Source organism: Physella acuta, unplaced genomic scaffold (genome assembly GCF_028476545.2).
Source record: "Physella acuta isolate Inbredline_101_S28 unplaced genomic scaffold, ASM2847654v3 ptg000646l, whole genome shotgun sequence".
Classification (NCBI taxonomy): domain Eukaryota; kingdom Metazoa; phylum Mollusca; class Gastropoda; family Physidae; genus Physella; species Physella acuta.
The window spans coordinates 1-53,317 of NW_026732165.1; the positions used below are offsets into that span (position 1 = coordinate 1).

The window sequence follows — 53,317 nt, forward strand, 5'->3', positions numbered from 1 at the left end:
CCGAACCCCTGCGACTAATTCACCGAACCCCTAAGAATGACTCACCGAACCCCTAAGACTGATTCACCGAACCCCTGAGACTAATTCACCGAAACCCCTGAGACTGACTCCCCGAACCCCCTGAGACTGACTCCCCGAACCCCCTGAGACTGACTCCCCGAAACCCCTGAGACTGACTCCCCGAACCCCCTGAGACTGACTCCCCGAACCCCCTGAGACTGATTCACCGAACCCCATGGGTACGATCAAACCCACAACCACTGCCTTACGGTTATCAGTAACAACATGCTTATTAACTAAAAACCCCAATAATTTGCATAATACAACTCAATTAGCATACAGCCCACCCCCCTCCCCTACTCGCTAATCTCGCGACAAAACACGCAGGTAATATAAAAAAAAACAAACTGCAAGCTTATAGCTAGCCTTCAAACCCTGCACCAGATCAGCTTGACAGAAACATTGCAGTACATTTTTTTAGACCCCGCCCCTTTAGCACTATTAATAACAAGTGCAGTAACTCCAGGCAGTGCGGCGGGCATTAATCCACATATTATCCCATGGAGTAAGGATACGGGACTAATCTTCTTAACAAAAAAAAAAAACGGATTGCTGACTCAATGTGGGATCAGTAGTAAGTTAAAAATATTTTTGTTTCTGTGTTATATCCATACAATTATATCGATGTTATACTTTCACTGAATATTGTGTTTAAAAAGAGACAATACTATTAGATACATTCTTTTGATTATATATTTTAAAGTTTTTGTGTGCTTAGCGTAACATCTGCCTGGTGTATTAATTACGAATTTGAAACAGGAGACGTTTTTTTTTAAACCTTGACCGAGACGACATTTTTCCCATTCCCATTATATGGTAATTTTGCCTAGTGCAAGCTGTATCGGATCTTGATGTGTTCGCCAGATGTAACCATTTGTGTGATGAGTGGTTTCCCTTTTGTTTTGGTTTTATGTGTGTACTTTTTGGTCTGTTGGTAGACTCGCGTGTAGCACATTCAGAAAAACGTGTTTTCTAACACAAGTAGGAGACTCGTGTGTAGCACATTGAGAAAAACGTGTTTTGTAACGCAATGGGAAGAGCGTGTTTTTTAGCACATGGAGAAAAGCGTGTTTTTAGCACAGTGTAAAGAGCGTGTTTTTAAAACAAGAAATACATTTTCTTGATTAGAATTTCTTGCAGGTTTTTTTTTCAGCAGCCTAATCCTCACAGAGCAGTATCGATGTTAATTTTTTCCTGGCATGGTAACACTTTGTATTGGTCTTGTCAGTGGCGTAGCGAGGGGGGGCGAGGGGGGGGGGTTGCGGATCGCACCGGGTGACACCATTTAGGGGGGTGACACCAAGGCAAAAAATAGCAAAATATATAGATAGATAATAATTCCACTTAATTAAGTGATTAAGTTTGGGGGGGGGGGGGGGGGGGGGGCTGCAAATCGAAAGTTTGAGGGGGAGGGGGGGGGGTGTGCAAATCGAAAATTGAAAGGTTGATCCAGAGAGCGCGCCAAATTGAAAGTTTGTTCCCCCGGGCACAGGAAGGGTTGCTACGCCTCTGGGAGGGTGACACCATTAAGTGCCGCACCGGGTGACACCCGACCTCGCTACGCCACTGGGTCTTGTGTACAACGACTAGCTCTTTACTCTGCGAGAGAACCTGGTTTTGATAACAGTCATTAATGGGTTTTTATTTTAGCACCTCTTGCCAAATTTTAGTTTTATTGGTACTGATTCGCTCACCAAGGTCAGAGAAACGGATGAACTCTACTTCATCTGTTCCATTCACCATATGGACACCCATTTCCTAGACACGGTTTAGTGGAAGTTTAATATGTCTGGTTTTGCAACCCTTACATTTACTCTAACATCAGCAATACAGTGATACACAACAGAGGCGTAGCGACCCTTCCCGGCGCCCGGGGACAAACTTTTCGATTTGCACACCCCCCCCCTCAAACTTTCGATTTGCACACCCCCCCCCTCAAGATTTCGATTTTGCACCCCCCCCCCCTCAAACTTTCGATTTGCATCCCCCTCAACCTTTCAATTTATTTTTCGAACCCATTTTGGCGCCCGAATACATATGTCCCCCCCCCCCAGTGTTTCTTCCAGACTTTTTTCCGATATTTAGCGGCATAAGCATTCCAGGCGGGGAGGAAGGATGTAGTTATTCCTCACGGTAGACAATTTTCCCCTCTGGATATATGAAAAGCGTAAAAATAAGTTACCATTTAGGTAACTAACGCGCAACGGGGTAGGTGAAGTAGAGTGCACCTGTTTCCGCGACCTCGGTATATGCAGGGGGATAGTGTGTTCGATTCTATGCCAACTATCGGTCGATAACGCAGGTAAAGTAGAGTCCACCTGTTTCCTTGATCTCGGTATATGCAGGGATAGTGTGTTCGATTATGTGCCAACCGCCTTTACTTTCCTCACTGTGAGTCAGGTACCCAATAGAGCTGAGTGGACTCGCTGAGTCCTAAACCAGGATCCGAACCTGATGTATTATATATATATATATATATATATATATATATATATATATATATATATATATATATATATATTATACATGTACATAATGTTAGTAGCCGTCTTAGTCCTCCGACTTGGTAATGAAGTAAGTATAGGGGCGGTAAAATTGTTAATCCGGGCTGTAGCGATCTGTCACCTTCTAGTGACGTCACCCACCACCTGGAAATAATGCATTCATCAGTATAACAGTTACATTTTTTAAACTGTCAGCCCATCACGAACTCAATTAATTTTTTTTTTACACACCAAAGCACTTCTTATCGGTGCTAAAATACAGAATACCCAGTATTTGGGAACAGAGTTTCTTCCAGGGGGGGGGGGTGGCAGAGACCACACGAAGTAAGTCAACAACACCCCCCCCCCCCCCGACGAAATGGAATTAATATAGAAAACATATACTTTTACCAGCCTCGCCCCCCCCCCCCCCCCCGGAAAATGTTGTTCCGCCCCCCCCCCCCCCTCGGAGAAAAAAGTCTGGAAGAAACACTGCTTGGGAATATTTCTTTTACCACTTGTAACTTACACTGAACTTCTAAAGCATATAATACACACTTTTTCTTTGTTAGAATATGTCATCAAAGACCACGTACTCATTAACTATATTCACAATTTCTCAAAATAATTACCTGACTTTGTAGGGTCACCCAGCTGATAATTTATGACCTCCAAAGCGAGGCTTCCCTGCAGTGTGACCCGGATGAAAAATGAGCTCGAGCTTCTTTCGTCATCTGTGGGCGTGGCGTACGGTGTTGATCCTGCTTTTGACCCCTCTTCTACTTCTACCAATCATCCTGATCTTAGGCTCATCGGTAAGTGTGTGATGTTTTTTTTTTAAATACTGATTTTGTTCTTGTGTGTTTTGAACGTAAACTTGTTATACCTGTATCTAAGTAAGTTTAACCTGCTAATTAAACACGTTTTAAAATGAGTCTAATTTCTCATCAAAATAGTGGTCACCCATAAAGTCAAGTATTGTATAGAGATTATATCCTTTACTATCATTACATCATCATCTTATCCCGTTTTGTGCCCAAGATACACGGGGCAGAGGAAGTAGAGTTTATCTGTTTCAATGATCGCGACAAACAAAGGGTTATTGTGATCAGCCCTTAGCCCAGCCGTCTTTGTTTCCCTAACGTGAGTTAGGTATCTATCAGAAATGGGTGGACATTCTGCTGGTTTGAACCGGGATTCGAACTTGAGACTTTCGGGTTAGCAGTCTAGCTCTTTATCATTACATGTCGTCACTGAAAATCAACCCTTTCTTCCCCACCACCTTTGTAAAGAAAACAAAGGAACCGAAAGAGGAACAAAAGACAACCCCCCCCCCCCCCTAAAACAAACAAAACAAAGACAGTATTGTAGCCTTGAGTTAGGCTAGTGTTTATGTTTTACAAGTGTCAATTACATAACTCTTTACGGCCTGAGCCCCTACCCTAAAGCTCCTGTTAACACCATTTTTTTTTCGGTACAGATAAACATTATAAAACGTACGTTGTAAATCGTGTCTTGGTTTATATCGCTGGCTACCAGGTTTTGACAAGTCGTATATCGTGTTAACATAAACCTCATATCACTTATTGTGTTTTTGTTTGTTTGGGGAGGGGTGGGGGTAATTTAACCAGCTACAATAGCTGCGTACATAGACCTTCCTCAAACTTTTGTTAATAACGGTAAGACAATTGAGAAAGTTATATGTTCAGTATAATCTATGTCTGCAATAATAAATAAAATCAGTATGTTTTATAATCCCTTTTATTCCCCATTTTTTAAAAGATATATATAGGGCCTATATATATATATATATATATATATATATATATATATATATATATATATATATATATATATATATGTATATAGGGCCTGTATAGTTAAAATCTACTCTGCTAACCATGTTGTCCTAAAAACTAATCTTGGACAAGGGTGTGTGAAGGAATTAAAACGAGATGACCAGTCTTTATTCGGGGGTATTTGAAGCTTTCTCGGAGGAGGGGGGGATAGAGGGCGTACTAAAATTTCCGGTGGCTAGGGTAGGACATCGGTCATTTGATTTTATATATATATATATATATATATATATATATATATAATATTTTTTCTCTATTTTATTCGGGGCGGGGGGGGGGGGGGGGGGGGTTAATACCCCTCGAAGGAATGCCTGAAAGAGACCCTGGAGTTAACTCATATTATACTGCAAAAAAAAAAAAATGCTTCTCAGTATTCATAAGTCCCAATGTTAAAAAATCAAATTTTTTGTAGTAGCTAGTAATGTATCTACCTCTAACCACACGTCCATTACTGAAGTGCCATCTTTGTCTTTGGTCACCACAGGAAGCAAAATGTGCCTATGTGGTCATCCTAATGGCGGTGTACTGGATCACGGAGTCCCTCCCAGTGGGCGTGACGGCCTTGATCCCAGTTTTTCTGTTTCCGGTTTTCGAAATCATCTCATCCAGTGACGTAGCAGCCCAGTATATGAACGTAAGTGGGTTAAAATTATCTCCATTCATGGTTTTAGTTTACATTTTTACTATGTGTGTTTTTCTGAATTATTTGGTCTCTCTGTAATTGTTAATGTGTATGTGCCAAATTAAAAAAAAAATTCAGCCGTGATAAAACAGTTCAACGACGATGGTGAGGTGATAGATTGATTGCTAGAATTTTATGTATCTTGCCCTTTCTTACTGAATGTATTAATTTTTAAATTAAATTTTAAATACTAAATAAATGTGTCATTTATGGAATGGCGAGGTCGAAAGGAGGAGCGTTCGACTAATAACCCGAAAGTCTCGAGTTCGAATCCGGGTTCCAATCCGTAGAAAATCCCTGAGTTCACACAGCTTTGATGGGAACCTGAATCACGTTAGAGGAAGTAAAAGCAGCTGGGTGTAATGCTGACCACACTATCCTTTTATTCGCCAAAGTCACAAAAGCGGGTGAACTCAACTTCACTTGCGATTTGGACCGTCATATTCGAAAGGGAACTTTATTTACTTTAATGTCTAATTAGATTAAAAAATATATATTCTTGCATTGTCACCGGAGAAGAATGTATCTGGAAAGTCAATGAAATCGCTGCACTAGAAGTGGGTTGAATTTAAGTTACAAGATTTAATTTGCCAAATCTGACAAACAAAAACGAAAAAAAAAAAAAATAAACAAACAAAAACATCAACAAACAAACATTGCATAATGAATAAAAATTTTTTATTAAAGATTCAAGCTTTTGTTGTTTTTAAAGGTTAAAATTATACATTTAACCAAAAAAATGAAATTAGAAATGAAAACTCCCGGAATTAACTTCGAATCATCAAACGTGTTTTTTTAAATTCTCCCCATGCAGGATGTAAACATGCTGTTTATTGGAGGGTTGATGATCGCCATTGGCATCGAGTACTGGGAGCTCCATAGGCGTGTCGCACTCATGGTTCTCATGTGGGTGGGGGCTGAACCTAGGTGGTAAGTGTTTTAGTTGCGTTTTTAAACATTTTTTTTCTTAGTAAGATATAAATCACCAGTTAGCAAGCAGCAAACGTAACGCTGACTGATGCTGTGAGCTATTTAATAGAATCTTACACGGTGCAATCAACTTTAAATATCATTTGGTGGGAGTTGCGTCCCTTGTTAAAATAAAAAAATTGCAGGGAGACAACCTATAAATATGTCAAATGTCTCCAAAATATAGAGACATTCTGAACTAATACAATTTTTTAAAATCATTGTTAAATTTAACATTCAAATAAAAATTGACCAACATATTTGTTTACTTGAATTTGCATAATCAATGGTATTGAGTGAAGATAACGATAAAGTAAAACTGACTTGCAGTTTTTTAAAAGTTTAGTTTTAATCAACTAATGGAAGGAATAAAAATAAATATTTACAAAGTGAAACTGTTATCATACAAATATTCATCGGTAAAAAATAATTCTTCAGAAAAACGCAATGTTATTTTTTGTCAACGATATATTACACGGGTTCCCAAACTGGGGGTCGCGAAGGGCCCTCTGGGGGTCGCCAACTGGTATACTAAACCTTAGAAATGAGAAACAAAATAAATATTTAGAAGAATATCTGAAATTCGGCTTTAGTAACATCACTGGAAAGGGACTAGAGTAGAAGCCATGCGTACTGTACAAAGTTGTTCTCAGTCACGAGCTTATAAAATCTTCAAAACTAAAACGTCATTTGAGACGAGTTATTCGGAACACACCAAAAAATATATAGAGTTCCTTCGTCGGCATGAAACTAGTTGTAAACGTCAGAGACTTGATCGAACAGGAAGTTTTCACCAAGGAAACACGGCATTAGTGCAAGCATAATATGAAATCGCGATAGAAAATGTCAAGCAAAAGAAAACACAATAGGATAAAATCTCACCAAACGCTTCATGTTGAAGAAGTTAATTCTTGGGAATTCCAGTGCAGTAAAGATGCAACAAATATCTCTGCCTAATAATACTATTCAGCGGCTTATAGCAGACATGTCCGTAGATGTTAAACAACACATTTTTATTGAGATCAAGCTTTCACCATTGTTTGCTTTTCAAGTTGATAAATCAACAGACTTGAGTTCGTGATCGCAGTTGTTGGTCTTTGTCTATATTCATTCAGATGATAGAAAAGAAGAGTTGCTATTTTTTGAAGATAGCATGGAAAACAAGTTAATAAAAAGTCTAGTGACAATTTAAGCGCAATTTCCTTATGTTATCCATAACAATTTTTAATTTTTTGTTACCGAACGAAAAGATATTTTTGAAAACTTTCTTCAGCAATATTGTTCTAAATAATGGCAGGAATCGATTGGTAAATGTTTCAAGTCGCTAAGTGGCCTAGTTGCCGAGATATGAAAAAAAAACTGCATTTTTTTGAGGTTTTTTAGCTTTTCCGGGAAATCCAGGAAGGAATTCCGGGAATTTTTTTGGCCTACAATCATCCTCGGAACTTGCTTAACATATTTGCTTTGGAACTAGTCCTCGATATTGCTTCGTTGAGGAGGAGATACGACTTAAAGCTGCGGACACACATCCATCCATCCATCACCAGAAATGACGAGTTAATAATCGCAATAGTCCAGTATGGAAATTGCGCTAAAAATAAATACGTTTTATGAAACTGGATGATTAAAATGCGTTAAAACGGCTGTGGGGGCTTGTACGGATGGTGCGCCATCTATGTTTGGGTCAAAATCGGGCTTTCAGAAAACAGAAAAGATTTAGCTCCCTAACCACTGTCGTAACTTATATCAAATCTGGAACTTTCAAAGAACTGTACAAAGACATTAATAAAGATCATGAGGTTCTGCTTTTCTACACTACAGTATGCTGGCTGTCAAAAGGAAATGTAAATCGTGTTGTTGAATTGAAAGCTGAAATCAAGTTGTTCTTCAAAGTACAAATGAAACAAGACCTTTTGGTATACTTAAAAAGACATAGAGTGGTTGGAGAGAGTATCATACCTAGCAGATGTATTCGAACATCAACATAAGCTTAACCTGAAGCTTCAGGGAAAATGAACGAATATTATCACTTTCTATAATAATCTGGTGGCATTTTTATCAAAGCTGCAAAATCGGCGAAGAAAATACATCTTGGAAATATTGCCATGTTTGAGAACTTTGCAGTGTAGTAGATGAATCTGATTGTGAGATAGTTAACATTTTGAAAGAAGCGATTTCTGGGCATCTTGAATCTCTTGAAAACGAACTGCAGCGCTATTTCTCTGAGCTGAAAAAAGAAAAATCGCATTGACGCATTACCCATTCTCTTCTTCCCTTGATGTTGCCAGCATTCCCGATGAATTACAAGATGAATTCTTTGATTCGCAGAATGATTCCGCGTAGGATGAAAAACTGCACACACAATTTTGGTGTAGTATTCACCATTCATACCCAAACGTAAAATGGATTGAATTTTCGAGAATAGATTTTCAACACTATTCTCCGATTAAAAACAAAATTAAGAAATAAATTGAAGGTTGATAATGAAATAGGTTGGCGTTAACAAAAACTTAACCGCGAATGTTTAGTAAATAACATGTAATTTTACTCATGGTATTAAAACAGTTATCAAGGGTAGTTCATATTGAAAGTCTACTAGAAAAAGCTTATTTTAGTGCTTATAAATTTCCATACTAATTTCGGCGTTTTAATTCTATGGGGGTCGCGGGTCACTTACTTTTTATAAAAGGGGGTCGCCACTCGAAAAAGTTTGGGAACCAGTGATCTATTAGATGTAGATGTAAGCAGGTGCGTGTGTTCATCATAGGCTGATGCTTGGTATGATGCTGGGTATGATGTTTGTGTCTTGTACCCTCTAGGCTGGGTATGATGTTTGTGTCATGTACCCTCTAGGCTGGGTATGATGTTTGTGTCTTGTACCCTCTAGGTTGGGTATGATGTTTGTGTCTTGTACCCTCCAGGCTGGGTATGATGTTTGTGTCTTGTACCCTCTAGACTGGGTATGATGTTTGTGTCTTGTACCCTCTAGGCTGGGTATGATGTTTGTGTCTTGTACACTCTAGGCTGATGCTGGGTATGATGTTTGTGTCTTGTACCCTCTAGGCTGGGTATGATGTTTGTGTCTTGTACCCTCTAGGCTGGGTATGATGTTTGTGTCTTGTACCCTCTAGGTTGGGTATGATGTTTGTGTCTTGTACCCTCTAGGCTGGGTATGATGTTTGTGTCTTGTACCCTCTAGGCTGGGTATGATGTTTGTGTCTTGTACCCTCTAGGCTGGGTATGATGTTTGTATCTTGTACCCTCCAGGCTGGGTATGATGTTTGTGTCATGTACCCTCTAGGCTGGGTATGATGTTTGTGTCTTGTACTCTCTAGGCTGGGTATGATGTTTGTGTCTTGTACCCTCTAGGCTGGGTATGATGTTTGTGTCTTGTACCCTCTAGGCTGGGTATGATGTTTGTGTCTTGTACACTCTAGGCTGATGCTGGGTATGATGTTTGTGTCTTGTACCCTCTAGGCTGGGTATGATGTTTGTGTCTTGTACCCTCTAGGCTGGGTATGATGTTTGTGTCTTGTACCCTCTAGACTGGGTATGATGTTTGTGTCTTGTACCCTCTAGGCTGGATATGATGTTCGTGTCTTGTACCCTCTAGGCTGGGGATGATGTTTGTGTCTTGTACCCTCTAGGCTGGGTATGATGTTTGTGTCTTGTACCCTCTAGGCTGATGCTGGGGATGATTTTTGTGTCTTGTACCCTCTAGGCTGGGTATGATGTTTGTGTCTTGTACCCTCTAGGCTGGGTATGATGTTTGTGTCTTGTACCCTCTAGGCTGGGTATGATGTTTGTGTCTTGTACCATCTAGGCTGGGTATGATGTTTGTGTCTTGTACCCTCTAGGCTGGGTATGATGTTTGTGTCTTGTACCCTCTAGGCTGGGTATGATGTTTGTGTCTTGTACCCTCTAGGCTGGGTATGATGTTTGTGTCTTGTACCCTCTAGGCTGGGGATGATGTTTGTGTCTTGTACCCTCTAGGCTGGGTATGATGTTTGTGTCTTGTACCCTCTAGGCTGGGTATGATGTTTGTGTCTTGTACCCTCTAGGCTGGGTATGATGTTTGTGTCTTGTACCCTCTAGGCTGGGTATGATGTTTGTGTCTTGTACCCTCTAGGCTGGGTATGATGTTTGTGTCTTGTACCCTCTAGGCTGGGTATGATGTTTGTGTCTTGTACCTTCTAGGCTGGGTATGATGTTTGTGTCTTGTACCCTCTAGACTGGGTATGATGTTTGTGTCTTGTACCCTCTAGGCTGGGTATGATGTTTGTGTCTTGTACCCTCTAGGCTGGGTATGATGTTTGTGTCTTGTACCCTCTAGGCTGGGTATGATGTTTGTGTCTTGTACCCTCTAGGCTGGGTATGATGTTTGTGTCTTGTACCCTCTAGGCTGGGTATGATGTTTGTGTCTTGTACCCTCTAGGCTGGGTATGATGTTTGTGTCTTGTACCCTCTAGGCTGGGTATGATGTTTGTGTCTTGTACCCTCTAGGCTGGGTATGATGTTTGTGTCTTGTACCCTCTAGGCTGGGTATGATGTTTGTGTCTTGTACCCTCTAGGCTGGGTATGATGTTTGTGTCTTGTACTCTCTAGGCTGGGTATGATGTTTGTGTCTTGTACCCTCTAGGCTGGGTATGATGTGTGTGTCTTGTACCCTCTAGGCTGGGTATGATGTTTGTGTCTTGTACCCTCTAGGCTGGGTATGATGTTTGTGTCTTGTACCCTCTAGGCTGATGCTGGGTATGATGTTTGTGTCTTGTACCCTCTAGGTTGGGTATGATGTTTGTGTCTTGTACCCTCTAGGCTGATGCTGGGTATGATGTTTGTGTCTTGTACCCTCTAGGTTGGGTATGATGTGTGTGTCTTGTACCCTCTAGGCTGGGTATGATGTTTGTGTCTTGTACCCTCTAGGCTGGGTATGATGTTTGTGTCTTGTACCTTCTAGGCTGGGTATGATGTTTGTGTCTTGTACCCTCTAGGCTGGGTATGATGTTTGTGTCTTGTACCCTCTAGGCTGATGCTGGGTATGATGTTTGTGTCTTGTACCTTCTAGGCTGGGTATGATGTTTGTGTCTTGTACCCTCTAGGCTGGGTATGATGTTTGTGTCTTGTACCCTCTAGGCTGATGCTGGGTATGATGTTTGTGTCTTGTACACTCTAGGTTGGGTATGATGTTTGTGTCTTGTACCCTCTAGGCTGATGCTGGGTATGATGTTTGTGTCTTGTACCCTCTAGGCTGGGTATGATGTGTGTGTCTTGTACCCTCTAGGCTGGGTATGATGTTTGTGTCTTGTACCCTCTAGGCTGGGTATGATGTTTGTGTCTTGTACCTTCTAGGCTGGGTATGATGTTTGTGTCTTGTACCCTCTAGGCTGGGTATGATGTTTGTGTCTTGTACACTCTAGGCTGATGCTGGGTATGATGTTTGTGTCTTGTACCCTCTAGGCTGGGTATGATGTTTGTGTCTTGTACCCTCTAGGCTGGGTATGATGTTTGTGTCTTGTATCCTCTAGGCTGATGTTGGGTATGATGTTTGTGTCTTGTACCCTCTAGGCTGGGTATGATGTTTGTGTCTTGTACCCTCTAGGCTCGGTATGATGTTTGTGTCTTGTACCCTCTAGGCTGGGTATGATGTTTGTGTCTTGTACCCTCTAGGCTGGGTATGATGTTTGTGTCTTGTACCCTCCAGGCTGATGCTGGGTATGATGTTTGTGCCTTGTACCCTCTAGGCTGGGTATGATGTTTGTGTCTTGTACCCTCTAGGCTGGGTATGATGTTTGTGTCTTGTACCCTCCAGGCTGATGCTGGGTATGATGTTTGTGTCTTGTACCCTCTAGGCTGGGGATGATGTTTGTGTCTTGTACCCTCTTGGTTGATGCTGGGTATGATGTTTGTGTCTTGTACCCTCCAGGCTGATGCTGGGTATGATGTTTGTGTCTTGTACCCTCCAGGCTGATGCTGGGTATGATGTTTGTGCCTTGTACCCTCCAGGCTGATGCTGGGTATGATGTTTGTGTCTTGTACCCTCTAGGCTGATGTTGGGGATGATGTTTGTGTCTTGTACCCTCTAGGCTGGGTATGATGTTTGTGTCTTGTACCCTCTAGGCTGGGTATGATGTTTGTGTCTTGTACCCTCTAGGCTGGGGATGATGTTTGTGTCTTGTACCCTCTTGGTTGATGCTGGGTATGATGTTTGTGTCTTGTACCCTCCAGGCTGATGCTGGGTATGATGTTTGTGTCTTGTACCCTCCAGGCTGATGCTGGGTATGATGTTTGTGCCTTGTACCCTCCAGGCTGATGCTGGGTATGATGTTTGTGTCTTGTACCCTCTAGGCTGATGTTGGGGATGATGTTTGTGTCTTGTACCCTCTAGGCTGGGTATGATGTTTGTGTCTTGTACCCTCTAGGCTGGGTATGATGTTTGTGTCTTGTACTCTCCAGGCTGATGCTGGGCATGATGCTGGCCACCTGGTTCCTGTCCATGTGGATCTCTAACACGGCCACCACGGCCATGATGATCCCCATCACAGAGGCTGTGCTGGTACAGCTCAAGGGCACCGGGCAGAAAACTGTAGGACAGGGCAGCGGGCAGAAAGCTGAAGGTTAGTGTGGTTCGTGTTTTTCTTCTTATTCAATTTGTGTTCAAATCTTTTAGTTTACTTTATTTTAAAAATTTATTTGTGTGGGTGGGGGGTGTCTCCCCACATCTACTGTCGAATTTCATTGAAAAAAAGATAAAACCACTAACATTGTTAAAGAATAAAACACTTTATCTTAGGTCGCCTTTACCCCCATTCCTACATCCCATCCTCACATAGAACATCGTCAGTATGATCCCCTCCCTCTTGGGTATTCATCATCTTTTACCATTTGTAAAGTAGAGTTAATCTGTTTCAATGAACTCGACATACAAGGGGATAATGTGATCAGCACTATGCCCAGCCGCCTTTGTTTCACTGATAGGTACCCATCAGAGCTGGGACGGCTTAGGAACGTTCTACTCGAACTCGAGACTTTCGGGTTAGCAGTCTAGCGCCCTACAGCTAGACCACGTCGTCCCTCCTACGTGGTGTCGTCTTTAAAGACGTCCTTCCCCTTTTGTTAATTAATTAAAAATCTGGTATAAACAGAGTTGTCCTTGCCGTTATACCACACCTTAGAGGTTCAAACTCAAGGTTTTAAAAAGCCTAGAGCGAGGCTCCACCCTTTCATACCACCCCTCCTCTCATGGTGTCCGTTCTACATCGTCACAAACTTTCGACCAGGGGTGGACTGGATATGTCCAGGAGGCCTGGGAGATTTTAAAAGGGGGTCCTACCCCCAACCCCAGATAAAATTTTCAATGCGCGTTTTCACTCTCCATCAATGCCTGAATTTGACGCATTGCTATGAAGAAATGAAAAGAGTAAAATGGAGAAATAGCTACAAATTTTTTTTTATTTTAAAACATCTAAACACTAATAGGACTATTACATCACATGCACTGCGTTGGGGGGGGGGGATGGGGGGGCGAGGGTTTTTTTTCCTTGGGGGCCACCTGGATTTTTGCTGGTAGATCGGCATGCCAGTCCACCCCTCCCCCTCCCGTTTAGAAGTGCGGTGTCATATCTGGGACACCCCCCCCCCCCCCCCGCAAAAAACCCAACGAAAAACAAAAAACAAACAAAAACTTCTAAATATAAAAAAAACTTCTAAATCAAAAACTTATAAAAACGCTTAAGTCAAGATCATTCTTGAACCGAATTTCTCATCAGATCCGGATAACTTGGAGCTGAAAGTAGTGCTGCAGGAGAACGGTAAAGCGGCGGATCACTACGACGTTGAAAGCAACGAGAAGTAAGCCTATATGAGTTTACAAATGTATTCTTACATTACATTTTCGTGTGTAAAATTAATAAATCGCTCGATAAAATTAGTTTTGCGAATCAAAATACTACTGTTCAAACTAATGTTTGAAAAAATAGAACAATATTGCGACTGCTTACATAAGTTAAGTTCCCTTTTCGAACCTGACGGTCAATGGGGCAGGTTAAGTAGATTTCACCGGTTTCTATGAACTCGGCATATGAAGAGATAGTGTGGTCAGCACTATGCCCAGCCGCCTTTATTTTTTCTAACTTGGGTTAGGTACCCATCAGGGCTGGGTAGACTCAATGACGTTCTGCTGACTTGAACCCGGATTCGAACTCGAGACTGTCGGGTAGCAATGTATGTATGGATCATCTACAAATAGACTCAAACTCCAGACATAAGGAGGACAAGTAATTAAAAATGCAACTGTTCATAATTATGTGTTTTATGAGAAGTTTTTTTTTTAAATAATAATAATAATAATCATAATGGCCATCTTTATAAATATCAGGTTCGAGATGTTTTTATCATTCTGGTATCAAACACATATTAATAATATCCTTTAGTCATCTCTCATATTTAATTATCTAAAGTTAGGTATTTAACGATGGTTAAAGTAGAAGTAGTTCAGCATAGGGGAACATATCTTATTTTTGTTTTGTTCAAAATTATCATCATTAAAAGAATTATCCTTTATTTTTAAAAAAACCTAAACAATACTAAAAAAAGTTTTTAAAATATTGTTTTCAACCAGATCTGTTGCCAGTAAAACTCCCGCCTCACAAGAGAAAGCCACACCGTTAGAGGAACCGGGCGAAGACGAGGACGACGCCCACTTTAAAAGGCTCTGCAAAGGGATGTCACTGTGTATCTGCTACGCGGCCAACTCGGGCGGTATCGCAAGTCTCACCGGCACGGGGCCCAATCTGGCCCTCAAGGCCCACGCTGACACGTAAGTCGGAAAATCGCAAGTCTCAACGGCAACTACTTATAAAGCGTTTGTATTAAGTTGTTCCCATGGTATCTACCAGAGTTTCTTCCACCCCCCCCCCCCCCGAAGAAAGTCTACCGCCCCCCGAACGAGATTGAATTTATATAGTAAACATACACTTTTACCAGTGTCTGCCCCCTCCCCCCCGAAAATATCAAGTGCCCCCCCCCCCCCCCCCCCACGGAGAAAAAATTCTGGAAGAAACACTGGTGTGTACAGCCTCAGTTCTAATCATGTACCCCGCCCCTCACTCTCAGCTTTTGTATCGAGAAGTGAATGACGAAGCGCAAAGGATCTATATTAACGGATGGAGTGACACACTACCAAGCGGCGTACATTACAGATTAAAGCGAAATTACTATTCACACACGCCCCATCCTAACCTAATCTGTTATAGCTGGGTTAAAATAATGTAAACACATAATCCAAAGTTGAATATGTAAATGTAAATTAAGTCTGCTTTGAAGATTACGAAAAAATATTCGACTTTATAATTCAGGTGAATAATTTTTTTTTTAAATTTGGTTTGAAGATTGTACGAAAAAAGTCACCTGTCTAACCCAGTGACGTTTGGCACCTGGATGGCGTTTGGTCTGCCCCTGTCTGTACTGGTCCTCCTCGTCTGCTGGTGCTGGTTACAGGTGGCCTTTCTAAGATGCAGGTGAGAACTTTTAATCCGTAATCCATATAATCCATGACCATAGCTTTCGTGATTTTTTTCTTTAAGTTAGTAATAAAATCTTATATTATTTATTCATCAAAAACAACATTTTAGCCATAAGTATAACATTCTAGTTTATTTTTATTTTGAGTTAATAAAAATCTTGCTTTAATTATTCATCAAAACCTAAACTATATGTAAAATAGTTTAAATTAATATTAGTACAGTTTGAATGCTAAGCCACTTTGATTGCTTAATGGGTTGCTTCCCTTTTCTTTTGTTACCTCGAGAAAATGATAAATTAGCCACACAAAAATATTAATTCGGAAATAAATTTTAAATAGAAATTAATACTTTAATTTTTATATTACGAAAGTACTTTAAAAATCGTTAGTCTTATTTTAATTAGTCGTATATCAGTGATTTAATAAAAAGAACATTTTCTTCCTTAAAGTTGTAAACGGTCAACACCATAAATAAACAATGTATATTTGTTTAAGAGGGGCATGCAGCTGTTGCAGTAAGAAGAAAGACAGCGACCAGTCTAAAAGAATAAAAGCAGTCATTAGTGACGAATACAACAAACTGGGACCACTAGTGTGAGAAAATAGATTTTTTAAAATGTAAAGTAACTAAAATTTATAACTTGACTGACGATTTGTATAAGCAAAATGACACACTGTGACTCCCTAAACGAAAAAGTTTAAAATCTTAGAATAATGCAGAGTTAGGGTTAATTTTATTAATGCATATGTGTGTAAAAGAATATTTCATTCAACCGTTGCAGGTTCGGGCAGGTGATGATCATTATTCTGTTTGTGGTGCTGGTCACTTTGTGGATAACACGTGACCTCGGAGGCGTGGCCGGATGGGGAACTCTCTTCAAGCCCGAGTAATCATTGTTTTACGGTTCATTGAACTAGATATAAACATTACTTAACACTTAGCATTTGTAGTTAGGTGCTTTATCTGATATTGACGGAGCTTTAGACACTAATACTTGCATTAAATTATTTTCAGGGTCAAAGATGGCGCCGCAGCCATCTTGATTTCCGTCCTGCTGTTTGCCCTCCCCTCCACCCTCCCGTGTTTGAAAAGCTACTCCGACCCGGCGCACCCTCAGAAGTGGGAGAGGGCAAAGTTCAAGGGCGTGGACAGCGAGCTGGTCCGGTGTAAGTCTTGTGTGTCTTTGTGAGTGTCCGTGCATATGTATGTGTGTGGGTGTCTGAGTGCGTTCGTGTGTGTGTATATGCGCGTGCATGAGTGCTTGTCCGTGTGCATTCGAGAGTGTATATATATATATATATATATATATATATATATATATATATATATATATATATATATATATATATATATATATATATATATATATATATATATATATACGTGTGCACATGTGTATGTGAAAGTTGCTCCATATGTCTAATGCGACCTGATTAGTATTCCACCTTCTACCTCCCACAAAAATGCTCAAACCCTTTTGGTTATGTGTAAACAACAGCAGTAAAGCAACTTCTTTGAATTGTCATTTAGCAACTCATAATAATTTGACCGTGCCAACAAATACTCACACACACAAAACTAGATGAAATAGAAAATGAAATAATAGAACATGAAATAGAACATGAAATAGAACATGAAATAGAACATAAATAGAACATAAAATAGAACATGAAATAGAACATGAAATATCACATGAAATATCACATGAATTATCACATGAAATAAAAGTAACATTTGTGTAGCTAAACTATTTAAGTGTAAACAAAACATTATTATTTCCCAAGTTGGACCTCTAGAGATCCGCCCTCTGCTCAACTGGAAGGTTGTCCACGAGAAGATGCCCTGGCATCTGTTTCTGCTGCTTGGTGGCGGATATGCCCTGTCACGTGGGTGTGAGGTCAGTATATACTTAATTTGTACTTTAGGCAATGAGTACGTTGCGCATTAGTGTGTTTGTGTGTGTGTAGGTGGGGGAGAGTGTAATGGACGGTAACCACCCTCATCAGTATAACACAACATAACACAATATAACACAATGATAAACCACCCCTATCATCCCTCTTGTGTTAAATGATACATGAATAATTCCTTCCCCCTGTTGTGAAAAGTGTATTCCAATAAAACAGAAAAGGGAAATAACTCTAAGATTACCAAGTACAGCAAGATACTTTTGCGTATTTTGTAAATAATTCGAGTAAGGTTCGGTATAGATTTTTTTCTATTTCCTAAATTTAGTCAATTTTATAGTTTAAAAAATGAACGGAAGTTCCCATCTGCAAAGAAAAGTAAAAAAAAATGACCATATATTAGAATGAAGCTTGCGGTAAAAGTTAGGGTAACTGTTTGTTTTTAAAACAAATATTGCGTTGGGACAACATGATATAATTATGCTTTTACAGTGTGTTCGTTTTAAAAAAATAGCCTAATTCTAACATTATGTCGAGGCATTACAAGTTGGACGACATAGGCCTATAAAGAGAAATAGTTGTCATTTTGGATGTTTGTTTGTGTGGAAAGTTCTCCCCCCCCCCCCCCATACCCCACCACACCACACATACTGTAACGTACCTACGCCACTGCCAAAAACATAAATCTTTCAATCCTTGTGATTGTGTTTACAGTAAAATCAACTGGACTTGAGGTGCTTTTAAAAAAAAAATTTAATCACCTTTTGTAAGGGAGACAACTCAAATATTATTTTAAAAAAGAAATCCTAATTTCAATTCGGGTTAGAGTCAAAGAGTCGTGGTTTTGCTTTTTTCTTTTTTTAAATCACCGTATGGAAGGGAGACAACTCAATTATTATTATTAAAAAATACTAGTTTTAATTCGGGTTAGAGTCAGAGAGTTGTGTTTTGCTTTTTTATTTGGTTTAGCAGCTTATGGAAGGGAGACAATATTTAAAAAAGTAAATCTTAGTTTCAATACGGGATTAGTATTTTGACTTGTTTCCCTTGACCATTTTCAGAAGTCCGGCCTGTCCCTGTGGATCGGCACCCAGCTGTCCTTCCTGAGTGGCTGGAACCAGTGGGGCATTCTCTTCATCATCTGCTACCTGACCGCAGCACTGACCGAAGTGACGTCAAACACCGCCATAGCCACACTCTTGATGCCCATCATGTCTCAGCTGGTAGGTTACTTAGGTCTACATGGACATACATGTATGCTCATACACATACATTATATGGGAATAGGCATATATATATATATATATATATATATATATATATATATATATATATATATATATATATACATATGTGTGTGTATGGCAAGTCCGAATAGAGGCTAATGCGTGCGCGCGCGAACACACACATATATATTATTTTGTAAACAAATCCCTATTCCCCCCTATATATATATATATATATATATATATATATATATATATATATATATATATATATAAGGCCTAAAAGTACTTTGCAATGTTATGTAACCTGTGTTACCGTGTTGCAGGCTCTCACCACATGTGTCCATCCACTGTACTACATGCTACCCACTGCCCTCTCCTGCTCCTTCGCCTTTATGCTGCCTGTAGCCACGCCCCCTAACGCCATTGTTTTCGCCTACGGGAGAATTAAAATTGCCGACATGGTAAGCTCAACAGTAGCAGTCTTTCCTGTTTTACTTTTTAAAATAATCTTTTTTAATTATCTTATAATTAAGCATATGATTTTTCTAAACGTAATTTAATTAATTCAGCACATTTGAAAAATATATACTCTCAAACCATTAAATCAAGAGTCGTTTCTAATGTTATATATAAATTGTAAACTATTATAATGGCCATCAGTAAATAACTTAAAGCAAATGAAGATATTTTATACTCCGTTTTCCTATCGTCGTGAATATTCCAAACACATATATCACACCATTCCCATAAAAAATAGCATCACATCTTTTGCAGAAACTCGCCCTTAAAATAGATATAGATCTAGTTATAACCAAAACAGGATTTTCATAATTTTTGTTCTTTAAAATACAAAATATGTGTTAGTCACATTTCTTGAGCCCTTCCATCCCCTTAACCCGTGTAACACATCTTCAAAAAACTGTGATTACTCCCCATTCGCCATAGCTATGTATATGAAGTTAGTTATGGATAACTCCTTATAATTATATGCACATTAGGAATTTGATCTGACCTTATCCAGGCATCCACTGGTCTAGTGTTGAACATCCTTGCCGTCCCCTGCCTGATTGCCGTGACTGGAACTATAGGCAACGCCATCTTTTCTTTTGACGACATCCCAGCATTCCAAGGATTGAACTCGACCATCTGTGGTCACAACCTCAGCTATGTCGTCCATTCCATCTAGGTACAGACTGCTGGGCACATGTTGTTAGACTAGAACCAGATACATGTTCCTGGCACGAGTTGTTAGACTAGAACCAGATACATGTTCCTGGCACGAGTTGTTAGACTAGAACCAGATACATGTTCCTGGCACAAGTTGTTAGACTAGAACCAGATACATGTTCCTGGCACGAGTTGTTAGACTAGAACCAGATACATGCTCCTGGCACGAGTTGTTAGACTAGAACCAGATACATGTTCCTGGCACAAGTTGTTAATGTTGTTAAATCAAAACGAGATAAGGCCTACATGTTCATGGCACAAGTTGTTAGACTAGAACCAGATACATGTTCCTGGCACAAGTTGTTAATGTTGTTAAATCAAAACGAGATAGGGCCTACATGTTCATGGCACAAGTTGTTAAATTAGAACTAGATACATGTTCTTGGCACAAGCTGTTAATGTTGTTAAATCAAAACGAGATAGGGCCTACATGTTCATGGCACAAGTTGTTAGACTAGAACCAGATACATGTTCCTGGCACAAGTTGTTAAACTAAAACCAGATACATGTTCCTGGCATAAGTTGTTAAACTAAAACCAGATACATGTTCCTGGCACCAGTTGTTAATGTTGCTAAATCAAAACCAAAAAGGGCCTACATGTTCACGGCACAAGTTGTTAAACCAAAACCAGATACATGTACTTGGCACATTATAGTAAACAAAAACCATGCTATTTTGTGACATGCATATCATAATTGTATTTTTAAAATTTATACATGTTGTTTAAAACACTATGCATATCAATGTTTATGTCTAAAATGTAAATAATGTCTAAAAGTATGATTATATTGTTTGATAAATATGTTGTTTGTTAAGACATTTTTTATTTATGTAACCTATTTTAGTTAAAGATTGTCTTAAATTACAATAAACACTATATACATATGTGTCTAGATGTGTATATACACACATATATACAAATAATATTAGTTTATGTGTATATTTGTTTGTACACGTAGAGCTCTACGATAATATATATATATATATATATATATATATATATATATATATATATATATATATATATATATATATATATATATATATATATATATAAATATATCTTAAAACGTGTGAATATTTGCTATATTTTATAATTAAAGATGTAATACACACAAAGCTGTGTACTTGCTGTTTATAAACTAGCGTTTATTCGAAACTTAAACAGTGTGATTAGTTTGGAAGCGTCTCAATGGGCTACACTTAGGGTTAAAGGTCACCCCTGCCCCAGTGGCGTAGGCAAGGGGGGTTAGGTGGGGGGTTATAACCACTCCCATGGACTCACACCCCTATATATATATATATATATATATATATATATATATATATATATATATATATATATATATATATATATATATGATTTTCTACATATAAAAAATATTTGAACCCCTCCCATTACCTATTCCTGGCTACGCCACTGCCCCTGACTACAGCAAAACTGTGAGCACCCAACAAAATCTGTTTTAAATGCTCTTGACACTTGGTGCTGTTGTTAATGTATCCGTTTATTTACGGTATTGTGAGCCCGTGTGACCCATGAACCTTGAACTCTATTAGGTCACGTGATGCCTCAGCGGACATATTAGTGGAAGAAATATAAAGTTGCCCTTTTGGACCCAGAGGTCAATAGGTCAACTGTTCCTATTTCCGTGACCTCGGCATGTGAAGGGATAGTGTGGTCACCTTTACGTAACGTGAGTCAAGTCCCTAGGGACTCAGTAACATTCTACGGACTTAATTCTGGGATTCGAACAGGAAATGTTCTGGTTATTAGTCGTGCGCGCAACCATTCGACCACGCCTTTGTTTGTCAAGTAGTCTTGGCCAAATGATACTTGCAATAAAATGAAGATGGAAACATAAGAACAGCGTATGCTCGGTGGTGTTGTTTTTGGTTTCTGTAGACAGAGTTTCTTCCAGGCATCTCTTCGAACGAAATGGAATTTATATAAAAAATATATACTTTTGACAGGGTCCGCCCCCCCCCCCCCCAGGAAATTGTTGTCCGCTCCACCCCCCCCCCCCCCCCCCGAAAATTTCAAGTGCACCCCCGGAGAAAAAAGTCTGGAAGAAACACTGTCTGTAGACAAGACCTCTTCACGAACTTCATTTCAAATTTCTCATACCAGTATAAAGTCAAATCCATAGCAGTGAAAGTACCTAAAGTTTCTTCCATGCCCTCCGAAAATTTCAAATTTTGAAATGTCGCCCCCCCCCCCCCCTAACGCCCACTCCATCTCCCCCGGAGAAACAAGTTTAGAAGAAACTCGGAAAGTACCATTTTGATAATTTTTAGTTAATATGCTAGCTCTTTTGCAAACAAGACAAATCGAAACATTTTTCGTCTCTTTATTTCAATTATTAAAAAAAAGATATTTTGTTTTGTTATTGTATCTTTTAAAATATCCCCCCCCCCCCCCATATAACATAACCTGCTGCGTTTGTTGACGCAGACAATAAAACGATCCGTCCTTGCCCTTTGTAACTACATCCGGCCGTTGACCTAGATATGGAAATGACTTTTGGTGTCCCCATATAAAGCTTAAATATCCCGACTCTTGGTAGATAGAAAAAAAATGTCACTGGCATTTCAGTGGCGGCCATTATACAAAAACATGAGCGACGAATACCGGAACAAATTACTGCCCTTTCTTGTCTATTTATGATTCTCATTGATCTTATTCTGTTAATCATAACCGTTTTTATTGTATAAATGGGATTTTAAAAAATAAGACCGATAGTGGGAGGTATGGAGCGACATTTTCATGGTGATACAATTTTAAGCACTGGGTTACATTTTTAGTTGATACAACGAAAAGTAAAGTTTTCTAGAGTAGAGTTCAGTGTTTGTGTTAAGTTTAGTATTTGTGTAAAGTCCAGAGGTTTTTAAAGTCCAATGTGTGCAAAGTCCATATAGGTGAAGTTATTTTTCAGACCTAGCGGAGCAGAAGAAGTAGAGTTTACCTGTTTCTGTGACCTCAGCATATGACGGGTTAGTGTGCTCAGCACTATGCCCAGCCGTCTTTACTGTCCGCAACTAAGTCAGGTACCCATCAGAGTTGGGATGACTCAGTGACTCGCTACGACCCGAACTCGAAACTTTTGTGTTAGCAGACGGACGCCCTACTATTAGACCAAGCCTAAGTGTAAATTCCACTTTTAACATAAAATCCATTTTTAAGTAAAAGCTTTCGCGTCAAGTCAGTGTTCGTTAAAAGTAATTTATATAACCCAGTCTCAATGCATTCGCTTCTAACTCAGTAGCGTAGCGAGGGGGGGGGGGGGGCGGGGGGACATATGTCCCCGGGCGCCAAAATGGGGGGCGCCAAAATGGGTTGGAAAAATAAATTGAAAGGTTGAGGGGGGTGCATATCGAAAGTTCGAGAGAGGGGGGGGGGGGGTGCAAATCGAAATCTTGAAAGGGGGGGGTGCAAATCGAAAGTTTTGAGGGGTGGGGTGCAAATCAAAAGTTTGAGGGGGGGGGGGGATGCAAATCGAAAAGTTTGTTCCCGGGCGCCGGGAAGGGTCGCTACGCCTCTGTTCTAACTTCTCTGTTTTTGACGAGATCTAACCCCCCCCCCCCACTATCCCACAGTAACGCCCTTTGTATTTAACTTATGTATTGATGTATTCGACATTACCAGTAATAAAAAATCTGGGGCACATATTACCGAGGGAGCATAGACATATATTGGCCAAGAGAGCAGTAAATATCAGAATACATAGTTGATGAGGAAATAATTATGACTTAGCAGTCACATAGGTTAACGAGATAATTATCTATAGTAATTATACTAATACATTGTTGTATACTAAGCAATTCTCACTCGACTATATATGACAGATGGCCATGTAGGCAATCATCTATTTAACATCAACCCAGCTGCGCATGCGCAGAACGAGTTCCGCGCATGTCCCTATTGGCGGCCATATTGCACGTATCAGAATTGTCTGCGCCTGCTGTCAAAGTTGGCCGACATAGACCTTTACGATAAGCCAAAAATGTGTTTGATTTCTACCCCCCCCCCCCCCCAGCCTGTATTTACTTTTCTGTCGGTCACATACGTTAGGGGAGGGTAGGGGCTGAATACTGCTGTTAATGAGAACTGTTGTGAAATAATTAATTAGTTCATTATTCTTTTGCTTCAGAGATGGGTTGCTTTTCAGCAAATAATGTTGCATAGGCATATCTTTGAGTAGCCTTTGAGTAGTTTGTTATTTATGATTGGGGTGGGGGGGGGGGGTGGGGTGGTGGATATATAAGATATAACAAGTGTATAAATATAAATTGGGGGGAAGGTTATGCCTTTATGTCCGCCCGAAGATCCATCCATTAATTACACATGTACACATTAAAAAAGAAAAAAAAATAAGTTCCATTTTCGAACTTGACGGTCCATGGGGCAAGGGAAGTAGAGTTTACCTGTTTCTATGACCTCGGCGTATGAATATACACATTATAATCTATACATTAGGTAATATAAAAACAGAACAAGGAATAATATAAAATATAACAATTACGAATAAGCAAAAGATTTGTAAACATTTAATAAACCCTGATTTTACAGACACATCTTTTTTTTTGGGGGGGGGGGGGGGGGGGGGGGGGCGCCATCCACAAAGCCACCCCCTACATCCGCCAAATGTCGACAAGATCTAAATAGGTATTGGAACATAGAATTCTGTTTGGACAGACTAGCAAAAAGGTTCCCTTGATTAGATGTGTCAAAGGGTATGCCTTCAATCTTTACACATATAGCCTGAATTAACTCTTGAGTATGATATCGATATAGCATTTAATGAAAAATACCAAGCCCGGTACTCTATACCAACGACATAAACCTTTGGTCACTCATCAACCTTCATCAACTTTATTTCAATCTTCAATCAATCTTCCATCAACCTTCTATTTACCCTATATCAACCGTTTAAATTTTTACATCAACCTTCGATCAATCTTCTATCAACTTTCTATCAACCACCTTTCAACATTATACCTACCTATCAACCATCTTTCAACATTATACTAACCTATCAACCTTCTATCAACCTGCTATGTACCTGCTATCAACCTTCTAATTCCCTTCTATCAACTTTCTATCAATCTCATTTCAACTCTTTCCGAGCTCAGTCTTTTATATCTTAATAAATCTTCACCCACGCATACAACTACATAATTCAAACACTCATTCATCAAGTCAATTAGCCGCTGACAAACCAAGTTAAATTAACATACTGACCACAACAAGGGAATTGGGCTGAACTTTGTTCATCAAGAAATTATCTCACTTTCTTGGCAAAATTCCGGCATCAAAATGGCTGCCGGCCAGTCAGAATTAGGTCACATACATGTCGGAAAAGACGCGGTCAACAATTATTATTAACAAAAAAAATTAATATACTGAAAATGAAATATTTTAGAAAAGTATAATTAAAATTAATGAGAACGATAAAAAAGGCATGAATGTGTTTTAATACGAGAAATATAGTCAATGAAAAGTTAAAGGCATCGGTATTTGTACAAGTGCATGTTACACAAAAAAACAAAAACAAACGAGAACTAGTGAGGATACGATACCATTGATCACATTAGGGTGAGTGTATGTAGACTGGAGCTATAGAGCCCATGTTTTAGTAAGACACAAAAGTAAAAGGTACAAATAATATGTTACATGTTCATAAATAACATCACATATTTTATTAATAGCACGCACATACATTCACATACACATGTATATATAGCCTATATATATGTATATGGGCTATATATATATATATAGGCTATATATATATATATATATATATATATATATATATATATATATATATATATATATATGTATGTATAAGCTATATACATGAGTGTGTGTGGAAATACATATGCATATTATAAATATGTATATATGTATCCATATATTCATACGTTATATGCATATATACATGTAGACAATATGCATACAGACTACATAAAAAGGTTATATGCATAATGTATATTTAACACTTTGTCCATCAGGACCGACATGATATCCTAAAACCCAGAGTCATTCAAGTTAAATCTCTCTCTTCACTAAACTAATAAAATTAACAATCAATAAAACACGGACACCGGTGTGGGATGGACCTCATGAGCAATTATCTTAAAGTCAACTCAGTCACAAAGGGGAGAGAATAATGTCAAAATTTATTTAAAAAACCACAGATAGTGTTTTTTCACTGTCAGCGTTTTTTTTTTCAAATAGGGGCATCAAAAGAAGGACATATCTTTTAAATAGTGTGCATTCTTATGAGCGTATTTTTCCGAGTGCGCAATTTTCCAGAAGTTCAATTTTTATGGAGACTGAAGTTACGGTGCTTCGTATTAGCTTGTGAGTTTTAGTTTCGTAAAAAAAGAAAAGAAAAATTGGTCTCAGTTTCTTATACACAGATTTTCATATGCACGTACCCAATATTCGCAGATAGACGCAATATTTCTAGAAACACTGCAGACAACTTATATATATATATATATATATATATATATATATATATATATATATATATATATATATATATATATATATATATATATATATATATATATATATATATACTCTCTCCCATAGACGACATTAAAAAAAAAAAGAACTCCCGAACTAGACATTTTATATACTCTCGCGTAAAGTCGACTTTTTAAAACTCTTCCAACAAACAACATTACTCCCGCCTACAGAGACATACTTCTGCTGTTCACAGACGTCATATCTGGATCACCAATGACGTCATAGCTTGCTATTGAATTCCTCCCATCCCCACCCCCTACCTTCAGCTCACCCACTGCACTCGGAAACGCCCCCGGGCGATCATTAGTTAATTGGAATCCTATTACATTTTCGCCACGCACTAACTAATCACGCTCATTAAAGGTAATAAATGGGAAACAATTAGCATATGGACATGGGGCGTCGAACGAGGGATAATAAATATTGTCGTGTGTTGTTAGACGGCCTGCATCACGTGTGTTCAATCGTGGTTAACGAGTCAGTATTAGAATTTCTGTTTGTGTAGGATTAGTAAAATATAATCTAATCGCTAGATAGTCTAACTCATAAGCAGGTCGTTGGGGTGGATTGCAGTCATTTGATGAGAGTGGAATCTGAGAAATAGGCAAAGTAGGAAACTATCGGTAGGGCCCGTTAAATTTTAAGGGTTAGCTTCTGTGTGCGCATATTTCTGTTAGCGCGTTTTTTTGTGTGCGCATTTTTTTTGTGAGCGCATTTTCCTGTTTGCGCATTTTTCTATTTGCGCATTTTTCTGTGTGCGCAGTTGTCAATAGCGCATTTTTCTGTCACCAATTTGTAGACCTTAGACTGTGTTAGATTATTTCCTGCGTTTACTTTGAAAAAAAAAAACATTGTATATATATATATCAGGAGGGATGCAAATCGAAAGTTTGAAATCGAAAATTGAAATTTCGTACCCGGGAAGGGTCGCTTCGCCTCTGGGGGGGGGGGGGGGGGGGGGGGGTGACACCATTAAGTGCCGCACTATCCTTTCATATACCGGGGTCGGAGAAGCAGGCCAACTCTAATTCATCTGCTTAATGTATCATCAAGTCCAAAAGGGTAGCCTTGCTATTAATTGAATGATATCAGTCTATTGTCACATCGAGAGCAGTGTATAGTTTGATTGATTCCAGTGTAATTGATAGCAGTCTAGTGTGTGATCAATCTAGTCTGTTAAGTGATTCTGAAAAGGATTTGATCCCGTTAATATATAATGAACTTAGTCAAAGTTGGGTTTTCACAAGACACATATCAACTAAAAGCTCTTTATTTGATAGGTTTCATTTATTTATAAACCCACGTACGCTTAAAACGGTCAGAATTGAAAATATGATTGAGGTTTTTTTTTATACAGTGCCCCTAGACAATAACACTCTAATAAATTACACCTTAAAAATAGATGATGAAAAAATCTCTTTAGCAATGTAAATTAATGAAATCGGGTTTTTTTTTTCTTTTTATAAATATCGAAGCTGACAATCGGAAATTCCCGAGTTATAAAAATAGCACAGTGTTTACACTCGCTACGGGCGAGTGGTTATTCCTGACATCTCACGAGAGCGCTGTTGTTGCATCACATATGCATGCTAAGCCGCGATCAAACATGAAGGGGAATAAAATAATTACACGTTCAAAGACAAAGCCAGCTATGGAGATAGCATCAAGGTCGATCAAAGTCATCTGATGGGGAATTAGGGAGTGGGTGAAATCATAGTCATCAGATGGGGAATTAGGGAGTAGGTGAAATCATAGCAGACGGGCATTTACACGAGAGTTCATAGAGGTGGGAGAGGATTTTTTTTTTACACCGTGCAGTAGAGCAGGGGTTCTAGAACATTTGATACCATAGACCCTAAATGTATGTAGATTTAAGACTTATGGAACGCTTGTAAGATATTTTTTTTAAGTACCAAATATCGATTAAATGAAATTTTAACATCCGAGTATCGTAATGTTGAGAAGCCTTAAAGTTTTATTGAAAGTGACCCGTTGATGCATATGTTTAGAACCGCTGAAGTGATTTCAACAGTACACTTAAATGTAATATATATTATATGTGACAAAGTTGTCATATAAACGGGTTTTTAATTGAACAAATGAGATTACCAGTAAAGAAGATTTTGTTAATGTACTGATGAACTTTACTAAACGAATAGAATGTTGGTACTTCTTCACACTAAACCCAACATAAAAATTAAGTTTCCGTCATAAGTAGCGTACCCAGCTACAAATGCTCAGCATCATTAGTCAGTCATCAAGTACATCAAGGTGACAAAGTAGTTTATAATGAAAGTGTTCGGGCTAGGGATGGGGTATGTGGGCTATAATCAGGGTGGTTGGGTTGTGGTATGGTGTTGGGTAACTTGCACTGGTGGTGGGGTCTGTGGGTTATCATCAGGGTAGTTGGGTGTGGTATGGTGTGGGATAACTTGCGCTAGGAACTGGTCCCATCATAGTCGAGTAATGAATGCTGAATATTGACCGCCCTACACAGAAGAATGTCTCTTGAATGAGAATATTCAAGTGTATATATATATATATATATATATATATATATATATATATATATATACATATATATATATATATATATATATATTTATTTGGGTGTGTATATGTTTACATATACTTAAGTATATGTAGATATATACATGTTAGTGAAGTAGTTAGAAAAGAGAAGAGGGAGTTTAGAGTATGCATTGGGAACACCCCCTCCCACACACACACACAAGTAACATAAAACAATCCTGACTTTGTCACTATTGATGAATATCTATTACAAATATTAACCCCTCCCCGGTGACAAGTATGTATATATTAAGACTGCCGTATATAAGAGAAAATTTTCCTCAAAAGACACATTTATAGACTAAAACGTCATAAAGATAGGTGATGCAGAAATATGTTGGTGCACAGTCCTCGTAAGACTCCATGTTGCGATAGTATACTCCAAGTGTAAAAAACAAACAACCAATCACTGCAGACTTCCGGTGTTTACATCACCACGCCCCTCCTCCTTCTCACCCTCCTCCTCCTCCTCCTCCTCATGAATACACTCCCCGCTCCCGTTCTCAGTCACAGTGTCCAGCCCTCCCGCCATTTTCATGGCGGCCATCGTATAAATCTGCCTGGACATCTCCACCTCCGGTACCGAATACAGCCTGGTTTTCTCATGCGGCGCCTGATACACCGGACACGACTCCCGTCTCAGCTCCCGCGCGCGTCCCGCCAGTCTCTGGAACCGTTTCGGATCGGGATTTTCCGGAATGCCTCCGTTTATTTTCGTTATGAGGACGTCCTCGACCTTGACCTCAGCCTCCTGGAGGTCTTTCTCGATCTGCTTCTCGCTGAGGCCGAGGAAGCTGGCGTAGCGCCTGACGACGATGGTGGCCGAGTCTTGCAGGAGCTGGAAGATGGTCGATAGCAGCGCCAGACCGAAGAGCAAGTACATGGCGCAGACGACGCGCTTGGCGTTGGATCCCAAGGTCTCTGTGTTCTGGGGAGATTGAAAATAATCTTTAACACATTTGTTCAAACACACACACTACAGTTGCTATTCTTGGATCTACAAATTTAAACTTTTAGGTTACACAACACTTGATCTTTTTAGTTCTACACAAGATAAACGTTGATCTTTTAGATAAACAGAACAATGGCTCCTATCCAATAATCATCTGCACTAAACCCCCTCCCCTGTTGGACAACCCCCCCCCCCCCCCGACATAAGCTCCTGGACACACAAAAAACCAGCAATATAAACCTATGGATAATGCCCCAACCACCAGATTGAGGTTTTATATACGAAATACTTGCGATGATTAGAACATAAAATGACAATTAAAAAGAAAAGTTGTGTCATCTATCTATCTATCTATATATATAAAAAGCAATGTATGTTTGTTTGTTTGTTTGTTTGTCCTTTATGCATTACTACACCTCTCATCACATCGCCGTGAAACTTTGGGAAGTTGTTGAGAATATACCTGGGGAGGTTTCTGCGAAAAAAAAAATTTCAAATTCGCAGGGGTGGCGCCCCGGCAGGGCGCGATTTGTTTTTCTCTATATACAGTATATAAAAATAAAAAGTCAATTTTGGTTTGACATCGTTCATCTGATAGCCATTAGACTTTGGGGAGTTCATAATAACACTCTAAGGAAGGGTTCTGTAAAAAAATAATTTTTAATTTCGCAAGGGCGGCGCCACTGGAGGGTGCGATTTTCCTCTATATATGGTATATAAAAATAATAAAAGTGAATTGCAGTGACACCGTTCACACGATCGCCATCAAACTTTGGGAATATGTTGAGAATGTTCCTGAAGAGGTTTCTGCTTAAAATACATTTTCAAATTCGCAGGGGTGGCGCTCCGGTAGGGCGCGATTTGTTTTCTCTCTATAAACGGTATATAAAAAATAAGAGTCGATTGCAGATTCACACTGTTCATCCACTCGCCGTCAAACGTTGGGGAGTTGATTAGAGCAATTCAGGGAAGGGTTCTGTAAAAAATCATTTTTAATATCGCAAGAGCGGCGCCACGGGAGGGTGCGATTTTTCTCTATATACGGTATATAAAAATTATAAAAGTGAATTACAGTGACATCGTTCACACGATAGGCATGAAACTTTGAGGAGTTCATTATACCACTCTAGGGAAGGGTTCTGTAAAAAAAATAACTTTTAATTTCGCAAGGGCGGCGCCACGGGAGGGTGCGATTTTTCTCTATATACGGTTTATAAAAATAAAAGTCTATTTCGGTTTCACACCGTTCATCCGTGTACCATGAAACTTTGGGGAGATGATTATATCACTCAATGGTAGGGTTCTGCAAAAAAAAATATTGTTTAATATTGCAAGGGCGGCGCCCGCGGGGGGGGGGGGATTTTTTTTCTCTATACAAAATAAAACTCGGATGCGGTTCATCCGAGTGCCATGAAACTTTAGGGAGTAGATGAGAATACTCCCGAGAATATTCCTGCGAAAAAGAAAACTAAAGTTTCTTATGGGCAGCGCCATACAGGGTACAACTTTCGTCAATACACGGTTTGGCGCCCAGAGTTTTAGAGCGACGATGTTGGCACTTGGCACCGTTAATCGAGCGTCCTGCATAGCGAGTAAGGGGTACTACTATATTCAGCGGTAAAACTAAAACAGGCTTCTTAAAATAACTTTGTAACGAGAGGAAATCCTTCTGTACAGTTTCGTCACTTTGCCAAAGATGAAAAAATAACTTTTTGAATATGAGGAGCCTACTGTAGAGTTTCGTCACTTTGCGAATGATGCAATAAGCATCTATTATTAGACAATCCAGTCAGAAATTGAGATCAAGCATCTAATAATAGACCATTAGTAACGCTAGCATATTGCATCACTCACACTGATATTTAAAACACGTCAAATAATTTTTTTACATGTTAAAGAAAAAAATCCTGTTCATTTGTGTCACTTTAGCGAATGACGAAATCTGCATCATTATTAACATGATGCTATTTGGCCGATGGCGCCTGTTAGTTTTAAGGAGCCAGGGGTCGTACGCCGCGCCTATACGGTACCGGTAGTGTAATTGGGGGATGGGGGCCCGAGAGCGCCACTCTCTCTGACACAGACGCGGTCACCGAAGTGTGTTCTACCATATTATTTCGGTGAGTGATTAATGTACACTCAAGGTTTTCATGCGGTAGTGTAGGTAAACCCGTGTCCTGATATTTATGATATAAGAACAGGCATTGTTTACATTTAAATAACTCATTTTTAGAAAAGAAGGTTACGCGTCGAAGAACATATAATTATAATTGATAACGCGTTGGTGAAATCCTAATATATTTCGTCAAACTTTCTTCTATCCCCGCGGCAACGCGCGGGGGTCGGGTACGCTAGTTATGAATAAATAGTGGGTTTATGTCCAGGGGGGTAATGTCTGGGGGGGGGGGGATTTCGTTCAGGCTGTTTATGACCGAACAGCCATTAGATCAACACAGCGATTGTTGTTTTTTTTTTAGATCTACATGACACTTTATCTTTTACATCAACATAGTAATTGACCTTTTTCGATCTATTTGTGAACAAAAGTACAATTACTAATTGAGATGTTTTGTACATTTTTAATATTTTATCACAAACTTATCCATCCACCGTGACCGAAGTTAAAGCTTGTAAGAAGGTAATCCTCTCCCTAGTACAGTGGTTATCAACCTGGGTTCTATCAAACCCTAGGGGTTCAGCAAGTCAATCTCAATGGGTTCGACGGAGGTCAAGACACACACACGACACACATGATTCAGGATCGGATTGTGTCAGTGCGAACGATAGAACTATTAAAATGGGTTCGGTTAATGCGCATATGAAACTGGTGGGGTTTGGTACCTCTAAAAAGGTTAAGAATCACTGCCCTAACAGTTTGAGAAGCACTGGTCTGTACCTAGTTATCTCCTATGTTATAATCACTCTCACCATTATCTTTTCCTGTTTTCTCCCCTGAAATATGACCTACAGCCTTTCATGACATGTGACATATATATGTAGAATGAATATAATGATGATGAGAGCTGTGTGTATGTGTAATGGGGGTGGGGGACGTTAACGGTTGTCAGATTTTGGGACGGTAGAACAAAATGTAGGTGGGTAGGGGAGGGTAGGGGGGGGGGGGTAAGTGTGATAATACATTGTGTATGTGTGATGGAGGTGGGGTTGGGGTTAGGTTGATGGTTGTCATATTTGAGGACGGTAGAACAAAATGTGGGTGGGTGGTTGTACGGGGTGGGGGGGGGGGGGGGGAGTAAGTGTGATATTACACGTATCCTCCACTGCTACAAAATTCCCCTGGAGGATAATAACAATGTACTTTAGAAACCTGAAAGGACACATGTACTAAGGCCTAACTTCTGTATGTGTATACACAGAACACATTTTTAAAATGTCAAAAGCCCTTATAAATATAATACTGTATATGGTTTTTATTAAGAGTAAAATTATCTAAACTAAATAACTCTGCCAATAAAAGACTGTTTTAAAACACACACACACAATCGGTTGGACCAGTTTCTAGAAAAGACTAAGCTAAATAACCTAAAACAGTTCAGCTACACTAAAACAATTTAAATTCATATATTGTTATTAATATACATAGTATATCAAAATGTGTGATTTTCTCGCTGTCATGTTAAGGACCTACCTTGAGTGATATAAAATATCAGCATTGAGTGATGTAAAGATCTACCTTGAGTGGTGTAAAGACCTACATTAAGTTACTGAAAGAACCTACCTTAAGTTATGTAAATGACTTACCTGAAGTGATGTAAAGGACCTAACTTGAGTGACAGACGACCTACCTTGAGCAATGTAAAGGACTTGAGTGATGTAAAGGGCCTATTTAAACTGACGTAAGACCTACCTAGAGTGATGTAAAGAAACTGCATTGAGAAATGTAAATGACCTACCTGAATTGATGTAAAGGACCTTGTTCACGTAAAAGAACCTTTCTTGAGTGATATAAAAGACCTACCTTAAATCATTTAAAGACGTACATTAAGAGATGTTAAAGCCTACGTTTAATGATGTAAAGACCTACATTTAGTGACGTTAAGGACCTACCTTGAGTTTGTAAAGACGTATATTAAGTGATGTAAAGGACCTACCTTAAGTGTTGTAAAGACCTACATTAAGTGATGTAAAGACCTACCTTGAGTGGTGTAAAGACCTACATTAAGTGATGTAAAGGACCTACCTTGCCTGGTACATAATCCCCAAAGCCTATGGTACTGAGCGTGATGAAGCAGAAGTTAAGGACCTACATTGAGTTTGTAAAGACCTACATTAAGTGATGTAAAGGACCTACCTTGCCTGGTACATAATCCCCAAAGCCTATGGTACTGAGCGTGATGAAGCAGAAGTAAAGGACCTACCTTCCCAGGTACATAGTCCCCGAAGCCTATGGTACTGAGCGTGATGAAGCAGAAGTTAAGGACCTACCTTCCCAGGTACATAGTCGCCGAAGCCTATGGTACTGAGGGTGATGAAGCAGAAGTACGAGCCCTCCAAGAACGACCAGTTCTCCCATCTGGAGAAGATGGCGGCCCCGGAGAGAATGTAGACGACCATGGTCAAGATGGACACGCTGATGGGCACTCGGACCTTGGAGGTCTCCACGAGGGGGCGGTTACCTGTTGGGAGAAGAGAGTGGAGGTGGGTGTTGTAGGTGGGTAGAGGTCAAGGTCACGGGAAGGGTCGGATCAATGTTTTGATAGTTGAGGTGGGTGTTGTAAGTGGGTAGAGGTCAAATTTTCTCTGGAATGTTCAAGTCAACTTTTCTCTTGAATGTCAAAGTCAACTTTTCTCTTGAATGTCAAAGTCAACTTTTCTCTTGATTGTTCAAGTCAACTTTTCTCTTGATTGTTCAAGTCAACTTTTCTCTTGATTGTTCAAGTCAGTTTTTCTCTTGAATGTCGAAGTTAACTTTTCTGTTTAAGGTCCAAGTCAACTTTTTTTTTGAATGTCCAAGTCAATATTTCTCTTGAATCTCCAAGTCAACTTTTCTCTTGAATAACAAAGTCAACTTTTCTCCTGAATCTCCAAATCAACTTTTCTCTTGAATCTCTAAGTCAACATATTTTTTTGAATGTTCAAGTCAACATTTGTATAAAAACAAAGTCAACTGTTAAAAGTTCGTGACCTGTAGTAAAGTCACAGCTGTCATTACGTAGAGCAAACAACATAATTTCATCCACTTACCAGTGGTTCTCATCACTCAGTTAACCTGTACCCCACTACCTACACGCAATCTATCGCCCAATTACTTCAGACGTATTTCTAATTTGATATTTCTGATATTCTTTAATTTTTCTATTTTTAAGCTAATTTTTCTTTTCTTTAACTGCTGGTTTTAAACTAAAGGGAATCCCTGTGAGAATTGGAAATCCCCGGTTAAAACTCAATGACCTATATTATACTCACAGATGAGAGAATAAATATCGACACATTTATTTACGTTATGCGTAGTATTAAAAAGTAAACTAATCATGCAAGCTTAAAAAAACGTGTAATACAAATATGAATAATTCGAGGTCATTAGATACATTGTGTATATTTGAGGAGGGGGGGGGGGGGTGAGCAGCGTTGAGCCCACCCTCCAGATGTCAACATCAGGTTACAGAAAACGATTCGTGAAATAAGCGGACAGTAATCTATGCAAAACTGTGTACTGATGAAGCGTTTCTGCCCGTGTACTAATGTAGCACTTCATTCTGTGTGTTAATGTAGCACTTTATTCTGTGTGTTAATGTAGCACTTTATTCTGTGTGTTAATGTTGCTAATCTAGCACTTCCGTTTGTTTATTAATTAAGCACCCTTTATTCCGTGTGCTCATTTAGCGCTTGTTTTAACTTATCCCAGTGTAGCAGTTAGGTAAAATTGCTAAAGTAACAACCCTCTCTCTCTGCAAATAAAACACTTCTTTCTTTGTACAAATGTAGCGTTTCCTTCTATGTGCTAAATGTGATACTGCGTAACATATGCTACAGTAGCTCTACAATACCCCTGATCCTGGTAGTTTTACATATTCTTCTCATGAAACATTTATATGTGTCTGTACGCCTCAGACGTCACCATTAATTTTCATCATAAAAAAACAAAAAAAATAAACGACAACGCGAATGGCCATCTCCTGTGATGTTTCCCCAGACATTGTAAATAAGACTTGGTCCTGGCGTATTGTGAGTACAGACCCCATTTCTTCTTGTCTGTCGTAAACTCTCAGCAAGTACCTATTAGAGCTGAGTAGGCTCAGGGTCCGATTAGAGACTAGTCGGCTTTAGACTGAAATTTGAAAACTGAATACAGCAACCCAAATAGGAGTCAACGGCCTATATGGCGCATAACCAGTTGACACGTAAAACTTAATTCGGTTGGGGGAAATCCTGTCCAACATTTCAATTAAGAACCAAGAAGAACATTGAAGATTGGGATTGTATGTTGTTTCCATATCTCCGCCTGCTTCTCTGTGTATTGTGTCACCTGAAGTTTATAAAAAACGAACATACCCACATAATACCTTATGGAAAAATGTGTCACTTCCGTAGAATAAAGGTATTGGAAAGGTTTTTTCTAAGATTTTCAAGGTGTAGGTGAAGTAGAGTTCATCATTTTTTTCCCGCTTCCAAATAAAGTATTTTGTTTTCACTAGCCATAATTAACACAATCATAAACCATAATACTTAACAAAGTAAATGTATTAAATGCAATTTTTCTGAACACACTAACCACAAATGAACACACTAACCATATTGAACACACTAACCATACTGAACACACTTCCCATACCGAACACACTTCCCATACCGAACACACTTCCCATACCGAACACACTATCCATATTGACCACACTAACTACACTGAACACACTGGAAAAAAAACTTATCCGACAAGCGCTTTTCTTAAAACTTATAACACAACGACACCAAATTATATAAACAAAATAAACACGTTTATGAAAGCCCCCTGGGTGCGGTCAGATGTGTGGGGGTGGGATGAGTCCTAAGCTTGAGTGTTTTTCCTGCTGTACCTTACACTATCTCTGGATTCCATCGAATTCTATGTTTGTGTTTCTTTAAGCATGTGAATTATCGCGCTTAGGGCGCCATTGATCTCCACACCCCTAAACACAGCTAGCCATTGTAAGGGTGGCCAGATTAAAGAATTATCCAGTCTTTCATGGTCTAATGTCCAGGCGCATTGTAAAACAGTTTATACCAGCATAGATGGCGCCAGTATCCACGCGCGAGGGCATAAATTGGTCGAGGACGTTATGCCCTGGTCATTTAACACCTGCAACATACCGCCATCGTAATTACCCCTCTCTTTAGAATACCAATTATCGTTCCCGTTATTGGTAAAGTGCGGGGGTTAATGTGACCAGCTCAAGGCTTAAATATAGTCTTGTTTTAAAAACCTACCACACAGAAATAAAACCCTTGTTGTATTAATTACATGTAATTTCTACATAAAAAATTTTTTTGCAAAAATATTTTAAAAAAAATTAAAACCTAAATTCATAGGTGTTCAGAATAAAAGTCTTTGTTCAAATTAGTTTTGTCTAAAAAAATGTCGGAACAGTTGAAAATGAACTAAAACTACAAAATAGATATATAGTAAGAAAAAAAAAATTATGTGCTATACAAAAAAGAAAATATTAAGCAGCGAAAAGCTATTTTCAATTGTAGGCCAACAATTTTAAGCAGTAAATGATAATAATAGTAAGATTTTACTCTCATGAGTTTTTTCTCAAGATATTTTGTCTTGAATTTGCTTTGTCTCAGGGATGTTTTATTAATGTGATATTTTTTCTATAATAATAATATTAATGTGGTAGGCCCTATTGTGTTTTTTTTAGATATTTTGTCCAAATCATATCACCATCATCCTTCCCCAAGTCACATGGGGGCAGATGAAGTAGAGTTTACCTATTTCAGTGACCTCGGCATATGAAGGGATGTTGTGGTCAGCACTAGGCCCAGCCGCCTTAATTTTCCTTAACGTGAGTTAGAAATCCAAACCATAAATTTAAATTATTTATCTTGTTTATTTCAGATTTAATTTTATATATCATAAATTGTGTCTGAGATATTAAGTGGTGACCTAGTTTGCCCGATATTTTTAATGTTGACCTATTTTTTTCCTGGATATATTGTGTCGACCTAGTTTGCACGATATATTTTGCGGTGACCTAGTTTTCTCGATATTTAGTACTGACCAAATTTTCCCGTGGTATTTCGTGCTTACAAGGTTTGTGTGCGATATCTAGTGTTGACCAATTATATCTGACCTATTGTATCTGACCTATTATATCTGACCTATAGTATCTGAGATAGTCTGTTTGACAGTACTCACGTTTGGGCGACCGTACAAGGATGTATGCCAGGTGATTGGCGTGCTTCCACGTGAAGCGGTACACGGTTGCCAGGAAGGACCCGATGTTGGCCAGACAAAGCAGGACCAGGGGAATGCCAATCACAGCGTACAGCATGCACGCTATTTTCCCCTCAGCCGTGTGGGGGACAATGTCCCCGTAACCTGTGGGTAGAGGGGACAAAAGTTAGGGGACAAAAAATTAAAAGAAATAGAATATTATAGTTGAGCGTTAACTGTGTTGTATAGGTTCATGATTGAAGATTCGTTTTAATAAGGTTTAAGTTTTGGTTTTGAGATTCTTCTGATTAAGGTTTAAGTTGTGTCCAAATAAGGTTTAAGATTCGTATACAAAAGTTTTAAGATTCGTATGAAAAAGGTTTAAGATTCGTCTAAATAAGGTTTCAAATTCGTCTAAATACGGATTGAAGTTATATCTGAATAAGGTTTAAGATTTCTCTAAATAAGGTTTCAAATTCGTTTGCATTAAGTTTTAGATTTGTTGGAATAAAGTTTAAATTATGTTTGAAATAAGGTTTAATATTTGTCTGAGTAAGATTTATTATTCAAGTATGTTTTAAGTTTATCAATGACCATAGATAGGCTCATATTTTGTACAAGCCATGTTTGAATAAAAACTGAACTAGGATTAAGTTTGCTTCTACTGAAAAGTTAAAATGAGGTTTAAAATAAAACTTATATTGTTCACATATGTGCCTTTAAAACCTTTGAACCAGAAAAACTGAAAAAAAGCAACAACCCCCCCCCCCCCCTCAAATATTCGTACATTAACCTACCTATTGTTGTGATTATTGTGATAGCAAACAGCAGGGCACTTGGGTAAGTCCATTTTGACGTACTGGGGGTGTAATCGGCGATCTGGTTTTCGGCTTTCCAATCTTGAACAAAAACCTGAAAGATGTTTGATTTAAACTGATAATAATGACAATAGATTTTTTAAAGCACAGAAAGTGATCGGAAAAGTAACGTTTATTATCTTTATAGTGCAGCCATCATTTATTTAAAATAAATTCTTTTTTTCTCCTAATAAGATTTTTATGATAGTTGAAACTAATATAGGCCTACCCCTAAAATAAATCCCAGAATTTAAAATAAATGCGGAACATAAAAACGGCGCCATATACGGATCAAGGGGACGGTGCGATCCAATTGTAGACTGCTAACCGGTAAGTCTAGAGTTCGAATCCCTGATACGAATTCTGTATGACGTCCCTGAGTACATCCAGCACTGATGGGTACCTGACTCAAGTTGGGGAAACTAAGACGTCTGGGCATAAGGCTTACCCCACTATCCCTTCCAAAGCCGATGTCATTGAAACAGATAAACTCTACTTCAACTACCGCGTACGTCTTGCACGGGAAAATATGATATTTCAATGGAAATCCGTTCGTTCACATGAGAACATTATTGACATTCAAAGCTTTTACTCAATGAACACAGAATATTTGTATGTATGTTTGTATGTATAAAACAAATGCGTCTGCTCTTTTACATGGTATGATATATGTAGGCCTAGTTATTCACTTGGTAACACACGAGTACACACTAAGAAAAAACCTAAGTTAACATCTGGAAAATATGCATTCCTACACACCTGTAAAATTATGTAGCCCTATACACCTGTAAAAATATAAAGCCCTACACACCTGTAAAATTATGTAGCCCTATACACCTGTAAAAATATAAAGCCCTACACACCTGTAAAATTATGTAGCCCTACACACCTGTAAAAATATGTAGCCCTACACACCTGTAAAATTATGTAGCCCTACACACCTGTAAAAATATGTAGCCCTACACACCTGTAAAATTATGTAGCCCTACACACCTATAAAAATATAAAGCCCTACACACCTGTAAAATTATGTAGCCCTACACACCTGTAAAATTATGTAGCCCTACACACCTGTAAAATTATGTAGCCCTATACACCTGTAAAATTTAAATAGCCCTACACACCTGTAAAATATGTAGCCCTATAAACCTGTAAAGATACGTAGCCCTACATACATGTAGAATTATATAGCCCTACACACCTGTAAAAATATGTAGCCCTACATACCTGTAAAAATATGTAGCCCTACACACCTGTAAAAATATGTAGCCCTACACACCTGTAAAAATATGTAGCCCTACACACCTGTAAAATTTAAATAGCCCTACACACCTGTAAAAATATGTAGCCCTACACACCTGTAAAATTATGTAGCCCTACACACCTGTAAAATTATGTAGCCCTATACACCTGTAAAATTTAAATAGCCCTACACACCTGTAAAAATATGTAGCCCTACACACCTGTAAAATTATGTAGCCCTACACACCTGTAAAATTATGTAGCCCTACACACTTGTAAAATTTAAATAGCCCTATACATCTTTAAAAATATGTAGCCCTACACACCTGTAAAAATATGTAGCCCTACACACCTGTAAAAATATATAGCCCTACACACCTGTAAAAATATATAGCCCTACACACCTGTAAAAATATGTTACCCTACACACCTGAAAAGATAAGCCCAAACTTGAACAAAAAATGTGTACTCACCTCGAATACCTCCTTCTCATACTCCAGGAACCTCTGATTGGCCTGGTCCTTCCACTCGATGGGGTACAGCACGTTGAGATTCTCGGTGAAGTTCCACAGCTGCTCTATGTGCTTGTTGCTGCAGTGGTGAGCAAGGTCAAGGTCAAGTTCAGATTACAGAGGAAACGTCAAGGTCAGATTACAGATGGAAAGTGCAAGGCTTTTATACCCGCCACCCCCTTACGCTCTAACGTTATAAAACTATGTTAGTTTAACATTCAATGGTGTGAAAAAACAATGATACTAAGCAAAAGAAAAACCTAAATGTTATCGAATATATCACTCCCGCTGTTTTACATCTGTATCTGAGAGTATCTACCAAAGCATAGTGGATTCTGCCCAGCTGTTTGTTAATCACGCCCTGAATTAGATCGCATACGTGCAGATGAGTTACAGACTTTGTGGCCCACTCTAAATTCAACGGGAAAACTATAGCCATCTAAATAATTGCTTTTAAAGTGATTGAAAACCGAGAATGACCGCGGACTTACATAAACTATACACTTTTTAAAGGCTTGAATAGAGCACTTGCGAGACAAACTCGATATTTGGTAAGAAGATAGCTCTAATGTGTAGCCCCTGGAAAAATACCAGACTCTCAAAGATATCATATTGAGGAGTAAACAATTGACCCGTTTGACCGCTCAGTTTTATCTATTAAAGGGAAGTGACTGCTTCAACAATTTAAACTTTAAATGTCCCTCGTTCTCTGACGACACATACAAATTAACGAAGTAAACATTGGTTTAAAAGAAAACCTCCATTAAAGTGTATACTACGCTGTTTTTAAATAGCTGTGAAAACCGATTAACAATTACTAAATATACTATTCCGATATTTTATGTGTGTTTATTTTTATTCTATTACTTGGTGTTGTTCCTTAGGATTGGGACAGCAGGTAACGAGTGGCTTTCTGTTAAATCATTAGACTCAGGTTCTTATTACATTTGTATAACGAACCGTGCTATTGAGGAAGGGTATGGTATGTATACATAAATTTTAAGAATCATGTAAAAGTGTACGTGGTGTTATTTTGAGCTTAGATTTATTCAATAATCTTAATTTTTGGGAAAAAAGATTTTGTAAACAAACAACTGAGTTTAAATTGAAATTTAGACATGGATATAGATGACTGGAGCAATGTCTAGTCGATAACGGCTAGTATTGTGTTTTCGTTTGTGTTTGCGTTTATGTTTATGTTTGCGTTTGTGTTTGCGCTTGCGTTTGAGCTTGCTTTTGTGTTTGTGTTTTGTTTTGGTTTTGGTTGTGGTTGGAAGTGGTAAGGGTTATTTTTAGAGTTAGAGTTATGTTTATGCATGGTTTACTCAAACGTCCATATTTGCATTTAGGTATTTAATTACAATAGTAATATATTTCCTAAACCTGGGCAATGCCGGGTATATGTTTCTTAATAAATACTTAAGTCTGACTGACTAATATATATATATATATATATATATATATATATATATATATATATATATATATATATATATATATATGATACAATACATAATCATGATTAAAATAGCGACTTGTTTGATGTTTACAGCATGCACTATTGTTACACACGGGAAATGCCCACAATGCATTGCGTTAAACGAGCACAGGGAATATCAATTCGTCTGTTTGTCTTGGAGGTTTCAGCGCGTGCCGAGTGAGTACTTTGGCCCGTTTGGTGGTGAGTACAGTTCGCGTGATTGTTCCTGTACATGCGACAGACAATGGTTACAAGTGACTGACATGGTCTCTTTAAGTTCGTGTTATTTGTTGCTGTCAGTTGATAAATAACTGTCGAATTAATTAATATACTGAGGTGTCCGGTACCATTTAAAGCTTTTTATGAACTGTTTCAATACTACCCCGTCTAGATTTGGATAGGAAAATAACCATGATAATACCTCTTTCACCTCACCCATCACCCCCGGCTTGATCAACGTTTTTGTGCCAGTAGAAAGGTCCATTATAGCCTTATATAACTCGATTGTTTCAAGCAGCTTTTTGTGTTTTCCCTCGGTAGATTGGGGGTGGGTGGTTGGTTGTTGTGGGGGAGAATGTTATGTGGAAGGTGAAACGACCTACGGACGTAGAACAACGAACTATGGACGTAGACGACGAACTATGGACGTAGAACAACGAATTATGGACGTAGAACAATGCTTTAAAGAATGACCTACAGACAGAAGGAGGTGGAAGGATGACCTACAGACATAAAACAGTGAGTATAGATATGTGACCTACAGAACTAGGTGTATGGAGGTGTAACCTACAGATAGAACGACGTGGACCTACAGACGTAGAACAAGGTGTATGGAGGTGTATGGAGGTGTATGGAGGTGTAACCTACGGATAGAACGATGTGGACCTACAGACCTACAAGAAAGCCCTTGTGAATTTCGGATTAACAAATGTGTACTCTACAGCCCCCCCCCCCCTAGTCAACCTCATAAGATTACCGCTTGCGCCCTCAACCTTATTATATTGTACCACTTTACATATGTTTTAAATTCCTTGTACTTTTAAGAGAATTATCAGCAGCTTATCTTTAAGCTCACCGAAATAAGAGGCAGCAGCTTATCTTAAGCTCACCAAAAAAAGAGTTAGCAGCTTATCTTAAGCTAATCGTATTTCTAAAAGATTTAGCAGCTTAACTTAAGCTCGCCGTATTTCTAAAAGATTTAGCAGCTTAACTTAAGCTCACCGTATTTCTAAAACATTTAGCAGCTTAAATTAAGCTCACCGTATTTCTAAAAAAATTAGCACCTTATCTTAAGCTCACCAAAATAAGAATTAGCAGCTAAACTTAAGCTCACCGTATTTCTAAAAGAGTTAGCAGCTTAACTTAAGCTCACCGTATTTCTAAAAGAGTTAGCAGCTTAAATTAAGCTCACCGTATTTCTAAAAAATTTAGCACCTTATCTTAAGCTCACCAAAATAAGAATTAGCAGCTAAACTTAAGCTCACCGTATTTCTAAAAGAGTTAGCAGCTTAACTTAAGCTCACCGTATTTCTAAAAGAGTTAGCAGCTTAACTTAAGCTCACCGTATTTCTAAAAGAGTCAGCAGCTTATCTTAAGCTCACCAAAACAAGATTTAGCAGCTTAAATAAGCTCACCGTATTTCTAAAAGAGTTAGCAGCTTAAGCTCACCGTATTTCTAACAGAGTTAGCAGCTTATCGGCGATCACGGGGACGACTTGGATCTCCGAGTTCCGCTCCAGGTGCTGGAAGAGAAACCCCCCAGCCACAGCATACAGCCCCACCAGGGAGGTCAGACCCACGTGGGACAGGATAAATACCAGAAGTTTCTGGAAATTTTCAAAAAGTTTGGTTTAAATAACAGAAGTTTCTGGAAATTTTCAAAAAGTTTGGTTTAAATACCAGAAGTTTCTGGAAAATTTCAAACATCAAAAGGTTGGTTTAAATACAAGCAGCTTCTGAAAGTTTAAACTTAAAATGTTGGTGTAACTATCTGAAGTTTCAGAAATGTAAAAACTGTCAAACTCTCGATCCATTTGTCAGTTTATGTATTATTTTGCTACATTTAAAAATATGCAATAGAAAATTTTTCTTCACTAAACTTTCAATCAATTTTAACAAATAAATCTGACGTTCTTGTAAAAAAAAAAAAAAAAAAAAAAAATAAACATTTTTACGCATATTCAACGCGGCAAATGTAGGGACTTTTTAATTAATTCAAAAGTGTTGGGTATTTTTAAAAATATTTTAGCTAGACTAGAAATGGATAACTATCCTAATATATAAAAGGCCATGTGCGCTCTTCTCTCTCTCTCTCTCTCTGTCTGTCCGCAAAATATTTTCGCCGGACATCACGTCAGAATCGGCAGCGATATATGGATACCTTTATACGGACTTTTGTTGAAAATAATATGTTGGATGTTTTAAATGTATAACCACAATTTTATTTAAAGAAGAAATATAAAAAATAAAGGCGTATTCGAATGTAGAGAAACAGTATTATTTATGCAACCGGAAAAGTATTTAAACTTGGGACAAGAACGCATTTAACAATGACGTCGCTTATTGTTTACACTAAAAAAGAGCACGAAACTGATGACGTCATCTTCCGAGTTTAGAATAAAAAGAAATGATCTATTTCATTCAAATATGATTTAGAGCTATGTACACTATGAAATGTATACAATACGATTTTCTCGGCCTAAACTTAAAAAAATTATTTTATCTATTTGGATTCTAGATCTAGAGATCCTAGATCTAGATATTGATCTAGATCTAGATATTCTAGATCATCTAGATCTAGAGATTCTAGATCATATAGATCTAGAGATTCTAGATCTAGATCTAGAATAATCTAGATGATCTATAAAGCTAAGTTGTCGGGTGCCCGATAGGGCACTTCCCGGCGCCGCAGGCGCTTCAAATTTGGCAGGATCTTGCCTTGGGGCGACAGAACACGGGGGCCGGTTGGCCGAAAAGTCTACGATGAGGGGGTCAAAACTGACCTCGACTGACCGGCGCCTTATATGGGCGAATTAATTAAGCATTCAAATTCTCAATGTTTTCGAAAGCTTAAGCGAAGCTGGGCAGCATGCCTAGTATGATAGTTAACGAGTTAGAATTTATGCAACATTATAATGGCAAAATAAAATAAAAATTTTACCAAGTTCATAAATTTCGCGCTAAAACTGCTACGAACGTTGGATGACATCACGCGACCTTGACCTTGCTTACCTTCGTGGCCCAGCGAGCCCGCCGTCTTAACCTCTGCGCCCTGGTGAACTTGACGGCCGCGTGGACCTTGATAGCGGCGTCCAGAAACGTCCCCCTTGCCGCCCCGGGCGGGGCGTTTCCCTGCGCTGCGCTCACCTGCGCGATTTCCGCGGCGTCCATTACTTCTTCCGGACATACGTCATTTGCCGTGTCTAAGTGATCGACTTCTGTGAACGGCGCTACCCAATCTTCGGTGTGGTCAATCTCCGTTTCGTTGACTTCACGAAAATCTTGATGCGGCCCGTTGGGTAGGGAGTAGGCGGGCGGGTCGTACCCCGGAAAACTTGTTTCCGGAACTTCATTTATAAACACACCTCCCACTTCCGGATTCACACGCCCGGCCGTCAACAACCCATTGGCGTGCACGTCACTTCCGGTGTTGTTTTTCGACTCGTGCTGCATGGCGTCGTCGTCAAAAGTGGCGAGTGTGGCCTTCTTTAATTCTAAACCATGACCCAGGGGGTCCCCAGGGGGTAATCCATCACCGGCTGATAAACTAGACACATTCGGCATTATGCATCTGAAGGTTACATTTCCCAACACAACCGGTGTCACTTGAATATCCAACGCACAACCGAAATAGCCTGGGTATATTATCCTACAAATATGTATATATATATATATATATATATATATATATATATATATATATATATATATATATATATATATATATATATTTATTTATTTATTTATAAATATATATATATATACATATATATATACATATATATATATATGTATATATATATATATATATATATATATATATATATATATATATATATATATATATATATATATATATATATATATATATATATATATTTGAAATTCCTTTTCAGAAATATCTATGTTTTAACAGAGTAATCCAATCCAAGTTTTTTTGACATCTATACATACGAGATAACCGTACAGATTGATTACGGCGAGACGAGATTCCAGAAAAAAAAACCCACTGCAAATGTGGATTCGCTGGTCACCAAAAAGACCTCACAAGCTTAGCGAAACTGCCAAAACAATTATAGATACAGCCGGTGATCTTATTCTCGCTTGATCCCGTTCTCGCCAACCCTCTCCCCCCACGCGATATCATGGGATAGTTTTATCAGCCAATGGCAGTGATGGAAGAAGAGAGAGGGGGGGGGGGACAATGGAGTAGGGGGGTATCTTTATGTATGTAATTCCGTGCTTATGTTTCCCGAGTCCACGGGTTTGAAATGTTACCCGGAATGTCAACGAGTTGCGCTGTTGGCAGGGTGTCTCAGCACGCCCCTCCTCCGGGTATAAAATATTCAATCTTTATTAACCCGCATTAATCGCGAGGAAGTAGATTCACGCTCGCTAGCTTAGAGTACGGGCGTCATTGGTTTGGAGATTAAAAGATTTACGTCCTTACAAATCTGGTAATTGTTCCATCAGGATTTGATTTCATGCTAAAAGAAAAGAGGCCGACCAAGAAAGACCTGGAGACGTGACCTGGAAGAAGACACCAAGAAGATTGGATACACCTGGGGACAGTTGGAGAAACTAGCCCAGGACAGAGACGCATGGAAAGCTCTTGTCAGCGGCCTATGTCCCAGGTGGGACGACAGGTTAATAACCTAACCTTGTATAGCCTAGCTTAACCTAACCTAGCGTAACCTAACCTAAGCTAACCTAGCTAAACCTAACCTAACCTACCCTAGCTTAACTTAACCTAACCTAACCTGACATAACCTGATCCAACATAACCTAAGCTATTTTATCCGTTAAAAATACAAAGTATATATATGCCTTTTGCCTTCGTAGAACTCACAAGTCTGACTTCACCCCACCCCCCCCCCCACCCTTAACGTGTGTGACGTATCGAATAAACAATACCTAGTGATATTGTGTGGTGATGGAGGTTTATTAATTTTGTTTCTATCGGGGGTATAGGTACCCTTCAGTGGTGCCCGACAGATTCTCCAGTGTAAATATAACAACTGACATAATTTCAAATCATATTAAAGTGGATTTATATCTACCCTTATCAGTTTTCCCCTAATGCTCACCTACTGCCATGTACCATCCGACACCACTCCTACAGTCTAACCGTCCGACTATCGCCTTCTATTATAACAACGATTTACTTCTTAACTATAACGTAACAAATACACGCTCTAAGACAAACTGACCGGTTCCTAGCTACTTGCTTCACGCTCGAGTGACCTTCACACGTGACCAGTCATCTCGTTTTTAATTGGTCGGGCTATTTGATTGGTTCTAACTTCTTGGTTCTGCTTGACCAATGACTATTTCCTAACCTTTTACATGTTCTCCTTTCTGATTGACCTATTTCTAAATATATCTTAGTGTGAGGGTGGGGGTGAATAGAAGATCTACCGCCAGTTGTGAGGGTGGGGAAAAAAACATGTACACAGAAACAAACATCAAAATAATGATTTTTTAAAAAGGTTTCACAAAAAATAACAGATATTAAACAAACAGCGTACATTACAAAGTTAGATTTGCGCTGTTTATATTTATATATATATATATATATATATATATATATATATATATATATATATATATATATATATATATATATATATATATATATATATATATATATATATATATATATATATATATATATGTATTCAGTGTACCAAAACATAGTACCCTCAGGCTTCGGGTTTTTCCAATATAGCGTCCCATTGTTGTGTGTCATCATTGTGACTGAGTTGTTATTCTCAGATTCACAACAAGTGAACAAAGGAAAACTAATTTTATAAGATTGTCCGCGATATTCGAACAAACAAACAAACAAACATCGAGCCGGACTCTCCTTGCCGTCTGGTATTCTCTCCTACCCGCCATGACGTCCCACGTGACATCCGCTTAGCCAATCAAAATTATTGGACGAGGCAGTTGGAAGCCGCCATAATAAAAACTACAACGGGAAACAGTGAATAAAAATGTTGCGTGCTGAACATTAGCTATGATTACAGAAGTGGCCTACAGAAACAGTTTACAGAAACAGCTTACAGAGATACAGCTTAAAGAAACAGCTTACAGAAAAAGCTTACAGAAAAAGCTTACATAACCAGATTACCGAAATAGCTTACAGAAACAGTTTTCATAAGTGGCTTACAGAAACAGCTTACAGAGATACAGCTTAAAGAAAAAGCTTACATAACTAGCTTACAGAAATAGCTTACAGAAACAGTTTTCAGAAGTGGCTTACAGAAACAGTTTACAGAAGTGGCTTACAGAAACAGCTTACAGAAACAGCTTACAGAAGCCGGTTTCAGAAATTTACAGAAGCAGCTTACAGAACGTTACACACACAGCTTACAGAAGTGGTAACAGAAACAGCTTACATAATCGCCGTACAGAATTGGATAGATCTAACTATTCTAACGCGGAGGAAAAGTAGTTGACGAACGATTGCTATATTTTATTACAAAGAATTTGGACTGGTATAATGTTAAACAACATTCTAATTGTTTTCTTAATTATCATTTTTTACTTTCTCGTATATACGTAGTATAGAGAAAGTATTGTAATCGTGCAATAAAAAAAAAAATCGAGATTTTTACAAATCTCGACGTTTTACACCTCACTGATACGGAAAAACATAATTTTGCAATCTTGTCCGTATGTCTGTGTGTGTAATGTGTGTCTGTGTGTCTGTGTGTCTGTGTGTAAACACGATAACTTGAGTACCGTTACAGCTAGGTTGATGAAATTTCATATATAAGTATTATATCAAAATCGTAGATCCGTATCAACTTTTGAGCGATTTCCGACAACCGGAAGTGGTACTTTTTCTACTTTGAATTTTTCAAAAGCCTATAACTTGAGTACTATTTCAGATAGATAAATGAAATTTCACATGTAAGTAAAAGATCTAATTCTCTACCTTCTGTTAAATTTTGAGAATTTCCGTTGACCGGAAGTAGTAATTTACGCTACTTCCGATTTCTCAAAAAACTAATGTAAATTTTTAAAGTACTAATAATATTGCGCACTATTATACACATTTTGTTTCGGCGTTTGTTTGGTGCGCAATGTTTTTTTCTATGAGATTCTATTCTATTTTTAAAAGTTTAAGTAATTAAAAATCATGTCTACATTCCAAGTTATATAAGGATATTCGAGAAAGTTTGGGGGAGATCACTCCCGGTTTATTTGTTTCTGTGTGCAAATGTCCATCGCTTTGATTTACTTAATGAGTACGTTGATATAACTGGCTTACACGTGCTTATTGTTTTAACACACAATATTGTAGCTCATGAAACATTTCCTTTCAATCTTGCGATTTTAGTACTCTCGGTTATAGCCTCCATTGTGAAGATCTATTTCCCATTTAGGAATTTCGGCTTGTGGTGGATGTCTGCGTTGTGTTGTGAGGCTTGGAGGGATCCCATATAACTGGATCGTGGTGGTCTATTGAAATGGTATATAGCGTTATGGGAGGTATTCTGTGTGTGTGTGGGGGGGGGGGGGGGGGGGTTCGGATAAAAATGTCTTATTTGGTTAGTTTAAATAATTCTGCACGATCAATAAATAACAGAGCGTGGGGGGGGGGGGGGGAGTTGCACTTCTGAAATCGTTCAATCATTAATGCCACGACGGCGTACGTTGTAGACGTTATAAATGGACGATATATATATATATATATATATATATATATATATATATATATATATATATATATATATATATATATATATATATTTATATATATATATATATATAAATATATATATATATATATATATATATATATATATATATATATGTGTGTGTGTGTGTGTGTATGTATATGTATATATATATATATATATAATATATATATATATATATATATATATATATATATATATATATATATATATATATATATATATATATGTATATATATATATATATGTATATATATTATATATATATATATATATATATATATAATATATAATATATATATATATATATATATATATATATATATATATATGGTTTATACATACCATTCCTTCGCCTCTTACTGTATTCCCGTGTTGGCTACTTCTCTTCCCCGGCCATATTTTTTTTATGTTACAATCAGTCGCATACATAAAATAACCTTATTATTCTCCATACATACATACATCGATTGTCTACATATTCATGAACGTATGGACTCTTGTTTTTTATTTCAAGAAATTTTATTCGGCAGTTCCTTGAATGTCTCCTGTAGAGCGTTAGCCAGCACATTCACTCACGGTCTGAGTGTAATCCAAGTTTCTTAGGAGGGTAGGAACTCCCACGAGAGGCGTCATACTCGGGCTGGGGCACCCCGCCCTGTTGTCGATGGTTCTCAAAAGAAAACTTCTAGACACATTAAAAAACGGTCTCCGCTATAGCTCAATCACAAATCATCGCGTTAATTCAACATGAAATTAATATTTCATAAAGTTTATAAAACAATATGTCGGACCCGATTCATAGATAATTAATTTTTTGTAAATTTACAAAAAAAACTTATTTTTTTTTGGGAACCATTATTGCATTGAAAAACAATAAAATATAGCTACATAATTGATTCATTAAATAATATGAATATATATTTGTTATTAATTATCGTTTTATTACTGAAATTATTTATTGCCCTCCTGCGATGATATGATTCATATAAATTCTGATCGAAATTAATCATTTTCCCTAAATAATAATGCTTTTAAGCTAATGATTAAGAAATCCAATTGTAGTTTTGTAAACGACAGTCTTATTTCTTTTATACCATTTAATTCGATATTCATTAATTTAAATTAATACATATCTAATTCATTTCCGAGATTTAAAAAAAAATGTTAACGAATTAGAGGAGCCTAATTTGTATTGCTCAAATTTTTTTGTATAAATTTATTTGGATAATTGTTGAGTCTGATTAAAAACAATGTATAACATGTAGCAGGTATTTTTCCCCACAAGTTTATCAACTTAATTAAACTTCGGTGTTTATTTAAAAAAAAAAAACTACAAAGAAACCGTCATCATAATCATACCATGACATTTGCTCTGCGCTTCGGGAATTCCCGCAGTATTGAGAGAGCTGTGGGAATTCCCGCAGCATGGGTGCGCTGTGCTGAAGCTTACATATTCATAACGTTTGGGGTATCTATAATGGACTGGTGCGGAGGTTGATGCGACAGTGTCTAGCCTCCGTGCCACGTTTAATCTTTTAATAGCGCGCACTAAAGTGCGATACATGACCGGGATGATGCTGATGGGAGTGAAAACCCTGGCGCATTGATTGCTGAGGTGGGGGAGGAGGTGATTTTTAATGGTATGTGGCTAGAACTAATAAAGGAGTGCTAATAAAGGTGCGGCACTTAATGGTGTCACCCCCCTTTACGGGGACAAACTTTCAATTTTCGATTTGCACCCCTCCCCCTTAAAATTTCGATTTGCATTCCCCCCCCCTTAAACTTTCGATTTGCACCCCACCCCCTCAAACTTTCAATTTGCACCTCTTAAAAGACTATTTAACACTTTAACACTCGAATTAATCACTTAATTAAGTGGAATTATCATTTTTTCTCTATATATTTTACTATTTTTTGCCTTGGTGTCACCCCCTAAATGGTGTCACCCGGTGCGGTCCGCACCCCAGGCCCCCCCCCCCCCTCGCTACGCCTCTGAAGGAGGGTAGGTTCACTAAAAGTGTAGTTTTTACATATTTCTGAACGGTTGGGCGACGAAAAGGGATATTGAGATTTGTTATTAAGATTGTTTGTACAAACATATACAAACATATATTTTACAAAAAAGGTTAATTTTTATAATAATTTTGTTAAAATAAGTTGCATGAGATGTTGTTGGTTTTTTTTTAAATTAGGTAAATAAAATACATTTTTTTTTATAAATGCACTTTTTCACATCGCGACATAGCTACGAAAATAAAAATATTTTGGGGGACTGACCGACTATGAGCATGAAAGTATCTAATTTAAATTTAAAATACATTTAAAAACTAGAACTAGCCATAATATGTTAAAAACAACGATTCTTTCAAATGTACGAAGGTAGGGGGGGGGGGGGGTTAACTAACGTATACCACACACGACGGTATTTCTGATAAAGTATCAGAGGTAAAGTTATTGATAATTGAAACAGTGCGGGATGTCAACTAGTGTTTGATATTCACAAAAAGAGAATCATGGGATTAATCCAGGAATGTGAGATAGTGGATTAATGGGAAGAAGTGAGGAGGGGTACGCGGATTATTACGGTAATGAGTGTATTACGATAACGTGTGTCTTACTATAATTTGTCTATTGCACTGTGCTACTGCAGTAGCTTATGTATTATGGTAACTTATATACTGCGATAATTTGTTAATAACAGTAATTTGTGTTTTGTTTTTACTTTTACCACAGTATTAAGGTAACTTTTGAAGGTAACTTGTATATTACAGGAACGTGTGTATTACGAGATAACTTATGTATTACGGTAATTAGTATCTAACTGATACATGCGCATTATGGTAACTTATGTATTACGGTAATTTGTATTTAACTGATACGTGTGCATTATGGTAACGTGTGTATTACAGTAACACGTGC

At 38.3% G+C, this 53,317-nt stretch overlaps 2 protein-coding genes across 2 annotated transcripts; one reads left to right on the forward strand and one right to left on the reverse strand.

Annotated features, from left to right (window-relative positions):
• Positions 1-425: 425 nt before the first annotated feature.
• LOC131948438 (Na(+)/citrate cotransporter) lies at positions 426-20,300 on the forward strand. Its single transcript, XM_059310042.1, has 16 exons — positions 426-634; positions 3,188-3,358; positions 4,884-5,033; positions 5,896-6,011; positions 12,504-12,664; positions 13,817-13,900; positions 14,296-14,323; positions 14,668-14,865; positions 15,437-15,565; positions 16,066-16,164; positions 16,353-16,457; positions 16,586-16,737; positions 17,356-17,468; positions 18,540-18,701; positions 19,031-19,168; positions 19,729-20,300. The coding sequence occupies exons 2-16, from the start codon at positions 3,254-3,256 to the stop codon at positions 19,891-19,893; spliced, it is 1,905 nt and encodes a 634-aa protein (XP_059166025.1). The 5' UTR covers positions 426-634; positions 3,188-3,253; the 3' UTR covers positions 19,894-20,300.
• Positions 20,301-29,453: 9,153 nt separating this feature from the next.
• On the reverse strand, positions 29,454-46,748 carry LOC131948439 (uncharacterized). The gene is made up of 9 exons (XM_059310044.1): positions 46,641-46,748; positions 45,699-46,335; positions 44,136-44,293; positions 40,949-41,066; positions 39,174-39,288; positions 38,359-38,541; positions 34,446-34,636; positions 34,201-34,263; positions 29,454-29,975 (listed from the first exon to the last, which is right to left on the reverse strand). Exons 2-9 carry the CDS (start codon positions 46,248-46,250, stop codon positions 29,454-29,456), a joined length of 1,902 nt encoding a protein of 633 aa, XP_059166027.1. The 5' UTR covers positions 46,251-46,335; positions 46,641-46,748.
• Positions 46,749-53,317: the final 6,569 nt, after the last annotated feature.

Bases quoted from the DNA above. Each gene is read 5' to 3' on its own strand.
- LOC131948439 (XM_059310044.1), bottom strand. From the start codon at position 46,250: ATGCCGAATGTGTCTAGTTTATCAGCCGGTGATGGATTACCCCCTGGG. The intron at 38,542-39,173 runs GTAGGTTAATGT...CTCTACCCACAG, and splicing joins CACAATAATCACAACAATAG to GTTACGGGGACATTGTCCCC. The intron at 29,976-34,200 runs GTAGGTCCTTTA...CAATCTCCCCAG, and splicing joins GGGATTATGTACCAGGCAAG to AACACAGAGACCTTGGGATC.
- LOC131948438 (XM_059310042.1), top strand. From the start codon at position 3,254: ATGAGCTCGAGCTTCTTTCGTCATCTGTGGGCGTGGCGTACGGTGTTG. The intron at 14,866-15,436 runs GTAAGTCGGAAA...TTTGGTTTGAAG, and splicing joins CTCAAGGCCCACGCTGACAC to ATTGTACGAAAAAAGTCACC. The intron at 16,165-16,352 runs GTGAGAAAATAG...CAACCGTTGCAG, and splicing joins AACAAACTGGGACCACTAGT to GTTCGGGCAGGTGATGATCA.